At 52.0% G+C, this 70,612-nt stretch overlaps 2 protein-coding genes across 3 annotated transcripts in view; both read left to right on the top strand.

The window, feature by feature from the left end:
* The first annotated feature begins 18,876 nt into the window (after positions 1 to 18,876).
* Fam3d (FAM3 metabolism regulating signaling molecule D) lies at positions 18,877 to 38,928 on the top strand. The gene is made up of 9 exons (XM_027951329.2): positions 18,877 to 18,927; positions 21,145 to 21,252; positions 23,901 to 23,927; positions 27,955 to 28,072; positions 29,209 to 29,267; positions 32,845 to 32,895; positions 35,126 to 35,210; positions 36,347 to 36,473; positions 38,585 to 38,928. Exons 1-9 carry the CDS (start codon positions 18,915 to 18,917, stop codon positions 38,672 to 38,674), a joined length of 678 nt encoding a protein of 225 aa, XP_027807130.1. The 5' UTR covers positions 18,877 to 18,914; the 3' UTR covers positions 38,675 to 38,928.
* Positions 38,929 to 70,099: 31,171 nt separating this feature from the next.
* The window catches only part of Fam107a (family with sequence similarity 107 member A), a 21,868-nt gene continuing 21,355 nt past the window's right edge, over positions 70,100 to 70,612 (top strand). Inside the window, exon 1 of one of the 2 annotated variants that reach the window (XM_027951316.2) lies at positions 70,100 to 70,178. In XM_027951316.2, the coding sequence (XP_027807117.1) occupies positions 70,100 to 70,178 (79 nt within the window). Of the gene's footprint in view, positions 70,179 to 70,579 lie in introns of those variants that run through there. The other variant, XM_071619134.1, reaches the window with a different exon arrangement.

The raw sequence follows: 70,612 nt of genomic DNA, 5'->3' as shown, positions 1-70,612 counted from the left end.
ACATCCATGTTTATAGCAGCACAATTCACAATAGCTAAACTGTGGAACCAACCTAGATGCCCTTCAGTGGATGAAAGGATAAAAAAATGTGGCATTTATACACAATGGAACATTTCTCAGCATTAAAAGGGAATAAAATCATGCCATCTGCAGGTAAATGGAAATGGATGGCGCTGAGAATATCACGCTAAGGGAAGTTAGCCAATCCCCCAAAACCAAAGGCTAAATGTTTTCTCTGGAATGTTGATTCATGATGGGGTTGTAGGGCATGGGAGGATTGGACAAACTCTAGATAGGGCAAAGAGGTGGGTGGGGGAGGGAGGGGGCATGGGGGATAGGAAAGACAGTAGAATGAGATGGACTCATTACCCCAAGTACATGTATGAAGACACAAATGGTGTGAATCTACTTTGTGTACAACCAGAGACATGAAAAATTGTGCTCTATAGGTGTATTATGAATTGAAATGCATTCTGCTGTCATGTATAACAACTTAGAATAAATAAATAAATTTTTAAAAAAAAGAAAGATCAGAGACACTGATTTGAGGAGGATGTTCTGACGGAGGCTGAGATTCTGGTCCTCCAAGGGAATCCATGAGATGGGGCAGAGCTACCCTCTGCCTGTCCCTGGGCTAGGATTCCTCCTGCTTCTCTCCACTCACAACCCTTCCTCTAGGCATGCTGTCCCGACGAAGCCCTCCTGTGACAGGCTGGGGCTCCTAAATGGTTTATAAAGACCGACTAATTGCATTAATTTGTCTCTCAGTTTTTTCTGGAATGAGCTCCTAAGACATAATTAGACAATTATTATTAAACCCATGGAAGCTCTCCCTGAGAGCAGTCAGCAGGGGAATGCTGTTTTCCTTGGTGGCTGTCACCTGAAGTGGCTTTGGGAAATTGCAAAGAAACAGGCAGAGAGGTGATGGGCAAAGTAGAAACTCATCTGACCTGGATGCCACCACCTGGCCAATGTTCCCAAGAGAGAAACGTGCAGAGGTCCTGGGTGGTCGGTGGTGCTGGCGCCGGCCCCTGCCAGCTCAAGGCGCTGAGGGATCACTCCGGGTGCGTGAGAACTGATGGATATCTTGAAGGTGGCCGTGGCAAGGGTACTGACATCCAGAAATCAACAAATGCTACAAACCTGGGGTTTAGGGGGAAGGGTTACCAAACCCAGGTTCGGAAGCTCAGCCCACAGAAAAGCCAATGTCTGAGAGATGAGTATCGGGATCAAAGAAAGACTTGGTCCAATGGCCAAAGAATGGAGAAGAGGGAGCCGGGCGCAGTGACGCACACCTGTCATCCCAGCGGCTCAGGAGGCTGAGGCAGGAGGATCAAAAGTTCAAAACCAGCCTCAGCAAAAGTGAGGCCCTAAGAAACTCAGTGAGACCCTGTCTCTAAATAAAATATAAAAATAGGGCTGGGGATGTGGCTCAGTGGTCGAGTGCCCCTGAGTTCAATCCCTGGTACCCAACAAATAAATAAATAAATGGAGAAGAGGGAGCTTTATTCATAAATCAGCTTCTTAACCCCAGGAAATTGAGGGGTTCCAGATATAGGGTAGGAGTAATCACGAAGAGGGATGGGCTAATAAAGGGGAGGCCTTTCTAGAAATAGGCAGAGAATTTTCTGGAACTCAGGTGCCACTTCTTTTCACTTTTTTCATGGTCTGGTGTTTCAGGTCATGGTGGGTAGATATCTTTAATTAAAAAAAGCTAGGGATGTGGTTGAGGGTTAAGTGACCCTGGGTTCAATCCCCAGTACCAAAAAAAAAAAAGCAATGAAGCTTGAACACACAGGGATCAGGGATCTGTGTGACAGCCTCAATCACACAGTAACATATATGAATGAACTTGGAAGTGAGTTCTTCCCCAGGTGAGCCTCCAGGAAAAATTCAAGCCAACTAATGCCTCAATTGCAGCCGTCAGGGACACTGAACAGAAGACCCAGATAGGAGCCGGGCACAATGATATACACCTGTGATCCCAGGTACTTGGGAGGCTGACTGAGGCAGGAAGATTACAAGTTGGAGGCCAGCCTCAGCAACTTAGCAAGACACTGCCTCAAAATAAACTAAAAAGGACTAGGGGTACAGCTCAGTGGTAGAGTGCCCCTAGGTTCAGTCCCCAGTATTTAAAAAAAAAAAAAAGTGTGGTAGTTTGTTTTGCAGCAACAGACAGCTTACACAATGGACCGAGCTGATCCCAGGGAAGAGTGGGGAAGAGGGAAAGGGGGAGTAAGCAGAGATTCACCAACACACCCTCCTTGTCATGCCTTACTTGTGGCAATTTTGTCTCTGCTCCCAGACAGAGCATTTCAGATACTCCCTAGGGATTAAATGTGGCATTCATTTACTGAGCAGCTACTATCTACCAGGACCCGGGTTAAGGACTAAAGATTCCAAGGTGACTATGTATAGCCATGGCCCTTTTCTTATGGAGCTTACAGAGTAGTGGGAAAGAAAGAACTCAGATAAGCAAGTTCCTCCTTGGTTAGCACATATTGACAGAAGGCTGCCAGCCAGCGTGGCAGGCCCCGTGCTAAACACTGTAACCAGAGAAGGATAAAGACCTGCTCAACCTGATGTGTCAATCAAACTGAGGAGGGGCTTAGTGGAGAGCTGAAGCCAGCTCATACCAGTTCACAAGAGCCAAACCTCACCCTCTCAGGAATCCTGTGATCTGGTTGTTAAATACAGCCATTAGTAAAGTTTGGCTTTCCCAATAAACAACTTATGTTGAATATAAAGGTAAACCGGGCATGGCGGTACATGCCTATAATCCCAGGGACTCAGGAGGCTGAGGCAGGAGGATTGCAAGTTCAAAGCCAGCCTCAGAAATTTAGCAAGGCCCTAAGCAACTTAGCAAGACCCTGTCGCTAGATAAAAAATAAAAAGGGCTGGGGATGTGGCTCAGGGGTCAAGTACCCCTGGTACCAAAAAAAAGTCATAAATACACAAAGGCCATCCGTTCCTATTTGTTTACATTTTTCTGCTCTTGAAGTTCTTTAAGTATACTGCACCCGAACAGTGGCATATCATATACTAGGATGCAACCATATTTATCTTCCTAATTTGCCCATTGAGTGACTTCCCAGTAGTAACTTGAAACCAGCCAGAGTGTGTGCATTTACACCACAGAAATTGGCAAGACACCACAACTCTGAGCTTGTCTTATTGCTGTATGGGTGGTCTAAACCTTGTTAAGAAAGTGGTGGAGAGAATGTTCATAATGCAGATGAAACAGAAAAATGCATCATGGCTATAGCCCTCACATTGTGAATAGAACAAAAAAAATTGGGGGAATATTTTTCCAGTCTTCAAAAAACGTTACCTAAGTCAGCCAAGAAGCCACTAATGCCATTGGCAATGGAGTGAGGTTGTGACATACGTTCGTCTTGTTTCCCTTCTTCTTTCTCATTAATATAGATGAAAATATCAACCAGTGCTCGTGAACGTGGCACTACTGGCTCATTGGATGAGAGATGTTTCTGCTGAGTCAGAAATTAATCAAGTATGAACTCCTAGTCTAATTTCATCAAATCATGGATGAATACAGCCATCAATTGGTTTGTACAAGAACTTGTCAAAACAGGTTGACAGTGTGCTTATAAGATTCACTTGACTATGCACAAATTATAACAGTACGTTTTATTATAATTTAAATAACATACATGAGTTTGCTACACATCCTTGATACAGGTACACTACCACACACGTAATTGTACGTGGGCACGTTTTTCTGTATGAAGAGTTGGTTGTGGAACAATTATCAGTGCCCACCCATGGTGGAGACAGCCTTTAAGACTGGGAACTGGCAACATAGCCAGGCACTGTGGCACGCACCTGTCATCTCAGCAGCTCAGGAGGCAGAAGGATCGAGAGTTCAAAGCCAGCCTCAGCAACTTAGTGAGGCCCTGAGCAACTCAGTGAGACCCTTTGTCAAAATAAAACATAAAAAGCTTTGGGGATGTGGCTCAGTGGTTAAGTGCCCCTGTGTTCAGTCCCCAGCACCAAAAAAAAATTCATAATCATAATAATAATAGTACAATTGAAACAATATACAGTAATAAAAGTTACATTAGTTTTCCTTCTCTCTCTCTCTCTCTCTCTCTCTCTCTCTCTCATAATATCTGTTTCCATTTAATATTTTCAGACCACAATTGACCATGGGTAACTAAAATCTTGGAAAGAAACCACATATATGGAGAAATTGCTATTACTCTGAGAGACACAGAAAAATAAGATGGACAAGAAGAAACAGGTAGCAGAGCCCCTCGGATGACATCCATCACAGATGGGATCTGAATCAGGTCTGTTTTTGGTTTATTTGTGGGGACATATTTGTTGCTGAACACCTGGAGGAATGCCACAGAGGTTGGCCAGCCCCAAGTACCCACCTCCCTCCCTGTGCCAAAGGAGCCTGCAGACGACCAGGATATGGGACCACCCCCCCGCCCCAACATTCTCCACATGGGCCTTCTCTGGGCTGTCCCCACCTTCCGGCTGCCCCTGGGAGAAGACTCAGCAGCCCCCCTCCCAGACAGCCCACCTACTCAGAGCCCCGCTGCTGGAGGTGGGGGGACACCTGGTCACTCACCCTGGACCTCTGCCTTCCTTAAGTCCCATGCCACTGCAGGTCAGATTCCATCCAGTCCAGCTGCCAAGACGCCCAGAAGGGTGAGGACTGTCCATTGAACAATAGCCATAAACTCCAATAAAAAATAAAATGAAAAGACAAGGGAACCATAAAGGCTAACTACTTCCTTGGAGGCTGCCCCTGCCCCACCCAGCCTCGCCCCAAAGCCCAGAAAAGCTGTGGCAGGATGAGAGGAAGAGCCATGTCCCATTCATATTCCAAGGATTTCTCTCCATTGTTAACCCCCTGCCCACCCCCAGGGGGGCCTGGCCTGGGGGGGGGGGGGAGCCTGGCAAATCCTCAGCTGAAGGAAAAGGCAGGTGAAGTGACTTTTTTATATATATATATACTGGGAATTGAACCCAGGAGTGCTCAACCATGGAGCCACATCCCCAGACCATTTTCATATTTTATTTAGAGACAGGGTCTCACTGAGTTGCTTAGGGCCTCCCTGAGTTGCTGAGGCTGGCTTTAAACTCACGATCCTCCTGCCTCAGCCTCTGGGGCAGCTGGGGTTACAGGCGTGCGTCACCGTGCCTAGCTTTTATGATTCTTAAAACACCTGCCACTTCAAATATTACGAATGAAGCAAAGGTGAATCAAGGTCACAGATGGAATTCGGCTTGTTCTTCAGCTGATCTTAAGATAGGAGAGGATTCTGGACTCCCCAGGTGGACGCTTTGGGAGAACTGGAGGGAGAGGGAGAGGGAAGGAAGGTTCTAGAAGAGTCACAGAGAGGCAATGGTGCGGCCTTTGAAGGTGGGAGAAGGTACCAGAAGGAGAACGGAGACCACTAGAAGCTGAGGAAGTCAAAAAAATGCTTTTCCCTGGAACTTCTAGAAAGGAAAACAGCCTTGAGCTCCACATGACCCAAGTCAGACCTCAGACGTGATCCAGTCTCCCTCTCCCTTCCCTACCCAGGCTTCTGAGCCCCGGAGCCTCTGCCCCAGCCGCCCACTGCAGTCCTGGCACCAACAGAAGACTCCCGTCCCCACTGCTGGCTGGTGCTGTGGTCAAAGGAACTGTGGTGGCAGCAGAGGAAGCGCACGGAGGGGTGCACTATTCATGCTTGTGAGATACCTTTCTGACCCCATCAGTATTCAGCCCCTAACTGGCCCCCATGCCCAGGCCCTGATGTGATCACAAAGCAGATCAGAGCCCCAGGCACCTGTGGCCACAGCGGATTAGGTCCATTAACAAGGGTGAGGAAAACTGTAAATTGTTGGTGGTTTATTGATGGCAGCTCTTGCCAAAGTAGGGCTCTGTTCCTCCCTCCCTGGGCCTCAGGGCACACCGGGCTTCCGTCTGCTCTCGAGGCCCCTGGGTGCTGGGAAAAGGCTGCCCATTTGAGGCTGAAGGGAGGACAGAAAAATCTCCACCTGAGCCAGTTTCTGCTCAGAGATTACAACGAGAAAAAAAAAATCTGCATGGTGGACATTTATTTCAGTGGGGAGCTAACCCTTCTGTCTTTGGGCAGGCAGAAAGTCAACTGCAGCCCGGGGACCCTTGTGCACACATACGCACACAGGCCTGTGGGTACCCGCAATTAGATACCCATGCACACACGCACGCACACATGCTATGGAGATCTGCAACTCGGGTGCACACAGCACTATCCTGCTTTGCCATTTGGTCTGACATACCACCGGGAGGTTGGTTGAATGAAACATACTAATTCGGAAACTACCCCAGTTCTGGGGAAACAATTTTCAGATTAGTTTTTCTGCCCTGTCTTTGTTTGTGCTCAATTTAAAAATAAATAATAAAATAAAATATTTCTTTTCTTTCTTTTTTTTTTTTTTAAGAAACACTGCCCCTTTCACCAGGAAAATCAAATTCCAGGAGGTGTTTCACCAAAAAGAAGTAATGACGTAGCTGAGCCTGGTGGCACACACTTGTAATTTCCGAGACTGTGGAGGCTGGGGCAGGAGGTACACAAGTTTGAGGCCAGCCTCAGCAACTTAGCAAGGCTCTGTTTGAAAATTTAAAAAAATTAAAAGGACTGGGGATAGAGTTCAGTGATCAAGCTTCCCTGGGCTCAATCCCCAATATGAAAAAAAAGAGAGAGAGAGAGAGAAGAAGGAGAAGAAGAGGAAAGAAGGAAGAGGAGAAGGATACGAAAGAAGAAGAGAAAATATAATGACAGTTGTGGTCAGTTTATTGAGCATCTACTCTGGAGTAAAAGCTTTGAGGAGAGAATAACCAGACAGTCCAGGGCAATTGAGTCCCCCCCTAAAATGTGTAAATGCAGCCGGGTGCACACGCCTGTAATCCCAGCAGCTCAGGAGGCTGAGGCAGGAGGATGGCAAGTCTAAAGCCAGCCTCAGCAACTGAGTGAGGCCCTCAGCAACTCAGTGAGTCCCTGTTTCTAAATAAAATACAAAATAGGGCTGGGGATGGGGCTCATGGGTCAAGTTCAACCCCTGGTACAAAAAAAAAAAAAAAAAAGTGTAAATGCAACTGGGGAAGCCTACCTCCGAGTTTATTAGCTATTAAAAGTGTGGGGTGTGCCCTACCCACCCCCCTCAACACCCAGGCCAGCTTCAGAGACCAGGTGCACCACTAGGGCCAGGATGCTCTCACCATGACTCTGCAGACACCCTAAAGGATAAAACAGAGGAAATCCACTCCCATTTCCCACCTTCCTGCCTTCTTACAGCTGCAGCAACCCATCCTGTCACAAGACAGAGGTGACATTTTTTACAGGGTGTGGCATTGACATGATAGAGGTAAGGTATGGCTGAGGATGTCAGTCAGGCCGACAGTCCCCACCCAGGTTGAAGGGTTCCCCCCCCCCCAGGGAGAAAAACCCTTTCCAAAAGCATCTAAAGCCCATTATCAGCCCCAGACCCTGGCCCTCTGCTACCCACCTTCCACATATTCTCCAAAGGGAAAAAATATCATTCTTGAGTATCTCAAATTTTAAAAAGCATTAAAAAAAAAAAAAAGCAACTAACAAGGACAACGAGATGACTTGCTGATAATAACAAACTTCTCCAAAGTGCAAAGCCCTCTGGGACACGGTGGTGTCCTCCCTTCCTCCCAGGGCTGTTGTGAGAATACCTGAGACCCAGAAGGAGGGACAGAGGCCCAGACCTTGAAACTTCATAGGGTCACGTGGTCAGCACAGCTCCCAGCTCCCACCGATGCCCGGATGAGCCTGAAGTGTTGGTGCATTCTTTCCTTATTCAGCAGATCTTTCCTGGGCACTTGCTGTTGCAGTGAACAAACCAGGACAGAAGAGTGCCTGCCATGGTGAGATCAGAAGCACGCATAGCCAAAAAGAAATACAGCATCAGACCCCAGAAAACCATACACACCCCACAGTCCAGCACCTTGCTCTGCTGAGCCAGAGAGCTGCCTGGGAATCCAGGACTCTGGCCTTCTCCCCCAAGTGTAGGGAGCCCTCCCTCTGAAGTCCCCTTAATCTAAGACATCTTCCAAAAGAAAAGCAATTGTCTTAAACTCCCAAGGAATGCCATCAAATAACCAGAAATGATTAATCCCTGGGAGAGGAGAGGAGAGGGGAGGGGAGGGGAGGGGAGGGGAGGGGAGGGGAGGGGAGACTTTTTAAAAAGTCCTTATCACACCCAGACAGTTTTCATGAATTCGTCTGTGGGAGACTTCATCTGCCTAACAAGACACTCTGTTCTTTCTCAGTGAGGTTCTGCAGCCTGCCTGTAATTTGTTGCTAACACCCTCCCCCTCACACACACAAGTACACGTCCCTCTCCCCCATAAAGAGGGGATTTAAGCTTCGACCATCTGGCTCTTCTTGAATCTTCAGATTTCGTGTGGTCCCAAAGCTCATATGTATGTCATTGTGTGTGTGCATGTGTGTGTGTGTGTGTGTGTGTGCGCGCGCGCGCGCACGTGCCAGGGATTGAACCCAGGGGTGGTTAACCCCTGAGCCCCATCCCCAGCCCTTTTTATATTTTATTTAGAGACAGGGTCTCGCTGAGTTGCTTAGGACCTCACTAAGTTGCTGAGGCTGGCTTTGAACTCGCCATCCTCCTGCCTCGGCCTCCCTGGCTGCTGGGATTACAGGCATGTGCTCCATCATGCCTGGCTAGAGAGGGTCTTCTGATGAGGTCAACTTCCTGCCTGATCCAAGGGCTTGTGGACACAAGAGGGGACCCAATCAGATAGACACTTCCATACTCCTGCTCCTAAGCAGGGGACCCAACAGAAAAACTAAAACAGTGGACAGAGGGAGCACCCATCAATAGTAGTGAGCAGAGCTTGGACAGGGGAGGACCTAAGGGAAGGAGGACATTCCAGAGAACATAAAAAGAACAGGCCAGGGCTCCCCACCAGATGCCCAAGCTCAGGGGCCCCTTCTCTCCGGAGAAGTCTGTCTCTGTCACTTTTGCAGTAAACCTACTTATTGCTTGCTATCTTTTTGTCCTGTTCTTTGATTCTTTGCTGAAGGAAGACAAGGAACCCAGCACCCTTAGGCGGTCACACTAGAGGAGAAAACAAACGTGCTCACTTAATCATTAATCATCCACTACCAACGACCTTTCTCTCTTTTCTCCCTCATTTCCTTTCTCTGGTTTTCCCTGGAGTCTCCAGAAAGGGGTGAAGCCTGCTGTCACCTTGATTTCAGCTCAGTGAGGCTTGTGTCAGACTCTGGCTTCCAGAACTCTATATTAATAACGTGTGCATGGCTTTAAGCCGTCAGGTTGGTGGCCCTTGGTTCCAGCAGCCTGGGAGATCTTGTCTCTCTATTTCTAATTCAACATGCTCTAACCCAGATCCAAAATCATTTCCCTAAACCACTTCCTCTCCCCATTTTCCTTGCTCTTGATCAAGAGGTTTCCCCCTATTCCATACCTAGACTCATTTTTTTTTTCTGTACTGGAAAAGGAACCCAGAGGTACTCTACCACTGAGCCACGTCCCCAGCCCTTTTATTTAGTTTTTTTAGAGACAGGGTCTCGCTAAATTTTTTAGGGCCTCACTAAGTTGCTGAGGCTGGCCTTGAACTTGTGATCCTCCTGCCTCAGCCTCCAGAGTCACTGGGATCACAGGCGGGCACCACTGTGCCCTATCAGGCTCAGTATTTTGACCCCCTCCTTCTTTGCTGTCCCCCTGTCCTGCATTTTACCTTTTTAGTGTCCCAGGCTCACTTCCTCCCACCAGCGCCTCCAGCAGCCCCTCCCCAGTCCTGAGGCTCGAGCAGGTGACCAGTTCCTTAACCATCTTGTTCTACCTGCCCCACCTTCACCCTGTGACCTGGGAAGGTTATCAGCATGGGGTTGACTATTTGGGGGGGGGGGTTCATTTCTTTTTTTAAGACAGGTTGTGGTATTACACACACACACACACACACACACACACACACCAGCCTCCGTGCACAAGCCTGGACAGCTGTGTGGGGAAGAGGACAGGCACACCCTTCTTCCAGGTTTGGGCAAGACTATACACTCATTTCCTCCCAAGTAAGCACTTAAATCAAACTTCCTCCTTCCTGGTGAGATTGTTTAACAAAGCATGAAAAGTTTATGGCAAACCTCCTTCAAGAGCGGCAGAGCCTGGGCAGGGCCAGGAGCAGCCATCCACTCAGCCTGTTCCAGGTCTCCACTTCGAAAGGAGAGTGCTGGACGGCCCCCAGGCCCCCTGAGGCTGGACTCTGAGCATCAGAGTAGCCATCAGCTGGGTCAGGGACCCAAAGCAGCAAGTGGACCATCTCACCTTCTCCACCAAAACAGAAAAGCAGGATCCCGGGGCCCTCAGGTATGTCTCTGCCCGAATGGAAAGGGCTGAACCTCTTGTTCCATGGGATTGAGAGAAAGAATCATGGAGGTGGAGAGGGTGGGAAATGGAATGTTCAAGAGAGAACATGAATGTGGAAACCACATAATTGAGAAGATTTCTGAGGTCAGACTGAGGAAGTCAAATAGCCTTCATCAGGGGAGGCCAAGCCCGTCCATGGATGGTGGGCTACATGGAGAAGGATTCCGAACGTGGAATCCAGCTCGGTGCATGGGTGTGCTGTCATTGATTAGTTATGTCTGCGAAGGACACGGGAAGGAGATAGGGGGCACATAAGCCAGAGATGGGATAACCCACACGGTGGGGTTTCTTTCTTCACCACAGGACCCCTTCACATATATTCATTCATTTATTGAATCAAAAGCACACATTCTGATCATCAAGTTTTATGAGTCACACAAATAAGAAAAAAATAAAAAAGGGAAGTATGTTGTTCTTTGGCTACAAATCTCATCTTTCTTTGAAAAGTCATGACCAAGGTACATGGTCTTGAGAGATTGTCTTGGCTGGGTCATGTCGGGCTAGTCCCTTCCATTCACTAGGACTCAACTTTCTCATCTGTAAATTGGGAGCAATGATCTGACCATCCACCGTGAATCCCTGTAGCTCTGTCTCGGCTTCTGTGAGGACAATGAGAACTCGTGGATGAGCCCCTATTATATGCTAGGTTCCCTTTATTTAGTAATGTACTTCATCTGCTCATCGCCTCTGTGAGGATAGTATCCATAATTATTCCCACTCTGCAGATGGAACACCAAGACACTGAGAGATTTCATAACTTTCTCAGGAAACCTGGCTGCAAAGTCTGTGCCCTGACCACAGGCTACGCCGCGGCCTCTAGGATGCAGCTGATTTCTTAAGTCCACAGCTGGAACCAGCCAGCCTGGTTCCCCGGAGGGATGGTCCTTGGAGATGGTTCATTTAACAGGCACTGATAGAGCACTTCCTGCCTCTCAGGTAATGAACTTGCGTGGTGATGAGCAACTCGGGGTGACAAACACTCACTGTTCCAGCCAGAAAGCAAAAAGCCCCAGAGAGTCATTTCCAAACACCTTTGACCTGTGACATGGAGTTATCCTGAGAGTCACGCTGGGTCCTTAGAGAGGAACAGCAGGGGATTATGTGTTGTTCACAGTGGAGAATCAAAGAGGAGGGGGAAGAGGGAAGAAAGAGGGGCCTTCAGGGCCAGAGAGGGAAACAGCTGGTGGCAGGAGTGAGGTGAGGGGGGGGGGTCCCCAGGCCAAGCACCGCCATGGGGAACAGGCTGGTCTTGCCTGGCTTTGGTCCCAATCCATCCTTCCGTGCCTGCTGCTGCGCATCTGCAGGTTTAGGGGTGTCTCCGTCTCGAGGTCATCATGTGCATAGTGCTTCCTGTGCCTAGCCTGGTTGCCTAGCAGCCGCCCCATTCCGAGAAAGGCCCAGCTGGCTGAGGCCTAGCTCTCATGGGCACCTCCGTGGGGTGGAGGACACTGAAGTCATGCTTTGCCCACCTTTTGAAGCGCTGGGGATGGCTGCTCCTCCCAAGGTGAGACCAGCCCACCTCCTATCGGCAGGCCTGGAGTGGGTGGCCTGGGGTGCAGGCAGCTGGTGGCCCCACCTAGCCTGGTGACCCACGGGCTGGGCACCCCTGGAGAGGGGACCAGTGCTTCCTGTGGTTTGCTGCCGATTCCTTGCTTTTGGAGGCTCTAGAAAGCGGGAACTCTGCCATTTGCTCTCCCGGGGTGCAGCCTGGGGAGACAAAGATGTAGAAAGAAGTTAAGGGGGGGGAGTGGCACCACGACCTTTGACCTCTGAATCCCAGCTTGGCCTTTGCGCCATCTGTGACTCCTCTTTTGGGCTTGTCTGCACCTCCCCAGTTATCTCAAAAGGACGGTGGTTAATGGTGGCGTTCCTTGGGGGACTGGTGTGAATTTTGACTGAGGTGAATTTTGAAAACAAAAGGGTGCATAAAGGACCTACCATGAGATCTCACACCTAGTAGGTGCAGAATACAGAACGGTGCTGTTGTCAAAACAGAGTGCTTACTGTGTGCAGGCACTAGGCAAGGTACTAGGCTTTTAGAAATGATAAGATGGCATCTCAGGAAGTTGGATAGAGGCCAGGCACAGTGGTGCAGGCCTGTCATCCTAGCAGCTCTGGAGGCTGAGGCAGGAGGATCACGAGTTCAAAGCCTGCCTCAACAACTCAGTGAGACCCTAAGTAACTCTGTGAGACCCTGTCTCTAAATAAAATATAAAAAAGGGCTGGGGATGGGGCTCAGTGGTTAAGCACCCCTGGGTTCAATCCCTGGTACCAAAAAGAAAAAGTCAGTGAAGGACTGAGAGGAAGGGGTTGGGGGAACAGCGTGAGTGAGGTGTGCACGCTCCACGTGATCACAATGACAGGGGTGACTCTGTGTCTCCAGGGTGTCGAGTACTTTCCATGGATTTGCTCATTTGAACACAAAAACTTTCCATGGCAGATCTTGTTGTCCCCATTTTACAGATGACTCCTGAGCCCTAGGTGAGGTGACTAACTTGCCCCAGGTGGCAGGGCGGGGACAGTACCGAAAGGCTTTGTGGCCAAACATTCCAGCTCCAGAAAGACCTCACAGGCTGCGTTCCACAAAGCAGAGGGGCAGAGGTGAGGACTCCTCTGGTAGAAAAGGTCACATGCACAGAGGCATGGAGGTAGGAGCCTGGTGTCAACCCATAAGGTGACAGAGAATCAGGACAGAGCACAGTGCCAAAGACTTGGATCTCTGTGCAGGCACGGTCGGTTCTGTTAGAAGAATATGCTGGTAAAAATGTCTGTCAGGAGTGGTGTGGTTTCAGCTTGGGGAAGCCATCAGGAAGGAGCCTGTTGCTGAAGACACAGAGTCAAGAGTCGCCCTGAGTTTTTGGGTCCCCTTGGCGTTGACCATGTTCAAACCACAAGAGGGAAGGGAGAGGGCGGGAGTTGAATCGGAGACTTTCTTGCAGGTGCAACCGTGGTTTGAAATGAAAAATCCTCTTGTCTCAGGTAGATCTTGGTCCAAGTGAAAGAAAACAAACTCAAACTAGCCCAAAAAAGAAGGACACGAGTGGCACATAGAACAGAAAAATCCAGGGATAATTCTGACTTCAAACAAGGCTGAATCTTGAGGATCCACAGACGTCCACCACACCCTCATCCTCACATTCTGACTTCATTGAACTAGTTATAAAAGTCACAAGTGGCCATGTTGCCTACTTTTATGACCCAGGGGTCAATGACAGTGACCCAGGACAAGTTGCTTAATCTCCATAGGCCTCAGTCTCCTCACGATTACTAAAAAGAGTCTGCCCATCAAGATGGGTGGGAAAATAGAATTCAAGGACACAGCACTCGACATTGTCCAAATAATAATGTTTATTAAAATAATTGCTATCGGGCTGGGGTTGTGGTAGAGCGCTGGCTCAGTGGTAGAGCGCTTGCCTAGCATGCGTGAGGCCCTGGGTTCGATCCTCAGCCCCGCATAAAAAATAATAAACAAAATAAAGATAGTGTGTCCATCTACAACTAAAAAAAAATTTTATTAAATAATAATTGCTATCATTATTATGATTATTTTATGACTTTTTCTTCATCCGTGAGATCTCTGGATCTTATACTTTCCTAGGAAAAACTTATCTCCCATCTGGGCTTGGTAGCCATGCCTGTAATCCCAGCAGCTCTGGAGGCTGAGGCAGGAGGATTGCAAGTTTGAGGCCAGCCTCAGCAATTTAGCAAGACCCTGTCTGTAAATAAAATACAAAAAAGGGCTGAGGATGTGGCTCAATGGTTAAGTGCCCCTGACTTGAATCCCCAGTACCAAAAAAAAAAAAAAAATGCACCTTCTAATGAATTTCCAAGACCCCACTGACTTCATTATGGAGGCCGCCATCTTTACTAATCCAAGAGGCCAAGATCTAAGATGTCTCTGATGGAAAGGGAAGGAAGTTTCCACTGTGCAGGTGAGTTAATTCTTGCTTCACCTGCTGAAGGGATTCAGAGAGCCCCGCAGCCGGTCTGCTGTGGCCAGGGGTTGAACCCAGATGCCCTGGGCAGCAGCCTCACCTTGATCCGACTGGCACTCTGGTGATGTGCAGCCAGACTCTCAGCAAAGAGAATTCCAGTGACCTCAACTGGCCTCCAGGGCAGAGGGACCAGAAGGTGTCTAGCACCCTGAGATTGTCCCCATCGCCTCAGACAAGGGAGGGGACATGGAAAGGAACCATGTGTCTGGATAGGTGGCTTCTGTTTTTCTCCGGTTGCTCTGTTGGACTTGATGTCACCCATTCCCCATTCGGAGAACACCCTCTTCTCTCAGCTCAAGGGGTTTGGGGAAGTTGAGGACACTGGGGCATCCCTAAAGGAGACACTGCCACCTGTCACTGATGGAGATCTTCCTCTGTCCCACATGCTGGGCACATTCTTGTATGAAATATTTACTACCTGGTCCTTCACAGAAAACTGCCATCCCAGGCTTGAGAGGAAGTGAGTAAAGTAGTTGAGAATGTGCGCTAAGCCAGGTACCGTGGCGCACACCTGTAATCCTAGAGGCTTGGGAGGCTGAGGCAGGAGGATGGCCAGTTTGAGGCCAGCCTCTGCAACTTAGCGAGAACTTGTCTCAATGTAAAAAATGAAAAGGGCTGGGGATGTGGCTCCACGGTTAAGCACCCCTGGGTTCACTCCCTGGCACCAAAAAGAGAAAAGAAAAGAAGAAGAATGTGAACTAAGACAGACTCCCTGGGCTTACTTCTGAGGTCCTCTCTTCCTCTAAGTTATGGGACTTGACCACTCTGGGCCTCATTTCCCTTAGTGTCCTCCCTGAGCTCATTTCTCTGATTACATTGGTTAAAATAAGGAAGAATCCCAGGGTAGTGCGTGGCCCGAGTAGCTGTCACCTTCTTCTGGGAAACGCCCCGGGAACTTGGGGATTAAAAGCCCTGAGACTCTTCCTCCTCTTGGACTCTTCTCGCCTTTCCTGTTCCACAGCTTTGCGTGGCCCCTACCATCGGCCAGGGCTGGGGGGGGGGGGGGGAGTACAGAAGACCAATAAATAAATTAGAACAGTGCATCATGGAAATAATGGGCTAATTTCCCTCCAAAATAAATGTCACTAGAACAAATTGTTCCCGCTGCCAGCCCCATCGTTTGCGGATTTATTTGCTGTTTAGCTCCCTCTGCATTGGTGACATGATCAATAATTGCCTGTAAAGACCAGGGGTTTCTAAGAAGGACCACTTAGGGAATGAAAGATGGCCTCTGCTTCCTCCGATGACTTCCCACGGAGCTGCGCCCGGGCTCCTGTCCTTGAGACGCTTCTCCGTGGCCCTGCAGGGGTCAGGATGAGCTTCTTCCTGCTTCCTGGATCCTTCTGAACATAGTGGCCTTGAGGCTTAGCCATGCCTGGCCCAGAGCCAGGCAGACACAGACAACTCAGTGAGACTCTGACTCTAAATAAAGTACAAAATAGGGCTGGGGATGGGGCTCAGTGGTTGAGTGCCCCTGGGCTCAATCCCAGGTACCAAAAAAAAAAAAGAAAGAAAGAGAAACAGAGGACCAGTATTGGGGCAAGTAAAAAGGCCCAGGGACGCTCCAAAGTGTGGCCCACTCACAGCCATATCCCTCATGTCTGGAGCCCCAAGTGCTCCCCACAGATGCTCAGAGGAAACTTCAGGAATGAAATCCACAGCTGGCTGTGTGGCCTTAGACTCGCTGCTTGCCCTCTCTGAACTTTAGTTTCCATCTCTTATCTGGTGGTTAACCCTCCTCACCTTCCAAGGCTCTGCAAGAATCTCCATTCCTTCCAAATATTTACACTGTACTTCCTTGATCCTCAGAGTAATCCTAGGCTTGCAGGACACCAGGCCCCCTGTGGAAAAGGGCTTGGGGCTAAGACACAGGGCTGACTTGCAGCCAGAAATCAGAAAAGGGCTGGAGGGGACAGTGAGTGCCCGCTAAAGCCTCCCCCCTCAGGAAGGTGCAGCGTGGCCCCTGTCCCCTGCCATGACCACGCCCCCCCCGCCATGACCCCCTCCCCCCACCATGACCCCCACCCCCCCCCCCCGCCCTCCCACCCCCCCCAGCCCTCCGGTCTGTGCTGGACTAGCCGAGGGCAGTAGGACTTTCTCCTGGACCTTTACAACCCGAATAACAGGTTGTGACAATCTCCGGCTAGAACAAGGAGAGAAATTTTTTCAGGCCTTGGTGGCTGCTATGGGAATTCTTGCCCCACCCTGTGTACCTTTCCCAGGTGTTGTTCCCGCCCACCCCCAGCACCCACAGGCTGCCAGAGGGGGCTGGTCCAGAGAGCAGGGAGCCCTGCGGGAGCGAGGCGGGCAGCGGGGGACTCAGCCGGGAGGGGAGCCCTCAAAGTCTAGACAGGACCTGCCACGGCTCCCCCTCCCCACCCTGAAGCCACAGTCCTGCTCAGCATGGTTGTGCCAGCAAGAGGCTAGCCCTGCCCAGGTATGTGCTCAGGACCACTCTGTCCCTGGGTCTCCCCTCTGTCTCTGAATCAATCTCTCTCTCTCTCTCTCTCTGTACCTATCAAGGCTCCCTGTTCTCTCCACCCCACTCTTTTTTTTTTTTTTTTGGTACAGGGATTGAACCCAGGGGCGCATGACCACATCCCCAGTCCTTTTGTGTGTCTTATTTAGAGACAGGGTCTCACTGAGTTGCTTAGGGCCTCCTAAGGCTGGCTTTGAACTCACGATCCTCCTCCCTCAGCCTCCCAAGCTGCTGAGATTATAAGTGTGGGCCACCGCCTTTCCTATCCGTCCCCACAGCTATCCTGGTCCCTCCGTGCGTGGGGGACTCCCAAGATGTCCTATAAGTCTCATCCAGGGGGCCAGGGATCCTGGGCTATAGGTCACATCCCAAACACTTCCAAAATCTTAATATATTTTTGTATCTGAGAAGGGGGGAAAAAAAAAGTTGGTAATTTGACTTTCAGGAAGTTAAGGTTCTACAACAACCTGTTTGTGGGTAAGGCCGGGTGACAACTCAGACTTACAACCTGCCAGACCTCAGAGGAGGAAGGTCAGGCAGGGAGGGGTGCTTTTGTAACTTGCAAAAGGAAAAATGTTGTTATTGAAATCAGAAGGGCTGATTCAGCTGAGGGTTTCCACGTCCAGGTGGGGAGGCCCAGGGGCGCTGAGAGAAGTGTGGGTACGGGGAAGGGGGCCTGTTGGGGCCGGGCCAGGGCTAAGTTCAGGTCTCCTGGCTCTGACCCGAGTCCTTGGTGCCTGGACTTTGGAGGCCATGTCTGATGGACTTTAGGATAAAGAAGATTCTGGGTGGGAAGGGGCCATGGGAGAGGAGTAAAGTCAAGGCAGGTGGATGGAGGCCACCTGCTGCCCGAGGCCTGGGGCCTGGGGCTCTGAGCTGTCTGTCAAAAGTTTCAGATCCGAGTGCAGCACCCCCAGCCCAGTCACCCCCAGGCCTGCCCTCCAGGCTCTTAAATCTCCACAGACACCAGGGAAAGCTTTCAAAGCTGTGGAATCATTCACTGGTCACAGCCCAGCACCTGGGGACAGGGGGAGAAGTAGGACCCAGCCCCTGCCCAGAACTCTGGAAACTGCCCAAGTTCAGTTTGGAATCCAGTACCAGCCTTGGGACCCTGTGGGGAGCGTTGGGGATTCAGTAGCAGGAGATCTGCATCCCAAACCTTGGCCTCACCTAGGCAAGCTACATGGCCATAGGCTAGACCACACGGCGCCTTCCTTACCTGACCCCAGGAGATGATGTGGCCACAGCGCCCGGCACAGACTCACCTGGAGAGGGTGAGCCCCGAGAGTCTTCATTCTGGTACAACAGCCAAGACCTCGGAAGCTCCTACTCCCTGAGTAACTGGGCCGGTTCCTTCAATATCTCTGGGCCAGCTGACTGGGATGGGAGAGTGGGGGGCAGGAAGTGCCAAGTGGATGGAAGGACTGGTGGATGGTAGAGAGGAAGGAAGGAAGGATAAATGGATGGATGGATGGGAGAAAGGAAGGATAATGGATGATGGATGGATGGATGGATGGATGGAAGGATAAATGGATGATGGATGGATGGATAGGTGGATGGATGGGTAAATTGATGGATGGAAGGATAAATGGATAAATGGATGGATGGATGGATAGGTAGTTGGGTGGATAGATTGATGGATGGAAGGATAAATGGATGGATGGATGGATGGATGGATGGAGGATGGATGAATAAATCAAATCCTCCAAGGAACAACGCCTATCAGACCACTCTTTCCTCTACTTTCCAACCTCTGCACTAAAAAACGATGTGATGAGTTGGATCTAAAATTCCAAGGTCATGAGTGGGAGGAGGTGGTCGCAGAGAGGGAAGGAGGAGCATATCTACCCTGTTTCTGTGGCAGGTAGCAAGGAGACACCCGAGGGGTGAAGATTCCCTTGACGAGAGGCCCCGGTCATCTTCAGGGTCCAGATGCCAGTCTCTGATTGGACCTTCTTCTCTCCACAGGTTTAGGCTGACCCCAGGCCTCTGGGCTCCCGGACACAATGAGAGCCACAGGTAGGAGGGGGGTCGAGGGTGCTGAGGTTAAGGATGACATTCATTTCAGAGTCGTTTTTTTCTGACCTCCACGTCTGCCCATCCTGGGTTCAAGGTGGCGAATCTGTTGTCAGAGGCCCAGGTAGAAATGCAGGGGGAGGCTGGGAGAGTATAGAGGGAACTCCCTGCCGCTGAGCCGGAAAACTTCCTGACCATGGCCCCAGGTGCTGGGACTGCGGGGGGGGGGGGGGGACCCCACCCTGGACACCTGGTGGGAAACTAGGGCCAAATATCTACCTCCTCCAACCACAGGGCCGGACCCGAGTAAGGTGAAGTCCTCACCCTGGCTCAGGTAGGGAAACTGAGGCACCAAGCCTCACTTGTATCCCCCGGGCGACTCTGAGGAGCGAGGAGAACTGGTTGAAGTCAGCTTGCTTCTCAGGGTTCCAACCCCACTTCTGTCACTCACTAGCCAAATGTCCTGGGGAAGCAAGGGCCTCTCTGACCCTCGGTTTCCTCATCTGGAAAATGGGGGTGATTGGCAGTATCAAGGGTTCGTGAGGATGAGCTGAGATCGTCAAGTATCTGAAAACTGTCAAATGTGAACTTATGCCCCCCGGGGGACACTGACTGTGGCCAGGATGACAAAGGATCCCCAGCCCTAAGCCCCAGCCCACAGGATCCAGGGGGCCTCCACTCCCACACCAAGTAGCCATGGGCCACTACAAGGCCACAGAGCTGAGTTCAGGGCTAAGGAGCTGACAGAGAGGGCAGAGGAGGGCCAGGACTGGACCTGGGCCTGGAGGAGTTTAATTCTGAAGGCAGCAGGAAGTTGAAATGGAACCTACTTTCAGGTCCCTCTAAGGCAAGAGGGTGGGACAGGGAGCTCTGTGTGGCTCATCCCCATGTGTGGGAGGGTCTCCCAGTGACCCGGTGGAGAGTCAGGGGACAGTCTGGCTATGGGCAGGGGAGGCCTGGGAGCTGTGGCTTGTCTTGGAGCTACTGAGCAAGTCCAGGTGTGGTTACCTGTGGTAGCAATTGATAGAAAATGTGGGAAGCTACTCCTATCCCCCAAGTCACTGTAGAGCGGACCTATTTTTATTTTTATTTTTTTATTTTTTTGTACCAGGGATTGAACCCAGAGGTGCTTAACCACTGAGCCACATCCCCAGCCCCTTTTATTTTTGAGACAAGTTCTAAGTCACTTAGGGCCTCCCTAAATTGCTGAGGCTAGCCTCAAACTTTCAATCCTCCTGCCTCAGCCTCCCAAATTGCTGGGATTACAGGTGTGCACCACCGCATCCAGCTGAGCCTACTTACTCTTGATAAGTATGACACCCCTCCAACAAACCGTGACTTCAGCCTCCCATGACTGAGAGAGGGTTCAGACAAGAGAGACTGCCAGACCATGCGGACAGTGCCATTTTATTTTATTTTATCAGGGATTGAACCCAGGGGCATTCGACCCCTGAGCCACCTCCCCAGCCCTTTTTATTTAGAGACAGGGTCTCACTGAGTTGCTTAGCACCTCGCCATTGGCAAGGACATGGACATTATTACTGTGTCCATTCTGTGACTGACAGACTCCAGCACAGAGGCTGAGCTCCTGCTCCTCACACAGCACCATGGCTGCCTGAGCCCTGGATGCCACCGTCCTGACTTCCTACTGCAGGGCTCATCTCCCAGAGCCTGCCTCCAGTTCTCCTGCTGGAATTCTGTATAAAATGCAGATTCCCGCCAGGCACAGTGGCTCATGCCTGTCATCCCAGTGGCTTGGGAGGCTGAGGCAGGAGGATCATGAATTCAAAGCAACAGCGTGGTGCTAAGCAACTCAGTGAGACCCCATCTCTAAATAAAATGCAAAATAGGGCTGGGGATGGGGCTTGGTGGCCGAGTGCCCCCTGAGTTCAATCCCTGGTACCCAAATAAATAAATAAATAAATAATGAGGGTTCCCAGGCCTCGTTCCTAGAGACCGTCTCTGGAGGTCTCTTGGAGCCCAAGAAGCCGGATTTTAAAGTCTTTCCCCCAGGGGTCACTGTGGGGACTGTCTGCCCAAAATCTGGCAGCACCATCTCACCATCTGACCATCTCATGAGTCACCTCGCGGTCCCACCGTCTGGTCTGCAGGGTGGACGCAGGGGTCTCCTGACCTGGTCGCCCTGGGGGGGGTCTAGGGGGGGGTCTGGCGCCGAGGCCGGGCGCCTGGTCTCCTGGCACGGTCCTCTTGCTCTTGCAGGTCTGATTCGCCTCCTGGCCTTGGCCTTCGTCCTGGTGGCCGCCTGGATCCTCCTTCACTCCTCCAACAGCTTCAGCACCAAAACCATCCGCCTGCCGCGCTGGATGGGTGAGTGGGCTCCTCTGCCTGAGGAGGCGCCGCAGATGGGTGCCCGCAAGGCCTGGTGGCCCTGCTTCTTCTCTGCCACAGGTCTCTGCTCAGATGTCACCTCCCCAGAGGAGGCTCCCTGACCGCCCAGCCACAGCCGGGCTGCTCCTCCTGGGTCAGCCGGTCCCACGGCCTCCCTCAGTGGGCTCCTCGGCCGGGCCTCGCCCCCTCCCTCAATGCAGGTTACCTGGACGGCGTCCATGTGTCTGTCCATCTCCCTAGCCCCTGGCCCCGAGGAAGGGCCTGGTAAACGGTGGATTGAGGAAAGAAAAATGGGTGGGTGGATGGATGGATGGACTGTCAGGTGGGGGTGGGGGTGTAGATGAGCCAGGGGAGGCAGGAGGCCAGCTGGCTGCGTCACATCAGCCTCAAGGTGCACGGATGCCCCAGGAGGGGGCGGAGTGTGACTTCGAAAGGGACTGGTGCAAGCTCTGTGGTGTGGTTGCACGTGTGTTTGAGAAAACCAGAGCCACCGAGGACCCCTCCATTGGCAGAGTCCAGTGTCATCTGCAGTGATGACCAGGACAGCTCAGGGCTTCCCAAGACAGCCAGAAAGCAGTCACCCCGATTCTAACACGACTACCCCACTAGGAGGGTCTGAGGTCCTTCATCTTATCCAATTTTTTTTTTTTTTTTGGTACTGGGATTTGAACCCAGAGGTGCTCAGCCACTGAGCCCCATCCCCAGCCCTTTTTTGTATTTTATTTAGAGACAGGGCCTCACTGAGTTGCTTAGGGCCTCCCTAAGTTGTTGAGGCTGGTTTTGAACTCTCAATCCTCCTGCCTCAGCCTCCCCAGCCACTGAGGTTTTATGGGTTCTGTTCAGTAATTAAGTGCCTCAGAGTTCAACCTTTGGTAGCCCCACCCCCCCACCCCACAAAAAAAGCCCACTAGTGTTCCACACTGGAAGGGTGACTTTCTTTGGCATCAAAGGCTCCTACCCTGGGTGCAAATAGCCCCGTTTTATTATTTAACGCATTAATATCGAAGCGCATGTATTGCCATAGCACACATTATTTTTTGTTGTTATTATGTTGATAGATCATTGGTTTCCCTTGTAATCCAATCTATTTTATTTTATGCATTTAATAACTTACAGTCTATTGGAGAAGGAAGTGCTAAGTATCTCAAGGCAAATGGGGATAAATCTATTCTGAGGGGGAGTTCATAGGCTTTTCCAAGCCAGCAAAAAGGATTCATGGCATAGAGATTAGGAAATTAAGAACTCCTGATTCACCTGGAAAATTAGGGGTTTTTTTCTGATAGAGGAGTCAAACTCTAGTGTCAACTAAACTAATTTCAAGGACCCACACCTGGCTTCAGGTGTGGCTGAATCCAGTGGCTCCCACAAAGCCTCCAACACCTGTCTCTCTGTATCCTTGGGCTCTGCTCACTGATACTTAATCTCTACAGGGTAGAGACGACTTCTGAGGGCTTTCTCTCCAAGGGAGGCACAATGGCTACCAGATGTGCATCTGCACATCTTCTAACTTAGCAAAAAAGGCCCTCTCAGCCTCTCTCCCTCTTCCTCTTGCTAAGGGCCCAGGGAATATATCAACACAGGGAAGGACTCTGACTCCAGAGAAATGGCCCCACCTGGGTCATCGCTCCTCCTGGGACCTTGAAGGTAGAGGCCAGGGACACACTAGGTTGAGCAGCCCCCTTAAGGACCAGATGGAAAGTGCATGGATGTGTTGGACCCCCTAAAACAGGAGAGCTCCCTCCTGCCATTCCTAGAGGAGCCCTGTCCACTAGGACTTACCCCCAGTGTGAAGGGAGACCCCACCTGGAACCGCAGCAAGAGCTGAGAGGCAGTACCAGATACGGTGTCAGGAGGTGACCGAGGTCCCTAACGCCCAGCACAGACAGTCGTCACTGCAGACAGCCACACAGTGGTCCCCAGGTGCAGGGTCAGCCCCTTACAGACCGACCTTACTGGACCCTCTCCACAGCCCCTGAGACCTCCATGACGGTCTCCATGGGCAGCCAAGGAAACTGGTGCTCAGAGAGGTTAGACATCACACAGGGTCACACAGCATGAGCTAGGGCCAAACTCCAGGGGGTCCCACGGGCCCGGCCCAGCCTGTCTGTAAACATGAGCGAGTCGCGTACATGTGTATGCCTGGGGGTGCTCCAGCATGTGTGCAAGTGCGTGTGCACATGTGTGTACACGTCCACGTATGTGTGTGTCCATGCATCTCTGTGTGCAAAGAGGTGATAGCAGCACCCGAGAGAGGGTTCAGACAAGGGGGACTGCCAGACCATGTGGACAGTGCCATTTTATCTTATTTTATCAGGGATTGAACCCAGGGGCACTCGACCACTGAGCCCCATCCCCAGCCCTTTTTATATTTTACTTAGAGACAGGGTCTCCCTGAGTTGCTTAGTGCCTCGCCATTGTTGAGGCTGGCTTTGAACTCGAGATCCTCCTGCCTCAGCCTCCAGAGCCATTGGGATGACCCCTTGGGATGACAGGCCTGTGCCATGTGCCTGGTGACAGTGCCATTTTAAATTCCCTCCTCCCCATGCGCCCAGCACCCCCCACCCCACCCCATCCCCCACCCCCTGCTGTCAAAGTGCTTCTCTCTAACCAGACTCTCTCCTCCCCAGGAGCCGAGGACACCAAGGACATCATCGGTGAGTCCCCAGATCCCCCCGCTGCCCAGGGCAGGATGTTCCCTGCGGATTTTTCTGCAGGTCCCAAAGAAACCCAGGTGCCCAGAGCATGCCCAGCTGCTCCTCGGGGCCGGTGGTGCCTTCTGACACCCCCCAAGCCCTGTGGCAGGGCGGCCCCCGCTCAGCCACCAAAGGGACCGGCCCAGCTGTCCCCATTCTTCCTGGCTGGCCCCGGCCACACCTCACCACGCCTGGCTGGGGGCCTGTGGGCAGGTGCTGTGCTCTTCATCACTGTGACCGTGACCCAGGCGGGGCCGGGCAGCACAGGTTTGTCCCCCAAGACAAACAGGAGGCTGCTGACCGTCCAGTGGCGTAGAAATGTCCAGTGTGCTGCTAGAGGAGGGGACAGTGCTCTGGGCTCCAGGAGGGGCACCCCCCACCCGGAGAGGGCCAGGAAGGCTTCAGGGGGGAGGGGGCCCTACGCAGTGCCTCCCCAGGACAACGGCCCAGGTGAAGGGATGCCCGGGGCTCCTAGGTCATGTGCTCAGTGGGAAGAGGGCTCTGGGAGGGCAGAGCACTGGATGCCAGCCACTGCGGGCACTGGATAGGGCTTCAGCAAGGCCCTGAGCTCCCCAAGGGTGGAGGAGGTGAGAGGGAGGGACAATGACAGCAGTAAGGACCATTGGTGCTTCCTGGGTTGCAGACACAGGTGCCTCATGTCATTCTAGATACACCCCTGCACAGGTGATTGAGCCCAGGGGTGCCTAACCCCTGAGCCACATCCTCAGCCCTTTTTATATTTTATTTAGAGACAGGGTCTGGCTGAGTTGCTTAGGGCCTCACTAAGTTGCTGAGGCTGGCCTCAAACTTTCAATCCTCCTGCCTCAGCCTCCTGAGCCACTGGGATTGCAGGTCTGCTCAGCTTAATTATCTCCTTTCTGGAGGGGAGGAAACTGAGGCTGGGAGAGGTGAGATGTCCCAGCTGAGGCCACGGAGCTCTGGTGGGGAGTGGGAATCAAGCGCCCCACCCACCCACCCTGTCTGGCCCAGGTCCTCAATATCTCTTTGCATGAGGTCATACCCTCTAGGGCCTCCATCTCCCACCCTAACATGGTGGTCACGCTGAAGAGGGGCTTTTCCCAGCTGGAGAAGCCTGGTGCACTGTGGAATTACAGAGAGCAAAGATTATGAGAGTGAACACAAACCCCTCACCCTACGCCCTTAACCCATCTCCCCAAAGCCTCCTCAGTCAGAGTCTGAAGCAGCCACAGAGGCTCACAGGGTCTCGATGCAGAACAGACACTTAGACATCACTTGCTGGGGGAATGGCAAAGTCAAGCTCACGTGGGTCCTCCCACCCTGCCCACTTCCATGACAGACATCACTAATCGATCCCTGCACCCGCAGCCTTTCCCCCAGGCCTTCAGGCAGCCTCAAGAGCTTTATCATCAAACTCCTACCACATAGGTCCAGTTCACATCTAGGAGAGAACCCGTTGGGCCACCCTGATATAAATCAACCCCCCGATTTCATAATTGGCCAAGAGAGCAGGAGATATTTCTGGCAAGTCACCCACAGATTAGCAGGAGAGCAGCCCCAGGTTCCTGACTGACCTCCCCACCCAGCCAGTGCCCCCCAGAGCCCCCCAGATCCAGGCCCTGAACAATAAATAGGCTAAGGTTCCCAGAGGGCTTGGGCCTCAGGGTTTGGAGCGGCCAGAACCCAGAGAGCACATCCAGCCCCCAGGGGCTGAGACCCACAGGCGCCGTCTTCCTACCTCCAGCAGGCTGATCGTGAAGGCTAGATGGTCAGAAAATCAATTCTGGAAAAGCCCGCCGAAGCCCCGCTGTTGACATCAGGTTTATCAGGACTCAGCCGCAGTCGGTTAGGCTCTGGGCAAACTCCCAGGGTGGTCCCCAGGGCCCAGAGCCAACTCCACTCTCTGCACAGGTGAGGCCCTCTGGTCCCACCAAGAGCCAAGCAGCCTCTCAGGTGGCTGGAGGTGGGGACCCCAAGGCTCAGAGAAGAAGAGGACCTTCACCCTGAAGCCTTGTGCTTTATCAGCTTTTTCACGGCTGTGACTAAAAGACCCGACCAGAACAATTTTATGGGAGGAAAAGTTTATCTGGGGGCTCAGGGTTTCAGAGGTCTCAGTCCATAGACAGCAGGCTCCATTCCTCGGGGCTGGAGGGGAGGCAGGACATCATGGAGGAAGAGTGTGGTGGAGGGAAGCAGCTCACATGGTGACCAGGAAGCAGAGAGAGACTCCACTCTCCAGAGACAAATAGAGACCCCAAAGCCACGCCCCCAATGCCCCCTCCTCCAGCCACACCCACCTGCCTCCAGCCACCACCCAGTTAATCCCATCAGGGGTTCATTCACTCAGTGGGTTAAGGCTCTCACAACCCAGTCATGTCTCCTCTGGACCCTCTCATATTGTCCCACACATGAGCTTTTGGGGACATCCCACATCCAAACCACAGCACCCTGTCCCCAGCTTCGCTTCTCAGAACAGCCCTCCTGGGTGTCCCCACTCCCTGACCCGGCTCTCTGAGTGATGTGGCCTGCCTCGCCCTCAGGTATGCCCAGCAGGTGTGTGGACGGAAACCAGGAGAGGGGGAGCCTAGGAGAGGCATTTCTCTCCCATCATCGGGGCTCCCCACTTAGCAGAGGACCCCAAACCCAGCAGGGCACCCCGGTGTGGGCAGCACTCCTTCCCATCAGCTCTCTAGCCGGGTGCCAGTGCCTTGTGTCCCAACAAAGGGGGACATTCTCCCAATCCACCGAGTGCCTCCCTCTGGTCCAGCAAGAGCCTGGGAGACCCTAACCACGCTGACTGCTTTGGCCTCTCGGCCTGAGCTCAGCCCAGGGAAGATGTATTGAGCTGCTCCCTGGGAGGCCCAGGAGTCACCAGGAGGATTTAACAAGGTCATAAACACAAAGTGCCTGCGCCACGCCGGGCACAGCAAGCCTCAGTGTGTGCTGGGGTCCCTCAGCAAGCCCACGGGTTTGCTCCAAAGCACACAGTGGCAGAGCCACCCACCTGGCCCAGGGCCTGGGGAGAGTGGCAGCCCCACCCCGCGCTCCCTTTGAAGGTGACCCTGTTTATTCACCAGTCCCCCGTACCTCCAGGAGGTGCTTAGAGATAAAGCAGAACCTGCCGAGCTGCAAACCCACATCACTCGCACAGAGCCTGGGGAGGGTGAAGCCTCAGCATCTGCAGCTTGGGGTCCCCTCCTCATCTCTTGCCAAGCACAGTGCCCCCCACCCCTGCCAGATGTTCCCCCACTAAGGGCCTCACTAAGTGCTGAGGCTGGCCTCAAACTTTCAGTCCTCCTGCCTCAGCCCCCAAGTCCCTGGGATTAAAAAGGTGGGTGTCCAGCAGGTTCCGAGCACCCAGCAGGAGGACCAGCACCGCCTGCCTACTATTCCCTGTTGTCTCCCAGTGTCTGGTGCTTAGGAGATGCTCAGCAAATGAGCCAGGGGGCAGGAATCACGCGGAGAGCAGCTAATAGGAAAGATTCAGTTCTCCTCATGGCTCCTCATGAGGCCCCAGGGAGAAGGCACCATGGTTACCCATTTTACTGATGAGGCAGTTGAGGTGCAGGAGTTTTAAGACTTCCCCAAAGGAACCCAGCTAGACAGAGGCACCCTACCCTCCAGGCTAGAGCCCCCAGGAGATGGTCAAAAGGGGCCTCATGGAGCCCATGAGGCTGCTGTGGTCCCAGAGAGAGGTTCTCCAGGGAATCCCTTCTGCATGGTGACTGGTCATCAACCACCTGTCATCGTCCCACACGGTTATGAGGCAGCGGGGCCGAGGCTAGGGGAGAAAGTCAGAGATTTTATTCTGGCGTAGCCAGACACACAGCCAGGGTCCTGTGCCCCTTTATGGGGGTCAGCAGAGATACTGTGGAGCTCAAGAAGAAGCTAATCTCCCAGACTCCGGGATCAGAAGTCACCAAGCTTGTGCCTGAGCCTGCCTGGCTCCTCTCCCCCAGGTTCCTGCCCAAAGCCCCTGCCCACCAAGTGTCATCTGTTCCCTCCCCAGAAACCAAGAAGGCCAAGTGCGGCCTCAGCAAGCCCTGCCCGACCAACTACTTTGCATTCAAAATCTGCAGTGGGGCCGCCAACGTGGTGGGTCCCTCCATGTGTTTTGAAAACCAAATGTAAGTACCCGGGGTGGGGGGTGGGGGGGGACCTGTGTTTCCTTTCTTGTGTTTCATTTATTCATTAGAAAACAGGGTACAAGTGAACAGGCCTGGAGGCCAGCCTTCCGGTCACTCCTGGTGTGCCAATCATCCAGAGATCTCCAGGCCCACCCACCCTGCTTCACAACTTATCTCATTGACTCCCCCACCCCCTGGGAGGTGGGGCTGGTCTTGTCCCTATTGTTAAACAGAGGAAAGCCACCCGCCCCCCTCACCTGCCAAGCCAAAGGCAGAGCAGGATTAGAACTCAGGCCTACAGGCCACGCTGCTGGGCTTCCTCTGAGAGGGGAGGCCTGTGGGAAGGAAGGGTTCATGAGCAAGGCCAGGTGTAGCAGGCCCCAGGCGCTTCCAGCAGGTACAGTCAAGTCCTGCGACCAGAAGTTCATCCTCCAAAAGACGTCAAATGGGTCAGGATTCTGAACCCAAATAGAATTCGGTTCGATGAAACAAGGAACTTACCGGTTCCTGTGTCTAAAAGGCCAGAGGTAGCAGGCTTCAGGAGCAGCTTGATCCAGGGTTCAAACTGTCTCTTCGGGACTCCCTCTTAGGCCACCTGCAGCTCTGCTTTCCTACCTGTTAGCTGCCATTTTTTTTCTCTACTGAAAATGGACTTGTCCGTGTGGTTGGAAAGAGAGGCCACCCTCTGGAGTGACTGATCAGCCCAGCCTAGCACCCCACTGGGCAGAGAGTTTCCCTGTCTGAATCACCCCCTGCAAAAGTCCCAGCCTGGACCTCTGCTGGCCCAATGAAGGCGGGTCTAGGCCTGGGAGAGAGACATCAGCTCTCCAGGGGGCAGTGGGAGACAGGGGTGCAGCCATTGGGCCCAGGAACTGGGAGGTGCTACCTGTGGGGACCAGAGTCCCAGACAAGGACCCCGCCTATTCCCTGAGCAGGCTGTTCTGCCTTGAGCAACTCCTCACTGTCTAGCCTCAGCTCTAGCTCCCCGGAGAAAACAGAGGGCCCAGGTTGGTCCGTGTGTTTCCAGATGCTTCTACAGTGCACCCCAGGGGCCCCCCAGAGCCCCCAGCACAATAGCAGCGTGCGTCCCCTGCTCAGGACCAAATGTTGCACCTTGTTCTGTTCTTTGTCGTTAGTATCATGAGTCCCGTGAAGAACAACATAGGCAGAGGCCTGAACATCGCCCTGGTGAACGGTGAGTCCCCCCCACACGCTCTGGGCTCCAGGGAGGTCGGCCTCTTCCTCCAGCAGACGTGGCTCACCCTGCGGCCTGGGGGGGCCTCCCGCAGACCCCAGGAGGGAGGCCCGCGGGACCCAGGGTCTCAAAGTCTTGCCACATGCGTCTACCCCAGGAGGATTCATTTCTCCTAGGAAATGGAACCCCATCCTCCAAGCCACCCCTGCCCAAACCGCCCCCCCACCCCATGAAGCCTTTGGGGACAACCCTTCATTCATTTTATTCAACAAATAGGGACAGCAGCTACTTTGGGCCAGGCCCTGCCAGGGTGCAGGGGACAGATGTGAACTAGGACAGGCCCTGGCTGCAATCCCCCCCCCCCACCCCAGGGTGACCCAGCTAGGAAGCTGGGATGGGGTGGGACCGGCAGAGGTAAAGAGCCACGTGGTCAGGGGCTGGCCCAGAGAAAGGTGGGCGTGGCTCCTTCCAGGCAGAGGCGACACTGCAGGAACAGGGAGGGAGGGGAGGGGCGGGGCCTGTGATTGACACCGGCTCTTTGTGGCTAAACCTGAAAGCGGGCAGAGAGAAGAGCCGGGGCTGGGGGGCTGCTGGGCCTGGGAATGAGGAGCTAAGGATCCTGCTAAGTGTGATTTGAAGGTCAAGGCAGGAGGGAGCCCTCAAAGGCTTTGAGCAGGGCCTGAGGGGCCAGCCTTCCTTTCCAGAAATCTCCCTTCAGCTTGGAATATGGAAGCTGGAGGCAGGGAGGCCCTAGGGGAGGCCCATGGTCTTCATGATCATTCGGGCTCCAGCAGGGGATGGACAGGAGGCCAAATGGCAGCCATGCCTGAAGGCAGGACTTACAAAGTCAAGGAAGGACCCGGTGGTCTGGCCCCAGTCAAGCCTTCCTCCCTGCCTGCTGCTCTCAGGGAATGGGGGCCATTTCTCCTTAAGGGCCACTTCCTGGGACCAAGGTCAGGGCAGATGGGGAAGTGAGTAGGGTTTAGTCAGCTTTTTTACTGCTGTGACTAAAAGATTTGACCAGAACAAATTTAGTGGGGGGAAATTTATTTGGGGGCTCACAATTTCCGAGGTCTCCGTCCACAGACAGCAGGCTCCACTCCTCGGGGCTCGAGGGGAGGCAGGACATCATGGAGGAAGAGTGTGGTGGAGGGAAGCAGCTCACATGGTGACCAGGAAGCAGAGAGAGACTCCACTCTCCAGAGACAAATGGAGACCCCAAAGCCACGCCCCCAATGCCCCCTCCTCCAGCCGCGCCCACATGGGCTTTGGGGGGACACCTCACATCCAAACCATAACACGGTATTTGCTTACGAAGGAAAAATGCCAAGTTTGTGTGTGGTGTGACCGTAAGGCCCTGCCCTTTACCCTTGGAGGTAACCATTTTTCCCTTTAAAAAAAAAAAAAAAAAAAAAACTTGCTGGGTCAAGCAGAGATCAAGGCCTAGAGCAGAGGTGAGGGGCTCTGGCCAACTTCTCAGGAGCCCAGAGACTGGCTGGGGCAGGGAGAGAGGCAAGACGGCTAAGGAGCAACCCATCCATTCCCCACAGCCTTGGCTTCAGCAAAGGGGCTGCAAGAACCACAGCAATGTTTATAGCAGCTCAATTCACAATAGCTAAGCTAAGGAACCCACCTAGGGGCCCTTCAACAGAAGAATGGATAAAGAAAATGTGGTATATGTACACCATGGAATATTACTCAGCCATAAAGATGAATGAAACCATGGCACTTGCCAGCAAATGGATGGAACAGGAGACCATCATACTCAGTGAAATAAGCCAATCCCCCAAAACCAAAGGCTGCATGTTCTCTCTGATAATGGGGGTGCTAACACACAGTAACAAGAGAGGAGAGAAGAATAGAAGTTCACTGGATTCAACAAAGGGGAATGCAGGGAAGAGACAGGAAATAGGAGTAAGGAAGACAGTGGAATGAATCCAACGTCACCTTCCCATGTTCCTGTGTGAATGCCCGACCAGTGAGGACCGGGGACCTCAACTGCCATCGCCCCACCGTGGCTCCAGCTGCAGCTGACCTGGTGAAAACCGTGGAGTCCAGGAATCTGAACTTCTCTTCCCTGAAATGGGATTCCATCTGAGAGAATCCCTTTGCACACTCTCCATGAGGAGGCCCTTCCCTGCCCCTCACAAAGCCAAAAAGATTTAAAAAAAAAATCATATGTGACAAAGAGAGCTAACACCCTGCCCTAGCTGTTTCACTTCACCTTTTCCCTGCACTAGAATCCAGCCGTGCTCAGTATCTCCACTGACCAGGTAAGAACTAGCCAGGCTCAGGAAGGATAAGCAACTTGCCCGAGGTCACACAGCCAGATCCGGAGCTGAGCAACTCCTGATGGCAATCACTGAGATGAACCACCTCCTTCCTCTAGGAATGTCTCCAGGCAGGATAGCTGTGGGAACGTGCATCATCTCAGGGCCTGAGGCTCCTGGTCTGTGTAGTGAGCCACAACCTAAGATCCACAGTTCTTAGCAGCCCTTCAGTGGGCGGAGATGCATTTGAGTGCAGTTGATGCTCTGCACCCCCACACACCCCAATTCCAGAAAAACCCACCAATGTATAAGATCGCAAAAGGAGTTTCGGGAGTCCATGCCATCCCCCCACAATCACTTCCAGGGACCCCCCAGGAAAAGCCCTGCGTGGACATTGCAAGGCTCTGAGAATGGGAAGGGCTGCTCTGCTAGCCGGCCGCTGTCCACCGACTTCAGCACGCCACCGTGCCTCCATCTCCTCTGCAACACCCCCATCTAGTGGTGAAAAGTGGGAACTGCGACTTCCCTCCAGAACATTGAGGTTCCGGGACTCTGGAAACTGAGTACCCTTCAGCCCCACTGCAAAGCCCTTTGCCTTCAAAGGCTGGAGGACTGGAGGTGCAGGTTTTCTGTGTAGGTGGGAGTAACGTGGACGATCGTCGTTATTTTTATTGTTGCTTTGCAGCTAAAATGCACCTTGTGCCTGTGCTGTTATACGAAACCTCACCTGGTTCCAACAGCCCATTGTACACATGCAAAAACTACACGACGTGAAGCCCCGTGTTAGCAATGGGCAGGATAAAATTCAGACTCACGTTGGTTAGATTCTGTTTTCTTCCAGAGATGCCCAACCACTGTTTCTGCACTTCTCGAATCAGCCCAGCAATTTTTATATTTTTATTTATTTGTTTGTTTGCTAGTTGGTTGGTGGGTCCTGGGGATTGAACCCAGGGGCACTCGACCACTGAGTCTCATCCCCAGCCCTTTTTCATTTTTTATTTAGAGACAGGGTCTCACTGAGTTGCTTAGGGCCTCGCTAGGTTGCTGAGGCTGACTTTGAACTGGAGTTCCTCCTGCCTCAGCCTCCTGAGCCTCTGGGTTGATAGGCATGCGCCACCACCCCTGGCTTCAGCCCAGCAACAATTAAGCACCTAATGCGGTCCTACATGCTCTTTACAGGACCTGATTTTATTTGATCCTTATTCTATTTTAGGCTTTAGGCTCCCCAGGACCAAGTTTCCGCAAAGTGAGGAGGTGGAACAATTCCCATTACAGGGAGTAACAGTTCCGCTCTTCTTACCCTCTAGGAACCACAGGACAGGTGGTGAGAAAGGACTCTTTCGACATGTACTCCGGAGGTAGGCACCTCTGGCCACACTGACATTCTGGGGTGGGCTGAGCCCTGCCCGTGGGTGAGGTCCCCTGGGTGCAGGCAGGGTGGGGTTGAGGCTGTCCCTGCTGCCGTCCTGTGGTGTCCCCTGGGACCTCCCAGGCACAGATCCTGAGTCAAGGATTCCAGTGCACTGGTTTCCTTGACAGGAGATCCCAGGAAACATCCACAGCAGGGTGGGAAAGAGAAACAGGGAAAGAAGGCCACCCGCACAGAGTGTCATCAAGCCAGTGTCCAGTACACACCTCAGAGACTGCCCGGTGGGGCCAGGAGCTGGGTGTTCTCAGCCCTGACACCCAGAACTTCCGGCCTGTGCTCAGAGGACTCCAAGAAATGACCATGCTGGGGCCAGACAGGCATGCACTGGAAAGGACGAGGACACAGCCCATTGTCTGTGCCCCCACTCGACCTCTGCCAGGAAAGCAGGACTTGAGTTCAAGGTCACAGGGAGGAACCTCTAGTGGACCCAAGAACAGGACTCCAGAAAGGACCTCCCTGAGGCTCACACCCTGCACCTTTCTGCAGAGGTCTTTTCCTCTCCCTCTGCAGGGTCATGCTTTTTTGAGCTTCTCTGTGCACAGGGTTGCCCCTTAGAAGTGACTGACCCCCTTACCTTTGCACAGCTAGGTAGGACAAGCATTGTCCCCGCCAAACTAGGATACCAGACGTCTAAGTTCCCGCCGGCAGCTTGACTTGTGGATTGATGCTTTGCCATCACCGTCTTCAAATTATATTTATTTATTTATTATTTATTTATTTATTTGTTTATTTTTGGTACAAGCACTTGAACCCAGGGGTGCTTAACCACTGAGCCCCATCCCCAGCCCTTTTTTTATTTTATTTAGAGACAGGGTCTCACTGAGTTGCTCAAGGCCTCACTAAGTTGCTGAGGCTGGCTTTGGACTTGACATCCTCCTGCCTCAGCCTCCCAAGCTGCTGGGATTACAGGCGTGCACCACGACACCCGGCATGGTCCTCAAATTCTTAATAATTTTTTAAATAAAAGTCCCTCTGCTTTCTTTTTTGCCTGGACTTCACAAGTTATGTAGCAAATTCTGCTAACAATCTGTGATTCCATTTAAGTGCATTTACTGTGTGTCCAAAGTTATTGCCACATTTACCTTTTACAAAGAAGCTATGACCAGGGCTATCACTCATCCTTTTTTGACAGATGTAGCCTCCCCCCCCCCCCCCCCGCTTTAACCTCTAGGCCTCTTTTTCCCATACTTCAGCAGTTCAAGAGCCTCTTTCTCAAGTTGTGCTATATCCAGAATCCCACCTGCATTGCTATTACTTTCCTTTAGAGTGGCTCATATTTCTCCTTTTTGTGAGGTAGGATTGAACCAGGGATTGAACTCACGGGCACTCAATCCCTGAGCCCCATCCCCAGCCCTTTTTATATTTTATTTAGAGACAGGGTCTCTCTGAGTTACTTAGAGCCTCGCTTTTGCTGAGGCTGGCTTTGAACTTGAGATCCTCCTTCCTCAGCCTCCTGAGCCACTGGGATGACAGGCCTGTGCCACCTTTCCTTTCCTTTTTAACCTAAATAAATAATATCTTCAAAGGAAACTCTATCATTGCCCTAAGCAGAAAGCCATTATCACTTACACACAGGGAAGGTAACTTTAAAAATAAATATAATGGAAACCAGTTGGTGTATTTTGGAGCTCACAGCACCTCCCAGGGCCAAACCTAGGCCTGTTCAGCAGAGAGTTGGACAAGTTCAAGGTGGTGTTAGAGACACAAGATGAGCCTGGCCTCGTGGGCAGCAGGAGAGAGTAGGGGCCACCTACCTTGTCTGGGTTGTCAGGGGCCACGTGGAGGACCCTCCAGCTCAGCACAGACAATCTGAGTATCAACCAACGTAGGAGTGGGTCAGAGATGTGCAGAAGAGCCCAGAGGTCCTGAGAGGTCCTCAGTCCCCTGGGGGAGACCTTTTACCAGAGGCTGTGATGTGGCTGCACCTCACAGGACCCTGGGGATTTTTAAACACCAGTGTCCACCCCAGATCACCTGAACGAGGACCCTCACAGCTCATGTTGTCCCTCACCGAGGACGAGGGCTGCGGCAAGCTCTGCCCCAGGACACTGCCTCCCCTGGCTTCCAATCCTGGGTCATTAGGTCCCCAGGTGAGAAGGGGAATGAGGGGACGTCACTTCCCCGAGGTGAACAGCACCCGCTTTTCTTCCTGCCCACAGATGCCAAGCTCCTGGTGAAATTCCTTAAGGAAATTCCACGGGACACACTGGTGCTGGTGGCCTCCTACGATGACCCGGGGACCAAGTAAGTGGGAAACTCCACCTGCCCAGCCACGTGGTGTTACAAACCACCCTCCTGCCAGCTCCATCTGCTGGTGACCTTCCCTAAGGAGATCAGCAGGCAGGTAGGTGCACAGAGATGTCCTGGGAGGTTCAGCGACAAACAGGAAATGCCCCCCGTCCACCTACGGCTGGCGGGTTACTGAAATTGCAACATGGTGATATATAATGCGTTATTATACATACACATGGGAAGATACACCACATCACAAATGGCCGTGTAGCAGGGCACGGTGGCACACAGCTGTAATCCCAGAGGCTCGGGAGGCTGAGGCAGGAGGATCGCGAGTTCAAAGCCAGCCTTAGCAAAAGTGAGGCTCTAAGCAACTCAGTGAGACCCTGTCTTTAAATAAAATACAAAATAGGGCTGGGGATGTGGCTCAGTGGTTCAGTGCCTCAGGTTTAATTCCTGGTACCCACCCCCTCTTCCAAAAACACACACATACACACACACACACACACACACACACACACACAATGGTGCAGAAAATATTTAAGGACATGGGAAAATGCTCCCCCTTTGTACTAAGAAAAAATAAATGGACTGACAGGTGCCAAGAACTGATCATTACATGGTCCCGGACAATTAGGTCACTGAGTGACATCACGGTCACCTTAGTCAGTGTGAGTACCCTCTGTGAGGTTCACACAGGGACTATGTCACCTGATAAGGCATTTCTCAGAAGGTGTCCCTCGGGAACCGGCCCTCTGACTGCTAAAATGTTGGCAATGGTTATGTCAAGGGAGAAGGTGCTGCTCTGCTTTTCAGTCACTTCTTTGTGACATCCTGTGAACAGGCATTACGTTTGCAAACACCTCTCCCCAACCCCCACCCTTGGGAGAGAAAGTCTGGGATCCCTGCATCCTAAGCCAGGGGCGCTGAACCCCTGAGCCCCATCCCCAGCCCTTTCTTATATTTTACTGAGAGACAGGGTCTCGCTGAGTCATAGGGCCTCACAAAGTCGCTGAGGCTGGCTTTGAACTTGGGATCCTCCTGCCTCAGCCTCCTGAGCTGCTGGGATGACAGGCCACTGCGCCCAACTCCTGGTGCTCATCAAGCCATCCCACCCCCCCCCCATGGTCCTCTCTGGTCCTCTGCAGAATGAACGAGGACATCAGGTACCTCTTCTCCAACCTGGGCAGCTCCTACGTGAAGCAGCTGGGCTTCCGGGACAGCTGGGTCTTCTTAGGAGCCAGAGACCTCAAGAACAAAAGCCCCTTTGAACAGGTGGGTTCCTGGCCGCCCCCCACCCCTGGGGGGAGCAGTGAAGGGCTTGGAGGATGCCAGGGAGGGATGGACAGACAGACAGACGGGGAGCGGGGTCGGGGAGGCAAGGACAGCCGCTGTCTGCGGACTTGGTTGTTGGAGGGAGTCTCCGTGCAGAGCCGGCGGGGAGGGCAGCCCCAGGCCATCTGCTCCCACTCAGGCGGGGCCAACAGGCCGAACCCCAGCCGCCTCTGCCACTCTGTAAAAGGTGGGTCATGGGTAAACGCAAAGGTGTCTAGAAATGTACCCAGAAAGAGAAGGGGAAGGAGGACAGAGGGAAGGGCAAGTGACAGGGAGGAGAAAAGCTGCCACCGGGTCCCAGGTGTGAGCCTGGCAAACCCCTCCCCCTCCCACCTCGGACTCCCCACCTGGAAAGGGACCAGAGGAGCCCCGGGTCCTCTCCTAAGCTCCCTGTGGAGAGCGAGCTTCTCCCAAGGAGGGGACAGCAGGACCCCCACCCGAGCACGTGGAAGAAGTCAGGAAGGGTCCCCAATATGGAGTTCCAGGTCACCACCGTGGGGTAGCCCTGAGCTGTGGCATCTGGGCAGTCCCCAGATGTGGAGTTTGAGGAGCACTCACAGGAGGAAGGAGGGAGGAGACAGAGGTCAAGGCCACCCCGGGAAATGCTGTGCCTTCTCCCCCTGCCAGAGGCAGCTCCCCTCTCTGGACATCCCCAGCTGGGAGGGATTCCAGGAACCGGGAAAAACTGGCCAGGCCTTCCCTGGCATGAAGTGAGGACATGCACTGCTGCCCAGATCCCAAGGCCAAGGGCCAGTGGTTCTGAGATTCAGGACACTGAAGAGGGCAGACTCTGACCGGAGGGCAATAGGGAGCTATGGGAGGATTGAGGAGGAGAGTGGCAAAATCAGGTTGATGATAAGAAAAACTAGCATCCAGTGAGTCTTGCTCTGCTCAGGCACATGCTAAGCAAGATACGCACAGGCTCTGATTTAGTACTTAACCGTAAAGTCAGTATGATTGTTAACTCACAGACAAAAACCCAAAGGCTTAGCCGGATGGAGTGGCCCATGCCTGTAATCCCAGTTGCTCCAGAGGCTGAGGCAGGAGGATCTTGAGTTCAAAGCCAGCCTCTGGAGCCAGCCTCTGGAGCAACTTAGTGAGGCCCTAAGCCACTCAGCGAGACCCTGTCTCTAAATAAAATATTAAAAAGGGCTGGGGATGTGGCCCAGTGGTTAAGCACCCCTGGATTCAATCCCTGGAACCAAAAGAATAATAAGAAGAAGATTTTCTTTTTGTTCTTTCTAAGTAACTGTTTCAATATTATCAAGGTAGATTTTTCCATTTAACATTTTTCTTCCATAAGCTAAGCCTGAGCGTTTCAAACACAATTTTAACTGATTTCCCACTCTTTATATCTTTATGAGTAATCATTAATATTTCATAGTGCTTCCACCATTTACCACCTGGGTGGCCAGAGGCAGGGACTTTAGCTCTCTGTGCCTCAGTTTCCCCATTTGTGGAATGGCATGGTAACCATAGGCACTTCCTAGGGCTCTTGTGCAGATTAAATATATAATGTGCTTTAGAATGGCTCCTGTCAGCCAGGCACGGTGGCGCACACCTGTCATCCCAGGGGCTCCAGAGGCTGAGGCAGGAGGATCACGAGTTCAAAGGCAGCCTCAGCAACTTAGTGAGGCCCTAAGCAACTCAGCGAGACCCTGTCTCTAAATAAAATACAAAATAGGGCTGGGGATGGGGCTCCGTGGTCTAGTGCCCCTGAGTTCAATCCCCAGTACCCCCCCCCCCAAAAAATCCATGGTGCCTGGCATACAGCAAGTGCTCAAGAATTGCTAGGATTATCTTATTATTCTTGTCCTTTGAGGTGTCCTAGAAGGGCTAATGGAGAAGTTGCCTCGGTGCCCTCATAGGACATGCGGGCAGTCACTGGGCTCGGACACCTTGGGCAACTTAGGGTCCCTCTCTGAGCCTCTGCTTCCCCATCTGTGAAGTGGGGCTATGGGGAGAATGCAGTGAGGAGGCCGAGCAGAGGTACCCCCGTGGGTCCCACGCAGTCTCCACCCATCTCTCTCTCTCTCTCTCTCTCTCTCTAGTTCTTAAAGAGTAACCCGGAAACAAATAAATACGACGGCTGGCCGGACCTGCTGGAGCTGGAGGGCTGTGTGCCCCGGAAGGTATTCTAGCGCTTCCTCGCCAGGGGCTTGAGGGAGCTTCTTGCTGACTTGGGACCCAGAGCCCAGGGACGCTGCGCCGGGCTGGCGGGAGCCGACCTCGGAGGAAGAGGAGGGAGCCACCCGCATGGAAGGTCCTGGCCGTCCTCACGCTCCGGCTCCCCTCCTGCTGCACAGCCAACACCCCCATGGCCCTGCGATGTCCACCCTGAGACACGTCCCCCCCCCAGGAACTGCAGACGGCTGTTGGTCCCAAGGAAGGACCGGCTGCCCACCACACTGGACCAAAATTAAATGTTTGGGTTTTTTTTTTGTTTTTTTTTTTTTGCTGGTTTCGAGTGGACTCCCTGACCCCTCGAGATGCCTCCTTTCTCCCTGGGATTGGATCGGTCCAGACTCAGCTATGTGGGGCCGTGGGTGTGGGCAGGTTGGTGACAGCTTGGGATCCACCAGTCCACAGCTGGAGTGGAGCTCGGCTTCATAGGGGTTTCCTTTAGGCATGAAGGAATCCTTGGTACCCAGGGTATTGTGGAAGATGGACAGGGGAGCCAGAGGAGAGGACACAGATTATTCACAACTTACTATTTTTGTTTGTGTAAAGTTTTTTTTGTTTGTTTGTTTTGCTTTGTTTTCCGGTACCTGGGATTGAACCCACAGGGGTTTAACCACTGAGCCCCATCCCCAGCCCTCTTTTATATTTTCTTTAGAGACAGGGTCTCACTGAGTCACTTAGGGCCTCGATAAGTTGCTGAGGCTGGCCTTGAACTCCTGATCCTCCTACCTCAGCCTCCCCAGCCGCGGGGATCCTAGGCGTGCGCCATTGCATCCGACCTATCGTCTTGTTTGTAGAAGAGCTGGAGGAAATCCAGAGCTGGCGAGGTTATTGAAGGGGGAAGATCTGGGACAGAGTAGAAAGAGCGGGATTCAGGGGAGACGTCCTGCCTGGGCTTGGTTTGGGTTCCCAAAAAACCAACCCCAAAACAAGAATCCAAGTGCAGATGGTTTATTCAGGAGATGATTCTAGAAAATAACCAAAGGGGATGAGGGTAGGGAGACAGGACAGGAAAGGAGGCCGATATAAATGTCGTGTCGTCAACCCAGCTACCACTGTGGGCGACTGGCGCTCCACCCACCAGGAACCTCTGAGTCCTGCAGAACCGCACCCGGACATAGCCTAGTCCATGGGGAGGGAGCTGGGGTATCTGTACACCAACACCCGCCCATCACTTGTTGTAGTGACATCAATTCCTGGGCACTTCTTGTCTGCCCCATGTGGGGAAGAGTGTGGCTCCCCAGTGAGCCCCTGGACAAGAGATGCCATGCCAGCCACAGGTAGGCTGCTGGACACACTGGGCGGGGAAGACCCCAGGGACACAGTCCCAGAAGATCCCAGTTCCCAGGCTCTAGATCAAGTCCTAGAAGTGGTCGTGGGAGCAGAAAGCATGGTGCTGAGCCCCCAGAGGTGTGCCAGGAGACGGCGAGTGTGGGGGGAAGAAGCCCTCAGGCCACAAGGGTGTGGGACAGTGTCGAAGTCCTGGGAACGGGACGGGCTTCAAATGTGCCAAAGGGACTTGGGGTAGAGAGCAAACCTTACCGGTGTCCCCAAGGGAGTGCGTGTGGGGGGGAGGGTCAGTCCTTCATAAACCACCTGCATCCTGAGGTCGGTGGCTGGGGCTCGCTGGGTGGGCCTGAGCCATCCTGGGTGGGGAGACGGAACCGCAGCTCTGCAAGGGATTGTCACTAAAGGGTCCAGCTGTGCAGGAGGAAATGCCCAGAGGGAGGGAGCTGCCAGCCCAGTGGCTGTCAGAGGAGGCTGCGTCCCCGTGAGCTCTCGGGGATGCCTACACGCGGCCCACCATGGAAGGGCAGGAGCAAGATGGAAGCTGGACAGGCCTGGAAGGGGCAGCGGGTGGGTGACAGGACCAAGGGGACAGGGTGAGCACAGACCAGCCTTCTGAGCCAGGCAGAGGGTCCTGGACGTTGTCCTAAGTCAGTGAGACACAGAGATTAAAGCTGGGGATGATGTGACCAGATCCACATATTAAAAAAAAAAAAAAAGTCCTGGCAATCATATGGAAAATGGAGGCAGGGAGGCCAGTGAGGAAGCTGCTGTGTCCTCCAGGGACAGAGGGTAGTGGCCTGGGCCCAAGGACAAGGGTATCAGAAAAAAAGGGGGGGCGGGGCCCATGCCAGAACTATTAAGAAGGTAAACAGATAAGATCTGAGACTGACAGTTCTCATGCGGTACGCCAGCCTCCAAGAACTTCTGCAGGCTAATGGTGGCCTCAGCTCGCTCCGGCCATCGGGCCCGTCCCCAGCCCCAGAGAGTCCTGTGCTCTTCCCTTGGCCAAGGCCACTTTTCCAAAACTGTAAGTCTGATCCTCACCAGCAGGTGGCAGCCCGAGACAGAAAGGGAAGGGCGGCGAGGCTCGCCTACACTGGGCTCTGCAGAAAGAGAAGTGGGTATCTGGACTTGCCAGTGGGCAGTGGGTGTATCACTACTTTTTTGGTTTTGGTACCAGGGTGACCCAGGGGCACTTAACCACTGATCCTCGGTCCTCTTTTGTATTTTATTTAGAGACAGGGTCTCGCTGAGTTGCTTAGGGCCTTGAAAGCTGAGGCTAGCTTTGAACTTGCGATCCTCCTGCCTCAGCCTCCCGAGCTGCTGGGATTACAGGCATGCGCCACCTCGCCCCGCTCACTGGTATTACTAATAGTGACATCATTGCCTCGCTGCCATGGAGAAGTCCTGTTTTCCTGAGGCCCTGCCCAGAGCTTTACATGAATTACCTCCTTTCAACCTCATAGCCTCATGGGATAGGAAAACGAAGTTCAGAGAGGTCAAATGACTTGTCCAGTGTCACACAGATAAGGACTGGAATCCCAGTTTGCCTCCATCACTACTTGAAACAGGTCCTTCAGATCTACCTGGCCCTAAAAGTGCTGTGAGGTAAACAATGTTTCTTCCTCTTCTCTCTCCTCCCCTTCCCCTTCCTCCCCCACTCCATAATCCTGCTCCTCTTGAAGGCTCTCGAAGATATCCAAAGAGTACAAAGACCCTCTGGGTCAATGTGCTCAGCCTGCACCAGGATGGCTTTGGGAGAGAGGGACCGGGAGTGGCTGGAGGGGTTTTTAAACCCTCTCACACTTGTAAGCCTTGCTTCTTTCCACAGGGTTGTGGGTCAGAAAGGAGTGGACACTCATACCCACTTTGCAGATGGAGAAAGAGAGGCTAAGAGATGTGCGCAGACCACCCAGTGAGATAGGGCAGAGAGGCATGGGGACCTCCTTGGCCATCCACCACCAAACACCATCCCGTAACTCACCTGGGCCAGTATGTCAGGAACCTCGTCCACACTGGGTACTACGCTAGGCTCCAGGGCCACGCACTCATCCCTCCTGTCACACCACGGGGTCTGGATGTCACCTTGAGACCCTAATCCTACCCAGACTGGGCTTCAGAGCCACTTGAGGGACCCGGATTTCTGTGCAGTTGATAGGTCGTATTTCCGCAGGGCTCCAAGCAGATGGGGGAACATTAATAAATGTGTAGCACCCCCTTCTCTCCTCCCACCCCACCTTGAGCAAGCTGGTGGATAATTATGGGATGGCTGCCCAAGGAGTCTTATCTTCAGGGTTGACTTGGAGCATGTTCACTACCCCAGCTGACTACCAATGTAGCCATTGCCCTTTGCAATCTTTCAAGCTCTCTCCTTTCTAAAGGGGAGAAGCCGTGCTCCAGCCCTGACTGCAACAGTGACCAAAGGGGTGGAGTCAGGCGAGGCAGGGGGTGGGGCCAGGCAAGTCAGAGGGTGGGGCCAGGTGAGGCAGAGGGTGGGGCTAGGCCAGGCAGGGGGTGGAGCCAGACGAGGCAGGGGGTGGGGCCAGGCGAGGCAGCGATTGGGGCCAGACGAGGCAGGAGCTGGACCAGCAAAGCAGGGAGGAAGAAGCTGCGAGTTTGTCTGGCTGGAGGGGTGCTGGGAGTCAGAAGAAATATAGTAACAACAGTGACCAATAAAGTTAATCATTGTCCTGTGCTGAGCTCCTACAAGAAGTCAGGGCTGTACTCAGCATTTTGCATACTTGGGGTATTTCATTTCATCCTGCATCTTTTATTTGTGGAATGGTTACAATGTATCCCTCGCTGTTCTAGACCCAATAGGTAAACTGATGACCCAGAGAGACCAGGTCTCAGCTTTTGTGAGACGACCATTCCAGGCAGGGGAGAGAGACCATAAACCCAGAAATAATATCATTTCCATTGCTAAGTGGTGAGAAAGAAAGAAATTAGCAAACAGAGAGCCCGGGAGGCTCCCTTGCAAGGGAGGTCAGAGAAGCCTTCTCTGATTTGAGTGCAAAGGAGAAAAAGGAAAGAATCACATAAAGGTCAAAAAATGAGCCAAACGCAGTGGTGCATACCAACAGCTGGGGAAGTTGAGGCAGGAGGATCGCAAGTTCAAAGCCAGCCTCAGCAATTTATCAAGGTGCTAAGCAACTCAGCAAGGCCCTGTCTCTAAATAAAATATTTTTTAAAGGCTGGAGATGTGGCTCAGTGGTTGGAATTTAACCATTCCAGGTTCAATTCCCGGTACCAAAATTTTTTAAAAAAAAATAAATAAATAATAAAAAATGAGGGTGGGAGGAAGGACATTCAGGCAGCAAGAACAGCAAGTGCAAAGGCCCTGTTCTGGGAGCCACAGGTGTCGTGGCCCTGGAACTATCAGGGAGAGAAGGGAGCAGAATGAGGTCCAGTCGATGGCAGAGCTTGCTAGGTCAGCCCTGTGGGGAGGGGTCAGGCTGTGTTCTGTTGGCCTCCACCAACCACTGCCATGTAATCAGTCCTCTGTGTGCTAGTGGACAGGGAAGGACGGTGAGGCTCCCCGCCCTCACTCCTGGGAGAGGGTCTTGTACTTTCAAGCACACAGTATAATTAACAGAGCGTGAACAGCAGCGCCAGAGAATCGCTGTTTTCCAGATGCTCTGCATGGAGCTTCCCTGGAATTACTTCATTTCAACCTCATTGCACCATGGGGGGAGGGGTCATCTAGCCCCCTTTGGTCAAGCATAAGATCACAACCCAGCAGGGAACAGGGTCCTTAATAGAATAATGTCTTCAAGTGCCCAGACCTGGCCCTTTTCAATCCTGTACAGGTAAATGATATTCTCTCTCCTTCCCTCTCTCTCTTTCTCTCTGACACACACACACACACACACACACACACACACACTCACTAAGGCACAGAGAGGTCAAACCATGTCCTAAGGCCACACAGCCATGAGGGACAGAGCTCCAATTCAAGCCCAAGGTAACTCTAATCTTAACCTCTGATCCAGGCTGGTGTCAAGAGGAAGGGGTGTCGGGAGGCTGATGCAGGAGGATTGAGCTCAAAGCCAGCCTCAGCAACCTAGCAAGGCCCTAAGCAACTCAGCAAAAACCCTGTCTCTAAATAAAATATTCAAAAGGGCTGGGGATGTGGCTCAGTGGTTAAGTGCCCTAGTAAAGAAAAAAAAAAGATGGAAAGAGTGGTAAGGAGGGTGCCTTCCTGCCAGGGGCACTCTGAGAACTTGGCCTTGGGGCTGGAATCCAGCCTCCAGATATTCTCCTGGCCTCAGCCCAGGTCTCCTGCCCTCCAGCCTCCCGATGGCCTCTGCTCTCAGAGTTGCTCTCAGGGACAGCCCAGGGCCACAGGTGTCTTCCACTGTCCGCTCTGAACGGCCCCACGCAGCCTGCCCTGAGCCCTGCACCCCCAACACCCCAGGCAGCCTCCCCTGTCTGGCCCTGTTTGCTGCAGCGAGCAGCCAGGCGGGAAGGCCAAGTCCCTGCGCCGGGGCCAGCCAGAGGTCAGCGGCCACACCTGAGCCGTGGGAGGAGAGGAGGGGACCGCCCTGCTTCCCCTCCGTTTTCCCAGCTGCCTCAGTTTCCCTGCCTGAGAGAAGCAGGGGTCTGGGAGGTGGAGAGCCCCAGGGACCCCGGGGAAGGCCTGTGGCCACCTGGGGCCTGGCGGCCCCTCTGTCAGGATCAATCGCCCTAAGCCCGTCTGAGGAGCTCCAGGCTTAGCGGCCGCTGCGAAAGCTGCCTTCCCGCCTGGGAGAATGAGTCACGAGAAGACGGGGGACCCTGGCCCCAGGAGCCCCCCGGGCCCTGGCTCCTGAGATCGCCGCCAGCAGGGAGGACCTTGGCCCAGCCCCTGAGGCCCACCAGGCCCAGCGCCACTTCACGCCATGGGCGCAATTCAGGGGAAGAAGGTAGGTGCCCTTTGCACCCGGTCGTGACCTGGCTGGGGGACAGGCTGGGCCTGCCAGCGGGGAGCCCAGCCACCTCGCAGCCCCGCAGCCCCGCCAGCACGGCCACCAGCCCCTCCACCCGTTCACAGCTGAGATCTGCCTCTGCAAACCCTGCTAGAACTCAGGGCGAAACCCACCCCGCCTGATTTCTAGGACAGAGCCAGGGCGGCCGATCTCTCTGGTTCCCTGGACTTAAGCACACACACATCTCTAATTCCTGGAATATAGACTCCCTGGGCACCCCCCTCCATGCCCCCCCCCCAAGGGGACATCTGGCCCAGGTGGACACAGGGGCAAGATAAAAAATGATGATGATTATAGTAAGTTGGCTAACCAGCTGTTTCCAGATGCAAGGTCCTGGGTATGTAATTTAAGCTTGCTTTTTTTTGGGGGGGGGGGAGGGGTAGGGGGTGGTTACCAGGGATTGAATCCAGGGGTGCTTAACCACTGAGCCACATCCCCAGCCCTTTTATTTGTATTTTATTTAGAGACAGGGTCTCTCTGAGTTGCTTAAGGCCTCACTAATTGCTGAGGCTGGCTTTGAAACTGCGATCCTCCTGCCTCAGTTTCCCAAGACACTGGGATTATAGGCGTGCGCCACCACCCGCGCCCTGGCATAGAGTAAACTGTCTATGCCTCGTTTCCTCATCTGGAAAAGAAGAACAGTAGCAGTCACTACCTAAAGTCTCATCATGAGAATTTAATGAATGAAACATGTAAAGGGTTCAAAAGAGTGACTGGCAGATGGCGTGGTGTATCTGTATCTGCTCTGTTATTAGAAGTATATTCATGTTATTACCCTTCACCCTCGAAGTCTGGGCTCTCAGCTGCGGGGGTTCACAGACAATGCGGCCAGCGCAGCATGTCTGAAAATGTGGCCCGTGGGTTCCCGCATCAATATTATTAGGTGGGGAGTCGGAGGGAGCCCTTTAAACAGTCACTTCCGGGGGCCACTCAGACCTCCTGGATCAGTCTCTGCTGGAGGGGCATCTGCATTTATGCACCCGGCTCTCAGAGACCGCGCACAGGCTTAGGGCGCATGCCCACGTGCACCCCGGGCTGGAAGCCCAGCAGTGCGGTCTGGTGGTCGCAGCCTCCGCCCACCTGCTGTGAGAGGTCCTGCATGGCTCTAGACCTCTGCTCCTCTTCTGTAAGACGGGAGGTTCGCGAGACGATGCCTGACACCCGCTTGGCCCTCTGAACCCCAGATTACCTGTGATGACCTCATCCTTACACATAAGGAACTCAGCTCCGGGGCAAGAAGGGATTTCTCAGCCGGCACATGCAGGCAGTGGGGACAGGTCGGGACACCGGCTCAAAACCCATCTTGCTTTTTGCTGGTCTGTGACGGTGTCCCCCATCTTCATTCGCTCCCACCCCGAATGCCCACGGAAAACTATCCCCTGGGCACCCGCTGCCCGGTGCCAGTGCTGTGTGGGGAGTGGGGGCCAAGCATGAAGTCGCGTGGTCCTTGCCCGCAAGGGCTCCCTGGTGGGCTGGGGCCACCTCAGGGAGGGAAATAGGGAGAGCTGGGAGGGTGAGTGCGCGCTGCAGCGAGAGGGACAGGTCAGGCCGGTGCTTGGGTGAAGCCCCCTTTGTTCTCTGGAAAGGCCAGGAGCAAGGGCTGAGCCTGCAGTCTGCACGGGGGCTCTGCAAAGGGTGGAGAAGGGTCAGTGTAGGCCGATCAGAGCCCACCCTTGGGCCAGAGATCAGGCTCCCTGTGGCGTGGCTGCTGCTCCCTGCGGAAGCCAAGAACAGGTGCAGGACATTTCAGTGTCATGGCCCACCCCGGGGAAGAGAGACGGCCTCCCTGTCATGGCGTGGGCACAGAAAATGGAAAGACACTGCAAAGGTTAAGGGTGAACAGAAAGTGCCCTGGACCAGGAGTCCAAAGACAAACAGGGGCTGTAATGACTGGGGCTGGGGGTGCTGAGGGTCGCAAGTTCAAAGCCAGCCTCAGCAAAAGCAAGGCCCTAAGCAGCTCAGTGAGACCCTGTCTCTAAATAAAATACCCCTGAGTTCAATCCCCAGTACCACCACCACCCCCAGCAAAAAATAAAAAACAGAGTGGTGGAGAGGTTCCACAAGGCTCAAGGTCAAGGTCATCCAGCCAGTACCTGGCAGAGCTGAACTTTGAATCAGGAGGTCCAGGGTCAAGCTGCGCTGCCCAGCTTCTGAGGGAGAACTGAGCAGGCACAAAGTTCAACTCTGCCTGGGACCAACTGGGGCCACTTGCTTCACCTCCCAGAGCCTCGGTTTCCTCATCGGTTGAACTGGATGATGATTTTACCTCCCACAGGAGGTGAGTCTGGCGCACAGTAGGTCCCCAGTGAATGGCGGATGGTGCTGCTGCTGCTCAGGAGGCTGCAGAAGCTGCAGCGGGCAGGGTGCGGCTGTACTGGGGCAGCCCTGCAGGCTGGCACACCTCTCGTCTCTCACGCATTAACCCCAACTCACCCCGGTTGTTCACCACCCCCAGAGTCCCGGCCCTGTTGATATTTGCCGAGACACTCATTGGTTGGCATTCATCTTCACTTAAAGAAAGTTTCCTACTGAAACAAGAGAGGAGCAAAAATACAGGAGAGCCGGGGGCGGTGGTGCACTCCTGTCCTCCCAGCAGCTTGGGAGGCTGAGGCAGGAGGATCACAGGTTCAAAGCCAGCCTCAGCAAAAGCGAGGCCCTAAGCAACTCAGGGAGACCCTGTCTCTAAATTAAAATATAAAAAAAGGACTGGGGATGTGGCTCGGTGGTTAAGTGCCCCTGGGTTCAATCCCTGGTGAAAGAGAGAAAGAGAGAGAGAGAGAAAGAAATTACAGGAGAAATGGCTAAATTTGATGGATGACCTGACAGGGAATGTTCACTGTGACAGAGACCAAAAGGCACACAACTGTCTCCCCAGACAACTCCCCCCACAGATGACAGATGGGCCTGCCTGGCACTTGGGCCACCCAGCCCCGCCCAGCAGCGTGAGGGTGTCATTAGGAGGCCCTGACAGCCCTATCACCCCACTGCCTGCCACCTCAGGCTGCTTCTCTGAGGGGAGATGGGGTCCAACACCCCACTACTCTTGCTGGGGGAGTCCACAGCTGTGTCCCCACAAAGGACTCCTAGGCCCTCAGTGGCAGATGGAAGACAGAGGAAATGGCAGGTCAGGAGTTCATGGAGAGTAGGAGAGCGCACACCCCGACAGAGACAGAGCCCCTGCCCTGCCCCACCTGGTACCCCAGGATCCTTCCAGCCCCTGGGCCTTTGCTCACCCATCAGGTGACTGAACCCTCCCAACTTGTAACCCCAGACCAACTCCTCCCTGCGTCCCAGTCCCAGGGCCCTCCCCACCTGTTCTTGTCAGCCTTGGCCCATCTGTCCTCAAGTTCCTAGCCACTGCTGTGACACTGTCCCCGCTACCAGCTCAGCTGTTGATTCAGAAACCTGTGAGGGGCGATGGGGGATTGAGAAGAGACAAACAGACACACACATAGAGAGAAAGCTGGGGCCAGGGGGGACACTGTCCTCTGTTGGAGGAACAATGACCCAGAGCTAGCTCAGCACGTTTATTATTAGGTTTCATCATCAAAAAAGGTTTTTTGTGAAAGTTTCTTCAAAGCATGCAGGATTGAGGGTCAAAGACTAGTGGCCAGTTATAATGATCAATTTGCACTCATAATTCTCCATCCCTGGCAGCTGGTGTCTGGATTCAGGGTCAAGACTGATAGTCCCGTGCCTAGCACAGAACCTCCTTTAAGCAGGCCGTCACCATGGCAACTGGGCAGTCTTGATCTGCACCTTTGCACAGGAAGTTCCCAGGGCAGGCACAGCTCCTGCTGTAGGACACAGAACATGGTTCAAACCACAGCTCCGGACAACACGGTCCACCAAGCCATAAGATAGTGAAGAGGAAGAGGAGAAAGACATCGGCTAGGGAACACCAATGCCACCAGCCAGCCAAGCACAGGCTTCTGTGCCACCCTTGAGAGGAGGCCTCGGTCCTGCTTGACACTGAGCTAGCCATTCCTCCTGCTTCTACTCATACAAATCACACAAGTGCTCTCATGGGGGACTATTATCCTCACCCCTATTTCACGGGTCAGGATACTAAGGCTCAGAGGTCACCAGAAAGACGTGGCTGGGCCAGGAGGTGCACTGGGATCAGCCCAGCTGGGCAGCACTCACTTGGGGGACCTAGACACACCACATCCTAAGGTCTCCCTAGCCCCCTCCCTCTGCAGAAGAAGGCCAAAGCCTTAGAATGGAGGTTCTTTGGACACCGTTACAGGGAGGTGGATACGCTGGGCCAAGCAGAGGCTCTGGGACTCACTTGCTGGGTGATGTGCAAGCTTTGGTTTCTTTATTTGTAAAATGAGGATTAAAAATATCATTATTACTAGTGTGAAAAGTAACTGAGAAAATGCACGTAGTAGTTAGGTACGGTGGTGCACGCCTGAGATCCCAGCGGCTCGAGAGGCTGAGGATCACAAGTTCAAAGACAACCTCAGCAACTTAGAGAGGCCCTGAGCAACTCAGTGAAACCCTGTCTCTAAATAAAATATAAAAAAGGGCTGGGGATGGGGCTCAGTGGTTCAGTGCCGCTGGTTTCAAACCATGGGAAAGAAAAAGAAAGGAAGGAAGGAAGGAAGGAAGGAAGGAAGGAAGGAAGGAAGGAAGGAAGGAAGGAAGGAATTCTGGGGCTATAACTGATGGTAGAGCACTTACCTCACATGCACAGGGCAAACATGACAGACCCAGTTCCCTTTTGGGAGAGGGTTGGCACCTTCTGGGCCTTTCAAATGGATGAGGTTCAGGACACTGACTTGTCCCTTTGATCTTATGAGGACCCAGTATGAAGCAGAAATGCAGGACCCCTTGTTCAAAATTTTGTAAGACTTGCCCAGGCATGGTGGCACACACCCAGTGGCTCAGGAGGCGGAGGCAGGAGGATCGCAAGTTCAAAGCCAGCCTCAGCAACTTAGTGAGGCCCCAAGCAACTCAGGGAGACCCTGTCTCTAAACAAAACATAAAAAAGGGCTGGGGATGGGGCTCAGTGGTTAAGCACCCCTGGGTTTAACCCCTGGTACTAAAAAAAAGAAAAGGAAGGAAGAAAGAAAAAAATGTTTTTTAAAAAAATCTCAACATGCCAACAGCCAAGCATCTGATGAATCCTGTGCCCTGCCGAGCCCAGAACCCTGTGCTACTGTGCAATTCACTCGCCCAGAGAGCGGGCCCAGGCCTCAGTGCCTTCCAAGGGGACGTCCATGCATGGAAGGCCACATCCCCAGGGCTGTGTGAGCAGTGCTAGCCAGCATGCTGGGGCTGGGAGCAGGACTTCCAGATCCTGGACTTTGCCCTCAGCCCCAGGATCCCTCTGCGGCTCCCTTTGTTAGCCCCCTACATCTGACAGTCCCTGTGTGTTCTTCCTCCCTTTAGTGTCCCCACACCTCATCCACCCCACCCCCAGAATGGCTTGGGTGGGAACTAAAAAAGTTAGAGTTGCAATTTCTTCCCCAGGGACAGAGGGTGGGGCAAGGCAGCAGATGAAATGCGCATCTGAGGACAGACGAGTGGCTGAGAAGGACAGTTTCCTGTCCCTTGAGACAGGAATGGGGCTTTTATTCTACCTTCTTCAAATTGGATTCAGGAGCTGAATGCCCAGGGGTGCCTCGAACAGATGTATAAGTTGGGCACTGCACAAAGGCAAACCAGTTGATGGGTTGGAGGGGGTAGAAATCCAGCCACCCTCTGCTGGCGGGGCTGGTGCCCAGGCGCTGGCTTCAGGAGCCCCGAGGAAGGGGTGCTGCTGTGTGATTCAACACAGACAGCCCTGACACCCACTCTTCCCAAACTAAAACTTCTGTCCATCTTTATGGCTGGATGCCCATCTTAGGAGGGAGGAGGAAGAAAGGAAGAAGGACAGGCTTCCCTGACAGACTCTCAAACGTCCACCCAAGATGAGGGGCTTAGTAGATAAGCCGAGAGGGAGCCGAGCTTGTCTCAGAGATGCATTTGCATAATTAGGCCCACGGGTGTCGCTAAACCTGTGGGCTTGTGGGGGCAGCTGAGAGAGGGACAGGAAAACAGAAGGGGGTCAAGTTCCCCAGGGACCTCAGGGCACCACGCCACCAATCTGACTTCCCTAGGACAAATACCGTCACACTCTCCCGGCTTTCTGGTCTTTCCACTGTAAAGGGCACACTGTTGTGATTTGTCTTCCGTTCTTGATTTTTATCCATCAGGGAAGGGAGAATATGTTTGGTTTTTGTTTTATCATTGTGTCTTCAGAGCACACAGTAGGTGCTTAATAAGTGGAGATTATGCTGTGTTTTGGGTTTACCATTGCATCCCCAGAGCAGATAGTAGGTGCTCAATAAATGGAGACTATGGTTGGTTTTTGGTTTACCATTGTGTCCCCAGAGCACATAGTAGGTGTTAAATAAACGGAGGAAGGAAGAAAGGGGAGAGGAAGGGGCTGCCACAGGAGGGTGTCCCTGGCACCTTAGCTCCCCGCCCAGTCCCTCCCCTTACCCTGCCAGAGCACCACACACATTTTCTCTAGAGAAGAAACAGGCAGAAGGAGCCAAGATGGCCTCTCCTGCGCCAGCCTCAGGCTGTGGAGGCAGATCTCATCTCCCAGACGTTAGACAGAGGAGCTCATCTTCATTCTTGGTTTCTTATTCGTTTGCCTCCTCTTAGTCTAATCTTCTCTGTGCCCCTCAGAGGCCCTGAGCAACCTTGGGCAAAACCATCTCCCTCTCTGGGCGCCAAGTTTCTTCCCACATCAAAGCAGGTGTGGTGGCTGCACCAGCCGCTGGTTCAGGGGTAAAATGAGGCAGGGAGAAGAGAGTCATTCCCCCAAGGGCCAATCCTGCCCAGACGCAATGCCAGGAACTTGGAGACCTGTCATCAGTCTCTCTCAGCAGCTGGGGACACAAGGTCTCCCCTGTTTCACAGCCAAGAAGTAACTAGACAGAATCACCCTGTGCAGAAGCCAGATTCCTCCCACCAGCACCAAGGTCCCCTCGAGACCCTGCCCAGCGTAGCCCGACCTGGCCCTACCCCTTCCCACCAGACACCATCTTTCTCATCTGTAAAATGGGCTCTTCCTGAAGATAAAAATAAGAACACCTTCTAATACTTGGGTCGCTGCACAATCCTCTCCACCAAGGTATCGGTGTCTGCATGCAGACTCAAAGAGGTTGAGCTCTCTCCTCAAAATCACACAGCAAGGTCAGAACGGGGGACTTCATCCTGGATACACGTGCCCACCAACCTGTTTTCCAAGCATGGGGACTGAGGCTGTTCATCTCAAGCCAGAGTAAACCTTCACTCGCTGGGTAGAGTTAATAGGCCCCTCTGGGAGCCCTGCTGAGGAGCAGCCTTCAAGTTCAGAGGAATTTAATTTCTCTCTTGAAAGGACGAGGAGGTGGGGCCGGGGGAGCTAAATCAAAGCCGGCTTTCCTGCCGGCAGGAACCCAAAAGCCAGCTCCCGCCCTGGGCCCCTGGGATCGGCTTTCAGAACATTGTGTCCTACACCACCCTGAACTGGGAGCTTTGTTCAAAGGAGAGATCAGATCTCAGAGGCTGGGGTGCAGGGAGAGGGCGAGGCCCCGGGACGTTCTTTTGCTCTCTGAAATTCAAGTCCACCCAGACCATCCAGAGGAGCCACACGCACCTGGCTTGGTCTGGATGACATCTTGCTCCTAAGGTAGAGGGGGATAGAGACCGAGATGTCCCCTGGGGAGGGCGGGCCCCAGAAGGGCAGTAAGTCAGCCAGAAAGGAGGCCACGTGTGCCAGGTTTGTTTGGGGTTTTGGTTTTGGTACCAGGGATTGGACCCAGAGGCACTGAACCACAGAGCACACCCCCAGCCCTTTTTTATATTTTATTTAGACACAGGGCCTCCCTGAGTTGCTTAGGGCCTCGCTGAGTTGCTGAGGCTGACTTTGAACTCGCGACCCTCCTGCCTCAGCCTCCCGAGCTGCTGCACTTACAGGTGTGTAGCGTGGGATTCCTGGGGTCTCAGAAGCCTGCCTGCTGCCGGGTGAGCTGGCGCGCACCTCTGATCCCAGCTGATCACGCCTATGATCTCTGGAGGCTGAGGCAGGAGGATCGCGAGTTCAAACCCCACCATATCTGCCGTTTTGAGGGATCATCTAAGGTTTGGCTGGACCCACCAGAGCCCCTGGGCATACCTGGGGGCATTCTGGGATGTACCATACAGCAGATGCTCATGGATCTGCTCCCCCTGGACCCCAAGAAGCCAGCCTTTGCACAGGTCTCCTGGTGACTCTGAGCACAGCCAGGCACCATTTCCTGAAGCATCACAAATGTTCTCACAGTTCTGGAGGCTAAAAGCCGAAATCAAGGTATCGGCAGGGTTATGCTCCCCTGACGACTCTGGGGGTCTGTTCCAGGCCCTTCTCTGGGCTTCTGATGGTGGCAGCAATCCATGGTCATCCTTGGGTCATTCTGGACTCCTCCCTGCCCTCAGCTGGCCTGTCCCTGTCCATCTGTATCTCCTCCCCTCTTACAAAGACACCAGTCAGATTAGGCACATCTAATGACTTCATCTCCATTTGGTCACATCTGCAAAGACCCTTAGTTCCAAACAAGGTCATATTCACACATATCAGGGGCCAGGACTTTACTGTCTCTGTTTTGTTTTGTTTTTAATATTTATTTTTTAGTTGTAGTTGGACACAATACCTTATTTATCTATTTTTATGTGTGCTGAGGATTGAACCCAGGGCCTGACACATGCTAGGCGAGTGCTCTACCACTGAGCCACAGCCCCAGCTGGAGGGGCATTCAACCCAAAACCGTAACCCCTGACCCACTAGGCCTTGGGGTTTAGTGGGCACTCCTCCTCCTCCTCCTCCTCCTCCTCCTCCTCCTCCTCCTCCTCCTCTTGTACTGGGGATTGAACCCAGGGGCACTTAATCACTGAGCCCCATCCCCAGCCCTTTTTATATTTTATTTAGAGACAGGGTCTCACTGAGTTGCTGAGGCTGGTTCTGAACTCGCGATCCTCCTGCCTCAGCCTCCCGAGGCGCTGGGATGACAGGCGTGCGGCAGCTCACCCAGCAGTGGGCTGGCTTCCAAGACCCCAGAAATCCCACACTACTCTGGCTGAGCCCCCAGCCTCAGCCCTGGCCCCTAGGAGGCCCCGGGTGAGGTCACACATGAGGGTCCTTACTTTCTTTCTTCCCAAATCCCCACCTGGGTCCTTTTCCATAAGTGGAGTCAGGACTTCCTGGAGACAGAGCGCACGGTGGACCGACCCTTGCATAGTATCTGTCCCGTTCTTCCTCGAGGAAGATCTGAGATGGGCGAAACCGAAAATTGTTTATTGTGATTATTAAACGTTTAAACTATTTCATTTAATTATCAAGTAGCTACAAAAGACTTCCAGCTGGGCAGGTGGCACACACCTGTCATCCCAGCAGCTCAGGAGGCTGAGGCAGGAGGATCGTGAGTTCAAAGCCAGCCTCAGCAATTTAGCAAGGTGTTACACAACTCAGTGAGACCCTGTCTCTAAATAAAATACAAAAAAGGGCTGGGGATGTGGCTCAGTGGTTAAGTGCCCCTGGGTCCAATCCCCAGTATCTCCCACCCCCCAAAAAAAATCAGTTTCCAAGAGGGAGTGGCCTCTGGCTCTCCATCCCCTATAGTAATGGTCGTCCCAGCAGATGCTCTGTCCAGCTGCGTACTGTCTGCCGGGCACCCATTGGAAGCTCTTGACATTTGAGCCAGTCAGAAAATGGCCCTGGGAGAGGGCAGCTGTTTCCTGCCCTGACTCTCCAGGAAGAAGACTCAGGGGTCCACAAGGCTCCCCCAGGCCCACCCATGTGTATCAGGCCTGCTGGAAGGAAAGGTCCCAGATGGTCCCATAAGGAGACCAGCTCTGTCCCCCATAGACACGTCAGGGACCCACAGTGGCTTTCCCTCCTTCCCACTCCTCTGGGTGTCTCTGAGTGGGGGCTGGAAAAATGAGAAGGAGCAGAGGATGCTGGGGGAACCCGACTCCAGGTGGCCACAGGGCCTTAGGCTGTGCTCAGGACCTATTTATAGCTTGAGAAACGCTGGGTGTCTGTAAGTGGCATTTCACATTAGAGCATCGGCCAGCCCTTCACCCTCGCTCAGGAAGCAGACAGGACGATGCACTCCAAGACTAATCCAGGTTATCTCACCTGAGGAAGGGGCCGAGGGCACAGGGAGACAGGATGCTCATTTTTGTATTTTTTTTTTTTTTTTAATTTTTCCACTTTCTACATTGTCTGCACTGAGCAGGTATCACCATTACAGTCGGGAGAAAATCAACTTTGGTGTGAGTTTAGGTCTCATCCCATTTTACCGAAGGAGAAAGGAATTCCCAGGCAGGCCGAGTCCTTTACCCCAGGCCACAAGGCTGGACAGGGATGGCTGGGATGGACTCCCATCTGGGGTTCTGTCCTCTGTGCCCCCTGGGAACCCATGTCCAGGTCCTACGAGATCCCCTCTGAGAGCCGTGGAGCCCTGCAGGCCTTGGGAAAGTGACCAGTGGAAAGAGATCTACGTACCCCCCCACACACACACCCCAGCTCTCTGCTTGTTCATAAATAAAAGAATGCTGGGCTATTTTGGGCACCTGTAATTTTCTACTTGAATAACCAGGGGAGTGGCTGCTGCCCAGCCCTCTGCCCTGCTCATATGGCGCCAGAATGGGAGAAATGTGATCGTGCTGGCGTAACGGGATCTGGACCGGGTATCACTGCCAATTTCCTTGGCTTTGTCCCATTCCAGAAAACCCAGGTGTCCCCCCTGCCACCTGGGGATTTTGCAAAAAACCCAGGCCAGGTTTAGATGCCTCCAAGCAGAGGGTCCCCTCCAGGTGCAGGAGGCAAATCTAGCGCTACCATTTGTCAGCTGTGGGGCTGCGGACAAATGACTCAACCTCTCTGAGCCTCAGTCTCTTCCTCTGTAAAATGGGGATATTTATACTACTGGGAAGTTTGGTAGGGGGGCATGTCTGGTTCTGTGGACGATGGTTTGTGTTGCTTTTCCTGCTGTAGCCTGTCCGAGGAAGGGGCTGTTCTAAAGAGTGCCCTGGCCCAAGAGGCTTGGGTTCCCATGACCGGTCGTCCCCTGAATTATTTTAAGCAAAATTATTTTTTCGGGTTGTCAGGGTCATCCATGATCATTGCTGAAAGTTTAGAAAAAGCAAATGAAGAAAATTTTAAAATCACAAAGACTCGGAACGACCCCTCTGGGTTGAGCACATTCGAAATGTATGCAAAAAAATAAAATAAAATAAAATAAATGGGAAAATGTGATCCTCCGTCAAGAAAAGAAAGAAACAGCCAGTACAAACTCATCCCAAAACGATCCAGAGGTCAGTGTTAGCTGAAGAAGATCCTAAAGCTCCTACCCCAGTGTTTGGCACATAGTAGGTGCCCAATAAATGCCACTCAAGCAAAGTAATGATTTGCCCCCACCTCCGCCACCAAACACTAGGAACATGGGATTAACACAGGAAACTGTCCCTGGTCTTCACATTCTGAGTCCTGCTGATTGACATTGCAGGACCGAGGGGAAGCTGCTATGGGCATTGACGAGAGAGAGAAATCATAAAGCTGCCACGGTCAGGCAGGACTCCCTGGGCCTCATTTTCCCCATTTATAGACTGGGGAATGCAGGTGGATCGTCTTAAACAGCCCCTTCTAGGATTCTGAGTCTGTCTGGCACAGAGATTGTTTATAGCCCAAGATACGCTCTGAGCTGGCACCTAGAAGAACCAGTTAGAGAAGGAATTAGACCTTCTCTCTCTCTCTCTCTCTCTCTCTCTCTCTCTCTCTTTGTACCAGGGATTGAACCCAGGGGCGCTTAACCACTGAACCACATCCCCAGCCCTTTTTTTATGTTTTAATTTAGAGACAGGGTCTCACTGAATTGCTTAGAGTCTTGCTAAGTTGCTGAGGCTGGCTTTGAACTTGCGATCCTCCTGCCTCAGCCTCTGGAGCCACTGGGATTAAAGCGTGCACCACCATGCCCAGCTGGACCCACTCTCAATACTTTGGGAGGTATGCTCGTTGGGATGTAATAGTCCATCAACTGGGGACAGAGCCTGAGCTCAGTTTCCAAAGGAGTCTTTCTTGAGAAATATCTCCTAGCAACCAGCTCCACCCACCGACAGTGCAACCTTCAGGGACCTCTGCAGAAATACAAAGGCTATTTGTAGTTCCCTCCTTCAAAAGGCCAAGTTGAAACTGCTGATCAGTTGAGATGCTAATGAGAAGCAGAGAACAGGTGTGTGGGGGGGACACCTGGTGGGGCAGAGGATGCAGGAGGGTCTCCACCCACAACTGCAATCCCTTTCCCTTCTGGGAATTTACAAGCCGCCTAGCTCCGGGCTGGTGGCGTGGGCTTCAGACCCCATCTCGAAACCCAGTTCTCACTAGTTGGGTAGCCCTGGATCATATTTTCAACCTCTCTGAGTCATAGTTTTATAAATGGGGATATCGCCAGGCACAGTGGTGCACACCTGTAATCCCAGCAGCTCCGGAGGCTGAGGCAGGAGGATCGAGAGTTCAAAACCAGCCTCAGAAACTTAGTGAGGCCCTAAGCAACTCAGCAAGACACTCTCTGTAAATAAAATATTTAAAAAGGGCTGGGGATGCAGCTTAGTGGTTAAGCACCCCTGGGTTCAATCCCTGGCACCAAAAAAAAAAAAAAAGAAGGGGGATACTAATTGTATGAGACTGGTATTCTCCACCCAGGTCCCCTTTATACTAATCCAGCACACCCATAGCCCAGTTGCTAGGAGCATTGGCTAAACACAGCTGCTTCCTTCTCAGACAAGTCCGTGGCTGATGGGAGATGCCTCACCCAGAGACGCTTGGGGGGCTGAAGTTCCCATTTCAGCCTCCTTCTTGGAAATCCAAAGATATGATAGTAACTATTATGCTATGGTAAGAATGCACAGGAAGTGCTCAGCCAATGCCTGGGACATAGTAGATGCTCAATAAATGAACACCATTATCATCCTCTTGTCCATTATAATTATCATAACTGAAGATGGGTCTGGAATCCCAGGGGGCTTCTAACATGTGCAGGAGCTGGGGACAGTCTTGGAATGAGAGAATAATTGCATTTAGACTGGCTGACACCGTGGTAACAGACTTAACCAGTCTCCTTTGTTTCCCTAAACTAAGAGTAACAAGTTATTTTTCTAATGATAAAAGTAACAAGTTCATTACAAAAATAGAAAAACTGGAGAAGTACAAAGAACTACAAAAATGAATGAATGAGATTCTCTACTAATTGAGTATAACCACTGAGGACATTTTGAATTATATCCTTCCAAATATTTTCCACATAAATTTACATGATATACATATGTAGACACATCTCCACACACAAACATGGATATATAATTGATACAAGTAGCACTGTAGTTGTATATGTGTATGTGAAGTTATGCAAGTAACACTAAATACACAGCATAACACTGCATATGGCATAATGTATACAGCACATTCTGTAACCTTGCTTTCCACTTAATTTTTAAATATAGACAATCGACATCTCCCATGTTAGTAAACAGGTCTGCCACATCCGCCACGGATTGTTAATGTTTTACAGAGATGGCACAGTGCTTTTAACTAATCCCCTACCTCTGGACACTCCCCTTATTGCTAGTTGTTTTATTATTATGAATAACGCTGGGTAATACACATCCTTGACTATATATATCCTTGTGCATATGTTTAATTATTTCTTGAAGCAAATTCCTAGGATTGGAATAGCATGGATATTAGAGTGCATAGCACATAGGGCTGTTTATTGTATTTACTTATTTATTTATTAATTAATTTATTTTTGGTACCAGGGATGGAACCAGGGGCACTTAACTACTGAGCCACATCCCAGCCTGTTTTTATATTTTATTTAGAGACAGGGTCTCGCTGAGTTACTTAGGGTCTCACTAAGTTGCTGAGGCTGGCTTTGAACTTGCCATCCTCCTTCCTCAGCCTCCCAAGCCTCTGGGATTACAGGCGTGGGCCACCGCACCTGGATTCACAGGGCTTTGGGGCACATTTCCCTGCAGGATGACCACACTGCTCCAGGGGAAGCCCAGAGCCTCAGTTTCTCCAAACCCTCTCCAACACCAGCTATCATTATGTTTTTATTTTTGTAGATCTGATAGGCAGAAGATAATACTCTGTTGTTTCTAGAGTGTTTGGAGTTTTTTTGCGTATTTTTGATTTTTGGATTTGTTATTGGATTTTTGTTTCTGGTGGTGTTTTGGTTCGTTTGGGTCTGGTTGGGTTTGCTCTGCCTTGTTTTGGTTGGGTTGGGCTGGCTTGGATTCTGAGCAGGACAAGCTTCTTTTCTTGCATTCCTGGGCTGTTTGGGATTTCACCCGCTGAGCACTGCCCTTGTCCGAGACTAGCAAGGCCCTTCTGGATGTCTCCTCTCTCCCCTTCTCCCAGCCCTGAATCCCAGGCTCCCTGGAATCTTTTCTTCCTACCGAACAGGCACCCCCAGAGGGCACAGTCCCCACCATCTGCCCCCATGTCAGCCTGAGCTGTGGTTCAAGGGGATTCAGTCCCTGACCTCCAAGGGCCCTTCCACCAACGCCCCTCTCCTGGCCCCATCCACAAGCCTCCCCACAGAGACTTAGAAACCAGATCTGCTTAAAGAGGGAAAAAAAAAATCTGTTTTCTCCAAAATTCCAAAACCATTCAGCAAATACATTCCAAGAGTGATTATGAGCGTGACTTGAGGAATCTTTTCAGAACTTACCAGAACATTCCTTTAAAGTCCACTCCTAAGAGGTTTAAAGCAAGCTTGTACCTGTGCCAAGATCTACCACAGTTGAAAATACCCTCAACCACTGACCCAGGGATTCCACTGGTCAATGGTTGGGCGCAGTTGCCGGCCTAGAGAAAGACGTGGGTGTCAGGTAGTCACTGAACCATTGGTCACGCCCCACTGAGCAGCAAGAGCCACCCCGGGATCAACTGTGGGCCCCAGGAGTCTGTTTCCAATGTCTGCAGAGGTGCAATGGCCCCTCAGTGGGGGTAGAACTCTGTCTTTCAGTGAAATGGAACAATGCAGGCCCAGGCACAGGGCCAGGGGTGACCAGGGGCTTCTCTGGCCTCGGTCTTGGTACCAAAGCCTACATGGGGCACTCCCTTAACAGAAAGGAATTTGATATTCCTAGGGTCACCCAGCAGAGGGGCTGCTTCTTGTGGGTTTTCAAACTTAATAAATGAACTGCCAAGATCCAGCAGGTATTGACCAGAGAGAAGTAGCAGGAAATAGTAGAGAACCTTGTTAAAAATAAATCCCAGTGGCCATGTCCTGTGTCCTTATTAGGTTGACCCTTGACCCAGCGCTTGAAGAGGCTGAAAGAGCCAGGCACCTTGGTGCACGCCTGCAATCCCAGCAGCTCGGGAGGCTGAGGCAGGAGGATTGTGAGTTCAAAGTCAGCCTCAGCAATGGCAAGGTGCTAAGCAACTCAGTGAGACCCTGTCTCTAAATAAAATACAAAAAAGGGCTGGGGATGTGGCTCAGTGGTTAAGCACCCCTGGGTTCAATCCCTGGTACCAAGAAAAGGAAAAAAAAAATATAGAGGCCAACACAGAAGGATAAAGTGAGTCTCCAGAAAAAAAAAACACAGGAAAACATAAAACTCCTTTCTGGAGCCTGTCTGGAGTCATGGCTGAAACTGAACGAAGGAATGAATGACAGCAGACCATCAGGCCAGGCCCATACATAGGTTATGAATGAACTTCCCACCAAACACTGCTCAGGACAATAAGTCAACACGGTGGGTCCGACCGTACAGGGAGCTGGCCCTGGCCGCTCGGTAAAGCCCGGAGGCTGCTGTGGGACTACAGGGTTAGAGTGAGCCTGATGGCACTCTTTTAAAGGACAAATGTGCATGGAAGTGGAGACCATTCCTGGGTGTGGCTGCATCCGAAATGAATGGCACAGTCTTCACCTGGCAGGGGACATAGGCTGGAAGAGTGTGGGAGCTTTAGGCTGCACCCGACCTGCATCTGCACTGTTGAAACATGAATGTGCTTTGCCATTGTATCTCCTGTCCCAAAGCCACGTGGGCCTCTGATCAATAAAAATAATAACTGAAGTCATAACAATATATCAAGTACCTTAGTGAATGCCCATTCCCATTACAAACCAGGCGCTGTGTAGTTTCTCATTAAATCTTAAAGCCAGCTGTTTTTCTGGAGGGTTTTTTCATTTTTTTTGTTTTGTTTTGTTTTGTTTTTTTGGTACCAGGGATTGAACTCAGGGGTGCTTAACCACCGAGACATATCCCCAGCCCATTTCTTTTTTTTCTTTTTTTTTATGAGACAGGGTCTCACTAAGTTCCTTAGGGTCTTGCTAAGTTGCTGAGGCTGGCTTTGAACTCTGCCTCAGCTTCCCAAGCTGTTGGGATGACAGGCGAGCACCACCGCACCCAGCAAGCCAGCTCTGTTTTCATATCCATTTAAACATAAGACTAAGAAGCTTGTAAAGGCAGCAACTGATTACAAAGCCCTGAGACCTTCTGCAGGGCATGGTTTCTGGTGCCGGCAAGAACTGCGATGGTCCATGTTGGGTTCCTCGTGGTGGCCTGCATGGTGTCCCACCCAGTGGCTACTCTCCTATCTGTGCCTGAAGCGCTTCTTCTCTGTCCTGACTCCTTAGATTTGCACTGTCCAATGTATCCCACTTTAATCAATTAAAATTAAGTAAAACTAAATGTCAGACCCTCAGGAGCGACTCGTCACATTCCAAGTGCTAAATGGCCCCACTGTGGCCAGCAGCTACCATCTTGCCAACCTAGAGAGCATCTCCATCATGGCAGAACCTTCCACCACAGGCCCTGCCTTGATGGAGACCTGCCTCAGACCTGCCCCACCATTTACTAACCAGGGGATCCAAGCAAGTCATCTAAACTTTTTGAGACTCTGTTCCCACCTGCAAAATGGGAAGACAGTGAGCCACCTCACTGGACTCCGGCCCAAAACCTGTCACATGAACAGCTATGGCTTAAAGGACGGAGAGGAAGTAGGACTCTGCAGTTGGACACTTGGGGACCTTGGGCAGGTCCCCACTGCTCCAAGCCCCCGGCCTCTGTGTCTGTAAAACAGGGTGAGTGATAACTACTGTTGTAAGTGTTGGTAAGTAACTGGAAAGTCCCCTTTCTGGAAGGACCTTCCTCTCTCATGCAAAGGACTCCCACGAGACCTACAAGGAAGACATCCCAGAAGGATTCCAGAAGGCCAGTGTACTGACAAAAGAAGGCTCAGCCTCCAAAATAAAACGCTCGTCGGTGCTGTTTTGTCACCTGTTGGATTCTGCGGGAGGGGAGAACTTGGAACTTTTTATCGAAGACTAAATTTGAATATAAAAGGGCACCTCTCATGAGCATACCACTTAATTTATTTTGAGAAATTGAAAATACCTGTGTAACCACCACTTAGATCAAGAAAAGGAACATCAACAGGCTCCAATTGAAGCCTCCCCCAAGGCCCCTTCCCATCCACTATCACCCCCAACAAGGGGAACCACTACCCCGACTTTTAGACTTTTAATATCACCAATTAGTTGTCAGTACACAAACTTAGATTCATAGTACCCAATGTTAGTGGTGTAAAAAAAAAAAAAAATCCAGTAATGTCAGACACTCCCGGGAGCATAAAGGGCAATAAACCATTCTGGAAGGTACTTTGGCAACATCTGCTAAAACTTAAAACAGACTTCTTGGTCTGCCACTTGCTCTTCAGCATCTACTCCAGAGAAAAGCTTGCACATGTGGGCAGAGAGGATGTTTGGAGCGAAATCATTTGTAGTTGTGAAAAATTGAATAGCCTAAGTGTCCAACTAAAGGGGATTTTTAAAATTTAAACGGTCGGGTACATACTGCAGCAGATCAAGAGAGTGAGGTGTATTTATATGAACTGGTATAGAAATTCCATCAGGATGTATTGTAATATTTAAAAGCAAGCTGCTGGCAAGTGGCAGCTCTGTGGGTGAACTCAAGGGGACTACATGGGTGTGTGTGTGTGTGTGTGTGTGTGTGTGTGTGTGTGTGTGTTAGCCAGCCTCTCCAATTTGCAAAATACAAGTGCAGGCTCAAAACCAGTGATGACCCTGGGAACAGGATGAGATTTGGGCTCAGCTGGGACAGTAAGGAGGAATGTTACTTTTAAAATGTCCTATGCAACTGGATTGTTGCAATTGTTTAAACCAGCAATGGATTTATAGGTTACCTGTGTGAAATATTTTGCTAGATTTTCAGGGGAATGAAACAGGCTGCCCACCAAGTCCAGGTGTGGAGAGGAAGACTGGCCCTCAGCCTCCTGGCTGGGCAGGGGCTCCTCATCCAGCACCTTGGCTCAAGTTCCAGGAGAGCAGTTTTCTGGGCCTCTGAGACCTGGAGGTTGAATGAATGGAGCAGTGAGAAGGCCCTGGAGACCAGAATCGTGAAGGCTTCCTTTGATGGAAGACAGTGTCCTCGTTCCCTTCCCAGCGGAGAACTCAACACCAGTGTGATGTCAGCAGACCCCTGGAAAGGAATACCTCCCAGAGCCTGGCACCTGCTCCAACAGGGCCCAGCATGCTGGGGAAGGACTGCTGGGTCTGACGCCCTCCATCCCTGGGGACAGTGCAGAGAGAGGTGGCAGGTGACATCTCACACGATAGGGTGGCTTTGTGAAAGTGAGGTGCTAAGGCAGAGGCTGGGGTTGGACCTGGTGATGCCCAGTTACTGTGGGCGCAGGAGAGTGGGAGGTTTGGGGTGGGGAGCAGCCAGGGATCTGCATTAAAAATATTGGAACTTTAAGAAATAACTTGGGCTGGGAGCAGTGGCGCACGCCTGTCGTCCCAGCAGCTCAGGAGGCTGAGGGAGGAGGATCACGAGTTCAAAGCCAGCCTCTGCAACTCAGCAAGGCCCTAAGCAACTCACTGAGACCCTGTCTCTAAATAAAAATTTTTAAAAAAGGTCTGAGGATGTGGCTCAGGGGTAGAGCACCCCTGGGTTCAATCCCCAGTTTCCCCCAAAGAGAAATAGCTTGGTAGGAAGGCTGGCTCAGCTGATCCCAAAAAGAAGCATTCCCTAACCTCTCTTAACCTTGGTTTCTTCCTCTGTAAATGGAAGAGCCACCAACCCTCTATAAAATGGGTTGGTGGCTCTTCCTATTGTACACACACACACACACACACACACACAGTCCCCTTGAGTTCACAGACTGTCACTTGCCAGCATGTACCCCAACCTGTCCAGTACCTCAGCTTCCTTATTAGTAAAACAGGAACCTCACTTTTCCAGAATCTCAAAGGACCATTATGAGTCTTAAATGAGACCATAGCAGCAGAGTCTTACCGCAGAGTCTGGCATAAATATGTGCTCATTAAATGTTTGCCACAATTTTTAAGTTAATCTTTATTCACTGTGCACTTAGCTACCAAGAACTAGGCAAGCCACTGAAGACATGTCCCTGGAGAGGCACAGTCCCTGTCCCCGTGATATTTCCATTCTCAGGAGGCAGGGGGTGGTAAACAAATAGACCAGGAGAAACAGCTCCCTCTGATTTGTTCCAGGTTTCAATGGCAAATACCCCAACCTTTGACCCTCATTTCTTCCAAGTTCAAAATGTAGGCCCATCTGTTTATCTAAGATGCAAACTCACTAATATCTCCTTCTCTGCCTTCCACAATATAAAGCCTTGTGCATGCGAGTGACCTCAATGTGTCAAAAGAAACAAAAACCTATGTAGTGAAGATGTCAAAAGTGCAACCTACAAATTGATACAATCATTGTTGGCCAATCTTCTGTAGCTGAACATTCACCTCCCTTACAAACCAGCAAACGCCACTGCCAAGTATCTGCCCAACAGAAATGAGCTGCCACGCTTACCCAAACACTCGTAGGATTTCTTTCTCTTTCTCTTTTTCTTTTTAATCAGGGATTGAACCCAGGGGCACTTAACCACTGAGCCACATCCTCAGCCCTTTTATATTTTATTTAGAGACAGGGTCTCACTGAGTTGCTGAGGCTGGCTTTGAACTCTTGATCCTCCTGCCTCAGCTTCCCCAGCCACTGGGATTACAGGTGTGCACCACCGTGCCTAACCACAGAAGGATGTTTATAGCAACTTTATTAGCAATAGCCCAAAACTGCAAAGCCTGGAGATCTCCATTCGTACAAGGTATCACCAAACTGTAACAGAGCCACAAACCAGGAAATTATTCAGTGTTAAAAGGAATGAATTACTGAGAAGACAACCACACTGAGGAATCTCAAACACACTGCTGACTGAGAAAAACTATACCCAAAAGAGTACGAACAACTTATATGAAGTTCTAGAACAAGAGAAATGATTGTCTGGTGCCACAGGCCAGAATAGTTACCCTGTGAGGATGCGCGTATTGACTGGGGAAGGGGCACAGGGAGCAGGGACTGTTTCAAATCTAGATCTTGGAAGAAGTTACGTGGGTGGAATGCATGCAGAAAAGTTCATTGAGCCGTGTATTTAAGCTTAGTGTGCTTGTCTGGGCGCAGTGGCACATACCTGTAATCCCAGCAACTCCCAAGGCTGATGGAAAGTTTGAGGCCAATCTCAGCAATTTTGCAAGATCTTATCAATTCAATCCCAAGTGCCAAAGAAAAAGATTTATGAGTTTTATGGATGCATGCTATACCTCAACTGTTAAAATGTTTAAAAACAAACACGGGCTGGGAGCAGTCGTGCATGCCTGTAACCCCAGCAGCTTGGAGGCTTGGACAGGAGGATCACAAATTCAAAGCCAGCCACAGCAACTAAGTGAGGCCCTAAGCGACTTAGGGAGACCCTGTCTCAAAACAAAAAAATGAAAAGGGCTGGGGATGTGGCTTAGTGGTTAAGCACCCCCTCCCCCTTTCAATCCCCAGTAACACACACACACACACACACACACACACACACACAGAGCAAGATTCAGCCTCTAGGGGAAGCCATGGGGCCAGGTGAAAAAGGAGAGGCTTTGGGGATGGGATCATTGAAGTCACCCAGTGACCAACCCCAAGAGATTTTTCTCAACAATCAAGACATGAAAACAAGGCAGGTGGTGTCCTCAGGAACAACAGAAGAAATACAAATACCTTTGGCTTCCGTCAGCCATATTTGGATATTCTGCATTATATACAATAGTTTTTCCTCTGAAAATTATGTACAGGAACTTTCATTAAGCATAACTCGGCTCCAATCTGCCTGTCCTAGACGGTGTGCACAAATGAGAATTAGCTGTGTTTATCAGCGTGGTCCTTGGAAAAGACTATCGGATAACCAGTAATATGTCAGGCAAGATCCAGATGGCTTTCAAACCAGCCTGCCGTCCACAAGTGGTTGTGTGTGAATAGAGAATTTTTCTCGATCACTAAACCCCAGTCATTGAAGGGGCAGAGGCTTCTGCCGTAGTCACGGACATTTCACTGGACACAGGTTGGTCTCTAAGCCACATCACCAGCCCATTTTTGACTTTTTAATTTAAAGACAGGGTCTCACTGAGTTGTTTAGGGCCTCACTAAGTTGCTGAGGCTAGCCTCGAACTTGTGATCCTCCTGCCTCAGCCTCCTGTGTTGCTGGGATCATAGGCAGGTGCCACCATGCCCAGCTTAGTCTCGTTTTCAACAAGTCTTTCATGCTAAGGAGGGTGGCAGGCATGCAAGGGACATTTGTTTGAACTCCAGGTCTGAGAGCTGCTCCTTATGAAATTCTGGCCTTGTGATGTAATGTTGTCCTCCGGTCCAGCCCTACTTCCCAGCTCTGTGTAGGGAGATGTGAGAAGGCGCTTGGACTCCTCCAAACCCTCCCAAGTAGATCCTTTATCTATGTTCTGAATTTTCTTCCACAGATAAGGTTACCTGTCCCCTTAAAGCTTTTCTTAAAAAAGACAAAAGAGGCTTGGCCAGTCCCCATACACTCTCTTCTTCTATTCCTCCTCGGTGGCAGAACTCCAAATGGAAGTCCCCCAGGGAAAAGTCAGGACCCCAGGCCCTTCTGTCCTCTGGGATAATGCCAGGGCAGTCACTGGGCAGGAGCCTCCCTTGGTTCCGACCCTGGCTTACTCCAGAACTGCCCACTTACCCCAGGGCATGAGCTCACCATAAAAGAGCACGGGTCTTTATGGCCTTCAAAACTGTAAAAGTCATGAAAAACAGAAATCTGAGAAATTGTCACAGCCACGGTCAGCCTCGAGGGATATGACAACTCAGTGTGATGCTGTAGCCTGGATGAGATTCTGGAAAGAAACAAGCCATTGGTTAAAAAACTAAGGAAATCTTGCCAGGCACGGAGGTGCACCCACCTGCAATCCCAAAGACTTGGGAAGCTGAGGCAGGAGGACTGCAAGTTTGAAGCCAGACTCAGCAAGTTAAACTTTGTGTCAAAATTTAAAAACAAAAAGGGTTGGGGATGTAGCTCAGTGGTAATGTACCCCTGGGTTCAATCCCCAGGACTTAAATAAATAAATAAAAATTTTAAAAAATAGAAACTAAGGAAATCTGAATAAAGTATGAACTAACTTTATTTAGTGAAAATGTATTAATATTGGTTCATTAATTGAATGTTGGTTTATTGATATGTACATCTCCATATATATAAGATGTTAATAAGGGGCTGGGGTTGTGGCTCAGTAGCGGAGTGCTTGCCTGACATATGTGAGGCACTGGGTTCAATCCTCAGCACCACATAATAAATAAATGTATTAAATTTTTTTTAAAATGTTCATAATAAGGGAATTGAGTGTGGATTATAAGGAACCTTAAAAAGTTTTTTAAAAAAAAAAACTTTTTAAAAAATATTTTTTTAGTTATTGTTGGACCTTTATTTTATTTATTTGTATGTGGTGCTGAGACTCGAACCCAGTGCCTCACACATGCTAGTCCAGTGCTCTACCACTGAGCTATATCCCCAGCCCTTAATTTTTTCTTAATGTAAAACAGTTCTAAAAACTAAAGTATTTAAAAAAAAAAAAAACATGAGTCTTATAAATGCAGGCATACATTCCAAAGACTATCATGATTTGCTTCTCTGGAGAGGACTTTTGACTCTGGCCAGTCCTTTCTGTGACCAAAAGCTTCAGGGACTTTCTGAATACCCCATTGCCCCTCTCCTGCCTGGCAACAGAAGGTCCTCACCCAACCTACTTTCTTTCCATTCACAGAAGGGATACTCTCCGCAAGCCAGATTTCATAGAGAAAATGAGAAGCAGAGACGAAATGGCTCAGGTAAGTCAGACCTGCCTAGATCTCCCCTGGGGGGACCCGGCCCCGCCCTCTCCTCCTGCTCCACATCCCTCAGCCTCAGCTGTGTTCAATCTATCTGGATTCAAATCCACTACAAACGAGTTCTGTGGTCTCGGTGCTCCCCATCTCTGTAAGGGCCATAACCGTAGTGTGATCAAAGAGCCATTGAAGAGATTACATGAGACGGACTGTAAAATGGATATCATTTCATCTCTGAAGACAGGCGATGGGACAGTGAGTGTCCAAGGTCTGTCATGGTGACTGGCATCCCTGATGGCCAGTCATTGACCAGCCTAGACAATCATAAGAACTTCAAAGATCAGTGTCACCTTGGGATCCTGGACGGTGTCTGAGGAGCAGAGAAATACATGGACCTTTGAATTAGAGCAGCAGGTGGGTCTGAACAGTGGCCAAGGACCAGTCAAAGGGGACTTGGCCATCAAGTGATCAGCTGACAGGTACCAAGGCTAGAAAGGGCACAGAAGCAGAGGGAGGTGGAACTGAACTGTGTGCCTGAGATGCCAAAGCCAGCTCACAATCCGCCCCCACCCACCCCCCTACACACACAGCTTTGAACTGAGGCCATTCAGCACCCTGGACAGCTCTGGGGGGGGTCTATAGCTTTCAGGGGCACAAGTTTCAGGGTCCCACAATTGGGTGGGTTCTTGGAAGGGCAAGAATGGTTAAGGCACCTCAGCTCTCTGAATCTCAATTTCCTCATCTCTAAGCTGCAAGTAATACCTACCCTTCAGGACAGTCCTGAAGAGTAAATGAGATTAACAGCAGAGCAGATGCCTGGGGTCAGACCATCAGAATTCGAATCTCAGCTCCAGCTATGTGACTTCAGAGAAGTGGCTTAACCTCTCTGGGCCTCACTTTCTTCTCATCGGTGTAATTAGAATGCTATTAGACCCTATTTCATGGTGTTATGGAGAGTAAATGAAACCAGACAGGCGCACACAATTGACATTCATTTTTGTTTTAGAAGAAACAGCACAGCACCTGACACAAAGTAAATAATCAAAATTGTCAGCTTCTTACATGTTCTGAAACCACCTGGTTGACTTTGCCTACCCACTTCAGACTTGGGACTTTTTTGTGGGGGTGAGGTAAGTACCAGGGATTGAATTCAGGGGCACTCAACCACTGAGCCACATCCCCAGCCCTATTTTGTATTTTACTTAGAGATAGGGTCTCACCGCGTTGCTTAGCGCCTCACCATTGCTGAGAATTGGCTTTGAACTAGGGATCCTCCTGCCTCAGCCTCCCGAGCTGCTGGGATTACAAGCTTGCACCACCGCGCTCGGCTTGGGGCATTTTTTTAACAAACGCCGTTGGTTATGTGCTAGCCACTCTTCTAAGTCCTTTTTAGGTACCCAAACTGCACCAGTTAACCTTACAACCCTGTGACAGAAGTACTATGTGGTCGACCCCATTTTCCAGATGAAGAAATTGAGGCTCTTGTGCGGAGAGGTTGCTAAATGGGGAGGCCACACAGGTATTAACTAGTGGGACCTGAGCCCAGGTGTGGCGTTTTGGGATCCCACACCTGCGCGTAGCTTTCCATGACGCTGGTGGCCATCCAGAGTGGAAGAGTAGGCGGCGGGCCGGGACTCGGTGTTCTTCCGGGGATGCTGGAACAGAGCCTGGGAGTCCTCCCTACAGACGCTCACGCGCGCCGCCTCATACCTGGGCCAGGATACCTGTTTGTGTCCCTGTCGCCTCCCTCCCTGTTGGCGTCTCCACGCCTGCCCCTCCGGCCGCCGCCGTAACCAGATCCCCGGCGGGGTTTGGGCTGCTGGCTCGCGTCACGGTGGCGGAGTCGCTCGCGCTCCAGGCTGCGCAGCGGCGGTGCGGGATCTGCAGCGGGGCGCGCGGGGCATGGCGCAGAGGCTGGGCGAATGGGCACGGGGGCCCGCCGAGGCCACCGGGCTGTACCGGGCGGTGCTGCTCAGGTCCGGTAAGTGGGGACCACGCCTCGCCGCCCCTGATCTCCAAAGCTGGAGGAGCGAGCGACAGGCGTGAGGCGCGCAGCCCCCCGGGCAACCCTTGGCGGAGCGCGTCTGTCCTCGATCAATGCCCTGCGCCCTCCCTCCCTTCCCTTCTGTCATTCCTGTCAATTACTTTTTTATCCTTCCCCCTTTTCCTCTTTTCTTCCTACATTCAGATCCTTTTGGGGGATCTGTCCTTAGATAGATTGCTTTTTTTTTTTCACAATATCTGAGAACACACGCGCGCGCACACTCACGCACACACGCACGCACATACCCACTCTCCGTTTCTCGACTGCAAAAGTCCTGCGAGGCTCTGCTCCTGGCTGATCTAGGCGACAGACTCCGCCCGCGCACCGAGGCGTCGGACCGCGTGGGAGATGTGGGGCAGGGATGCGGGAAA

Source organism: Marmota flaviventris, chromosome 1, assembly GCF_047511675.1.
Source record: "Marmota flaviventris isolate mMarFla1 chromosome 1, mMarFla1.hap1, whole genome shotgun sequence".
NCBI classification, from domain to species: Eukaryota; Metazoa; Chordata; class Mammalia; order Rodentia; family Sciuridae; genus Marmota; species Marmota flaviventris.
The sequence above is the reverse complement of the archived record's forward strand: the minus strand, read 5'-3'. Positions and strand labels throughout refer to the sequence as shown.

Excerpts from the sequence above, each read along its gene's own strand:
- Fam3d (XM_027951329.2), top strand. Across the intron at positions 23,928-27,954 it reads GGACACCAAGGACATCATCG|AAACCAAGAAGGCCAAGTGC; the intron begins GTGAGTCCCCAG and ends TTCCCTCCCCAG. Across the intron at positions 29,268-32,844 it reads GAACATCGCCCTGGTGAACG|GAACCACAGGACAGGTGGTG; the intron begins GTGAGTCCCCCC and ends CTTACCCTCTAG.